This window comes from Corvus cornix, chromosome 13, assembly GCF_000738735.6.
Source record: "Corvus cornix cornix isolate S_Up_H32 chromosome 13, ASM73873v5, whole genome shotgun sequence".
Taxonomy (NCBI): Eukaryota; Metazoa; Chordata; class Aves; order Passeriformes; family Corvidae; genus Corvus; species Corvus cornix.
Genome location: NC_046343.1, coordinates 18,535,498 through 18,607,586, shown reverse-complemented (window position 1 = coordinate 18,607,586; position 72,089 = coordinate 18,535,498). Strand labels below are relative to the sequence as shown.

At 37.0% G+C, this 72,089-nt stretch overlaps 1 protein-coding gene across 3 annotated transcripts; it reads left to right on the top strand.

The window, feature by feature from the left end:
* The first annotated feature begins 17,504 nt into the window (after positions 1-17,504).
* On the top strand, positions 17,505-60,289 carry GABRA1 (gamma-aminobutyric acid type A receptor subunit alpha1). 3 transcript variants are annotated; one of them, XM_039559368.1, is made up of 10 exons: positions 17,505-17,672; positions 19,920-20,007; positions 23,662-23,774; positions 33,390-33,457; positions 37,954-38,174; positions 39,756-39,838; positions 44,406-44,549; positions 51,196-51,348; positions 53,935-54,137; positions 57,465-60,289. In XM_039559368.1, the coding sequence occupies exons 2-10, from the start codon at positions 19,934-19,936 to the stop codon at positions 57,771-57,773; spliced, it is 1,368 nt and encodes a 455-aa protein (XP_039415302.1). In that variant the 5' UTR covers positions 17,505-17,672; positions 19,920-19,933; the 3' UTR covers positions 57,774-60,289. The 3 variants fall into 3 exon arrangements, with proteins under 3 accessions (XP_039415302.1, XP_039415303.1, XP_010404552.1); XM_039559369.1 differs by lacking the exon at positions 17,505-17,672 and adding an exon at positions 17,722-17,817; XM_010406250.3 differs by lacking the exon at positions 17,505-17,672 and adding an exon at positions 18,010-18,095.
* Positions 60,290-72,089: the final 11,800 nt, after the last annotated feature.

Here is a 72,089-nt window from a genome sequence, read left to right as displayed (position 1 = left end):
TATCCCACCCTCCCTGGAGTAAACCCCCTAAGAAACCTTAAGGGATAGAGTGATAGACATCACTTTGATATCAGAATACCCCCTCAATCTTTAACATGAATATGACATAAAATGTTGGATAATTAAAATAAAATTTAATGACATTTTACTAATTTTGGGAAAGCATTACTTAAAGTAATTCAGAGGTAATGGAAACTTGGTTTCAACTAAATGCCAAGTTTTCTTAAAACTGCTCAAAAACACACCTGATCAATTTTTTCTTCAAAGAGAATATGTTAGCAAATATGTGGGTTTCACTATCCTAAAGTGTATTTTTCCAGTTTATATTGCTATGCTTTTCTGCTGTAAGGAGATGTTTATATAAAACAACATCATTCAATTTTAACTTTACAAACAGAATAGGGCTTATACATGCAAGATTTTCTTTTTATTTTGTTAATGGAACTTTAACAAAAATGGACAATCTCTGAGACATTTAAAGATTTACTCAGTCAAGAATATGCACTCACATTTTATTTCAGTTTTCATGTCTAACAGACGTAGAGCCTAAATAAAGAAGGAATCTTGATAGTCTGTTTAAAGCATGACCATAGGCTACTTTTGGTACTCAGTTTACGCAATCACATCCAGACCTACTACAAATTCTGCAGTATATTTAGCCAGCATATTCTTCACTGGAAGGTCTAACAAGACTTAAAAATGAAAGTCTTTTTTTAAGATGTCCTTTTTGAATATGAAGATCTTTTCCCAGCACCTGTGGTACCAATATCTTCTCCTCAAAATGGATTCAATTACATTACAGTGCCCTCACACATAGTCTTGGAGGACTTCATATTTTAAGCAGGTTAAAAATAAATCAGCCAAATCTTTCTGCCTTTGATATCAGTGAACCTCTTTCCTCTTGGTTTCAGTTGTGTTGGTGACCTAATTGGTCGGAAAGTTTTCAAGACTTAGAGGTATTACATTAAAAGTTTTGTCAACGGCATCTCTGAGATACGGCTGGTAAGCCCCAGCATTGCTGGAGCCATCTATTGCCAGAACACTTAGGAGATCTGGACCTTACCTTTAGGCATAGGGCTTTTTGTTTGTTTGGGTGGGTTGTTTTTGTTGTTTTTTTTAATCTGAATTTTACCATACGCCCAGAAAACCCAGTTTCCCTGTGAATATGTCTAAGCAGGTCAGCAAAAGAACAACCCTATAGAGAATATAATTTTTCACAGAAGCCTGGTATTGGAGCATTGCTTCACGTTAGATATAGAAAGAAATAATAGAAATACAATACTGACATTAAATCTGGAACTATATTTTTAACCTTACACAAAGGATCTCGGACTACCACTGCCAAATTTCAAACAAGAAACATGGCCCAGGGTGTAAGGCAATGACTTGCTTGGAAAGAAACATGCTCCCCTCAAATCCCTGATGTCACAGTGTTAAGACTCTTGGGGATGCAAAAGCTAAAGGTATACTTGCACTTCAGACTTCATTAAAGTGTGAAATAGTTCTCAGAGTGCTGCCTGACTGTGGTGTAGGCTACATCCTTCAAAATGCCCCATTCTTGGGCCCCTGGATAGAGGGAGATATGCCATTTTTAAGCCACCATCACAAAATTGCAACTGCAACCAACTGTGTCAGCTTCTCAGCCATGCGGCTGTCAGTAATATCTCCTGTATGTATGTGTAAAGTATGTCAATAGTGAACAGCTAAGGTGAGAGATATTTTCTTGCCATAATAATGTTCTTGAGATAAAAAATAATGTTATGAGAATTGTTAAATAATTGCTCTAAGAATTCTTTGAGTCCACACACACTTTTAAATTAATCATAATCTCATCAGGAACACAAGCTCCTGAAAATAGAATTCCAAGTCCAGATACCACAAGGCTCAGCTTTACATACTGTTTTTTTGGCTTTCTAGTGGCACTGAACTTGTCTTGTCAAAGAATAAGATCAGATACCAGGTCCTTAAATATTAAGAAGGGAAGAAAGCTGACATTATTCCTTGCCTATTTAAATCTCACCATATAATCTTCAAAATGTAAGTTTTCATTGAGAAGATAAAAAAATAACACCATGAAGAAGCTTGATAATCCATACCAGTTTTATGTCTTGGCATACAAATAGCAGGTATTGACAGTTAATACTCACGTTGTATGTGAAGAATCTTTTTCCTTGAACTTGGGAGAAATAGAGAACTCACACAAAATAATACAGGAAAAAAAAAGGTTTGGCTGGTGTGCAAATGTGATTGTGCAAGGGAAAGGAATAGAAATAAAGTTTCACATTTTCTATCAGTTCCTGTGCTTTGTTCTGCCTACTGACTTTATTAACTGGATGTGAATGTCAGCAGGTCTCCTGGTACTGATAGGAAGAATAAAAAGAAGAGATTCTTTAATTTTTTTTTTCTTGTTTTAAAAAGAATTACAAAGAATTTGTTTTATAAACTCAGCTATTTACTTTTTGATTTATTTTATTAGGTGTGGTCAAAAGCTGTGTTAATAAAGTGTGGATGCAGGATAATCATTTTGCTGGAAAAATTAAGTATTAACTTAATGCTAGAGCTTGTCTTGTTTAAGGCTAGGAGGTATGACTTGAAATCCTGGAGACACTGAAAAGTGGGATATTTTGAGTGCATGTGTTTTTATAGCTCTCTTGATAGTCTTACCAAAAAAAACCCAACCACAAAACCTGTGAACCTGCTCCTAAAAGACACACACATTTTTCCTGGGAAGGTTAGTTATCTATCTTCTCATGTCTGGTGCTAATCTTCTGAAGAGTCTTGAAAGGGGCTTTGAAGTGGTAGCAAGACAAATGCCAATATCCCTGGCAAGTCAATATATTAATTCCTCTGAATTCCAAATCAAGACTTTGGAAATGTGCAGAAAAGGCCAAGGCAGAAATATAACTTATAACTGCATTCATTAAGAGCAAGTTCATATTCATTTTCTGCCTAATGAGCATCCAAGATAAATCAAACTTACTGAGCTCCCCGAACTTTGATTTGGAGAGATCCTTAATAACCTAGGGCATAAGATATAAGTGCAGCTATAGTTACACCATCAAAACCAGGCCAAGAATAAGGTCTTGATCCTTTGTAATGGCTAAATATCAATTATCATATGCCATGACACAGAATTTCAGAAACCTTGATTTACTTGCTGATTTGTGAGTAGTTTCTATTCTAAGCAAACAACTGCAACTTCTGAGTTGATGAAAAATGTCACAATATAAATAAATGTCTAGAATATTAAATTGCTTCCATAATTCATCCATGGCATATAGTCACTGCATCACTAGCCCTGTATAAGAAGTCATTTAACTAAACATAATAATAGCTGAAGAATGGTGCTGGGAGATTAAGACTAGGAATTGAGCATATAATGCATGTATTAAAATTGCATAATATTAATGTCCTTTTAAAGAGCAATTTCTCTAGAGGAATTTAACAAACATTATGTCTTACAAAAATGATGGGTGCAAAGTTCAGGACCAAACCCATTAGTAGTGCTACAATATTTTTTCCAGCACAAATTTGACAGTGTTTCATAGCTTTGACTTTCAATTCGCCACATTTTGTTACAGCAAGATCCATAAGGTGTTCTCCTGGTTAGATTTATTCTCAGCTTAATTCAGAAGCATGTGTTATCCCATATTTTCAAATGACCAATAGGTGCATCAGGAGTGTTTCACATCTTGCTTCTCCTCCTGTGGTGCTACACCTCTGCTGATTCTTTTCTGTGCAAGCCTTGGCTTTCTTTTTCTTGGTATACTTTTTGTTACCAAATTTCTTTCACTTGACAAGTTTATGTCTTGTGATTGCACACTTGAAACATGGATGTCAACTCACGGACACTCTCAGGTGTCACAAGTTGTTTTTGCAATTGTTGTGACCAACTCAGGAGTATAAAGTCCTGCTCCCTTGCTGAAGCACAAATACTTCTGCACAGACCATGCTGGGACAAAGGCTTCCTGATGGTGAGGCAAGGAAAACTGAAATAAAACTATGAGTACTGGTAGGGCATAAAATACCCCTTTTGAATGGGACTGTTCTACACTACAATAGTCTGATAGAATTACCAAGGAGTAGAGAATACATGTAGATATTATATCTCAAGAGAGAGAAAGGATGAAAATTCACCCTTCAGGATCTTTTAAAGATTAAAGTTTTTGTTGGTTTAATATTTCTTCCTCCACCGCAGTAAACCTGCGTTAAGACAAGTTGAAGGGAGCTTGCCTATTGTGCATTCGTATGAATTACCTGTCCCCATCACTTCACTGGAAAAACTCTCTTATGTGGCTATAACAATGGAAAAATCCAGCATATTTTACAGAAAGTTTAAAGAGTTTCAACATAAATTTTGTTCTGGTGTTTGTTTCCTTTTTTTTTTTTGCTAAATCTTAATGCAAATTAGATAGAATTACCTGAAATGCCTGTTCAGTTCTGAATCTTTGGAAGCTGCGCTTTACAGTAGGTAGTGAAACTATTAAGCAATACCAAACTGCAGCATAAAAAAACCTTCCAAGTTATTCCTTCCGTATGAGTGACATAAGAGCATCTGACATTAACATTAATTCTTACCATGATGCCATCATTGCCATCAAAAAAGAATGCCTTATAGTAAAAAATTATTTGTTTATTACTCATTATCAGGACAGCTCTGTCTACATCTTTGCATTTTTATGTTTACTTCTTTAAGATAATTCTGTAAGGATTGGACATCTCACAAACATATTTCACATTTCTCTACAGTACCTTCAGACAACTGTCACTTGAATTTCAACTGCAATGGTTGCTATGTAGTAGGTGAACAGACACAATTCTGATAAGGACTTCCTTGTTACATTGCTGACTCTTGCCCTCTGAGAGCTTTAGCTTTCCAATTTCTTCCTCCTGTAAAAAACTAGTGAGGTCCCTTCCGTGTTACTCCATATTGTCAGTCATTCTTCATTGCAGTGGTCTTTAAAAAGCTCTTCTGTCAAAGAATTTGCTGTAAAGGTGTTAATTTGGCATACTGAAATAAATGCATACATTCACCTTAATTGTAAAAACTGTCTCTCTTTCTAACTCAATAAAAATCTATTTGGGTAAAAAATAAATTATAATCCCATTTTAGCACACATTTTTCCAAACAGATTTTTTTTTCCTTTCATTGTTGCAAGCAGTATTGTTCACTATATAACAGCAATTATATTTAGTTTACATACTTTTTCTAATTTTGTATAATATTTTGAATAAATCAAAACTTACAAAAGAAATAAAAGAGGCTGAGAGCTGTGAAACCATATAACCCGTGTTTCTTCACTAAAGACCTCTCAAACCTAGGCTTCTAATCCTGTGCTTTTGGCACTTGCTATTTTACACTGGCTTTGTACTAGTAAATTTTTTTCCCTAAGTGCACACACATACAATAAATAGTCTAGAAGGTACAGTTAAAGAAATTTTACACATAAAACGCCTCCTGCCATATTACACATGGAAATGCCCACTTGAGCTTTGTGTCAATCGAAGACAGTTTTTCACTAAATGTTTGCTTTAATTAGGTTTCAAATGTATGAAGAGGAGTTGGTGAAGCATCCCCTGTGTTGCAGATAGGTAAAACCTTATAAAAGGAAGGCTTTGTTACCCTTGTAAAAATCATGGTTCGCTTCTGTTACTTTAGCTAAGTAGAAAAGGATTCTGGGTAATGACTAAGCTGGAATAGAGGTAGAAAACATACGTAACCATAGAAAACAAGTTATGTAACATCAAGTGTTCAGATCATGGTTTATGGTGGTTGGTTGAATTATGGTTGATTGAATGATGGTTCTTGTGCTTTAATGGAATGTTACTGATAAAGTCCTAATTGCTTAAAAAGGCCTGGTTTTTGGAATAAACGAGCTCCCTTTTGCACCTGCCTGAGGACTCTGAGTTGCTTCTTAGCGTAACACCCCTGTTTGCAGCATATTGCTCTATAAAATCTTGTGGAGGTCAAGAAACATTTTAATGAAATGTTCTACTAAACAGTGCCATTAGCAGATTTTTTTTGTGAATAGGTCCCACATTGACAATACCTGGTACATTAATTTGATGAGGAGTAAACTATGTTGTATTTTCTCAGTTTGAATTGCTTAATTAAGCTCAGTCACTGTTAATATTGAAAAGGCTAGTGCTTCCTATATAAATATTAAAATAGACATGAATGGCTTTTTTTTTCTTGCAGTAATTGACTTTTTAGTGATTACACAGGCAGTAAGAGAAACCATCTCATCATTGATATAAAGTTCTGTCAATGGATTGGAGGGAATATGGCTCTCAAAACAAAATCCTACACAGAACTTTCTAAAGTGCTGAGCTGCTTCTATTTTAAAAGGCGCAGGAATATACAGTAGGCAGTCTTGGTGAATTAAGTGTCACTGCTAACAGGCTTAAGAATGGGTATTTCCATAGCATTTTTGACCAGTTCTAAAGAGATATTTATTTTCAGGTGCTGAAGTTGCTCAGGGTGTTGTTTTATTCAAAAAAATCGAAGAATTTTCTTTATATTTCTAATGAGATCAGTGAAACATAAGGAAATCCAAACTTCCCCACCATCATAACCCTCACTAGAACATGGGGGAACAGCTCACAGGGGAATGGCATTCTAAATCACACAAATAATCTTTAATAAGGTGCATAAATGTTGATAGAGAAAAAGCTAGGTCACTTTCAAAGATTGCTTTGAATTTATTCCTGATAATGCTCTATACTGTTGAAGCTGTATTTAAAGTTCTTTATTCTGCTGTTGAATATATGCCCAGATCCTCATTACCTACTGACACAATAATAATGACTGGAGATATCGATTCTGGCTCCCTCCAGTCACCCCACATACTCCACATGATGATCTCCATAATCCCACTTCTTCATTCCTGCTGTGACAGAGGGAACTGGCAGGTCTGTCTCTCAAGGGACATGGGAGTGAGGCGCAGGATGGGCTACATGACTGTAAATTCCTTGACTTGCTGGAGAGGATGAGCCAACTGCTCTGGGTATTTCACTTTGCTGGTTTAAATAATTTTCGAGGCAGTCCAAGTTTGTAAAAGGTACTTTTTGAAATTAAAAAAAAAATCATACCCCAAGAAATTAAAGGAGTCTTGCCCAAAGGGCTCAACTGTGCTTGCTCAATAAATCTGCATGATTGATCTCATTTTTCCTAATAATACACATAAAAATGTCAGCATACAGCAGGGAAGGGAAAATGGGACTGGTACTAGGACCCCACAGAAAATCCTATGTAGGACAAAAAGCAAATCTGATAATGCAAGAAACAATGACTATTTTACACAGCCAAGGCCTATTCTCGCAGACATGAGAAGAAAAAAAGTAAAAAAAAAAAATGGAAAAAGACAAAGGCAGAGCTCCATAGGATGTTGGAAGCAGGGAGACAACATTCTAAATCAGAGAAACTCATGGCTGGCGTAACCATAAACAGATATATGCAGGTCTGCTCCCGAAAATAATTTTGAGTGTTGGGGACATGGATATTGGCACGTCTAAAATCTGTAACATCAGCCTCAAACACATGGCAAAAGGTAAGGTGGATTAACGTAAAATAAAATTTATGATGAATATTTAAATGTCATAGGCTGGCTTTGCATTAAGATGTACCATAAACCAGTAGATAGAGGTATCCAGAGCAAAACAGCTGATGCTGTGGATCATCACCCAACCTTTATGCATTTTGAGAGGGTTACTTCTAGTCCAGCCCTGTAGGCTGAATATGCGTTACTACTGGACCATATCAGATACACACCTGGAGAACATCATTTGATTATGTTTAATCTGCAATGATTTGAATTTTGACATTCAGAGACTCCTCCCTAATGTGAGCCAAACTGCAGGGAATAGGAACGGCCACATTTGCTTCAAAAGGCCACAAGATACAAATAAGACATTAACATAAATCCTCATTTACATGAGGGGTTGATAAAAAAGGCTATCTTTGAAGCATATTCTGATTTCAATTATTTTTCATCATTTAGATTGTAAGAACTTCTAAAATATGTGTATTCCTGCTATGCTACTTAGAAAATAAAAACCTTTGAGCTTTAATGGAAAAATCTGAGCTACAATCTGTTACCTGCTCCCTGTATGTTTCTACAGTAATACATTAATGGAAAAGAAGTTTTAGCTTTAGACAGTAGGAATGATTATGCTTGATGAACATGTGTTCCAAAACTAGGGGAAAATGCCTGAGTTGCTTGGGTGACTGATACTTTTTTCTATGTAACTTAATTTCAAGGTAAATGAAAAGATAGAACTAGAAAAATTGCACAGAAAAACCATGTGGGAAAAAGTGTGAAGAGTGCATATTCTGTTCTTTGAAGAGAAAATTGGTAGAAAAATAAAAATTACAGGCAGAATTATTTCCTTAAGCACCTTCTGGCTGATTCTCCTAAATTACAACAAAATTTGCCATTTTGACAGAACTTATATTTTACAGCAGATATTTTGTGATAGTGAATTTTTGCCTTCAGGAGACTTCTTTAGCTTCTCTCTTCTGTTTTGTTTCTTTCTGGGAAGAGGAGTAGTCCAAGGCTGAGCCCTTTCTAGTTGCTACCTGCCAAGATCAAGCATTAGGAGGTTGGAGTAACTACAATTCTGTTGACTGAACAGTTTTATTTACAGGCATGTGCTGGTTTGCTGTCCCACTTGATAAGTTTGTTTCACTGTCTCAGGAAAAGGACCTCCAGTCTCTTTCTTTAGTATCCAAGGTAAAGCATACCTTGATATATTTTAGTTACTAAAGCAAACCACTCTGCATACTAAAGAAAATACCAGGAGTTTTGCAGTCATGGGGCCATTGGCATCCCCAGCTGATCAGAGAAATTCATGATACCACTACAGCTGAAGGTTTTGTCACAGAATTTTGGTAAAGCAAACGTCACATGCAAATTGTTGTATTGCAGCCTTAAGTAATTTCAACACTTAGATGTCTCAAATTATTGTTTGAATTACACATGTTAGTGAATAACACTGCTTTTAGTTTGCAAGGAGGAAAGTATTTCCACTCTTGACAAGAGATCCCATACACCAATATGGTTTAGGGTTTTGTCCTGAAAAAACAGAAGATATTGTCATGGCATCACACATGGCTCAGTATCAAAATATTGTTGTGTTGCATATTTGTCCTCAAACTCTCAGTCGATGAGATACAAATTTAAAAAGTGTAAAAAGCACAACCCACCAAAACTGCTACAAAATAGCAGCAATATTTTATAGGTCTGGCTTTGCATTATTACATTTATGCATCTAAGTTTTAGCTAAATGTTTATTGGTATTGTGAGGGTACATCTCATTTTTTGTCAATTAAAAATGGTGTCTGCATAAGGCTTTTAGGCATCTAATTAGTCACAGCTGGAGATGGGTGAGATGAACCCTGCCTTTAATAACCAGCAGAACTGTCATACTTTGAAAATGAATAACTTACTGCTTTAGTGGTTACCTTCCCACAAAATGAGAAAGTCACAATAACTTTTTAGTCAGTCTGTGAAATATTGCTAATAATAGCATTGTGTTGTCCAAAGCCTGTGCAGTCTCATTCTCTTTGCTGAGAGTAGACCATGGCAATCAAGAGGGTGGTTCCATAACCATGCCAACAAGTTACTCTCAAAAATACAGACCTCTTTTTCCCACAACTGAGCACAAGAGCAAAAGTGGCTTCCCTAACAGTAACACCAGTAACTCTTAGCTCAAATATTCCTCAAATTTCTACTTCCTTGCTCTTGATTGGCAGCAGTCAAAAAGACAAAAAAGCTCGATAACCCTTTTTAGGGAACCAATATGGACCTAGGAGGTACTGTTTCTATGCAGACACGTTTCCTAATTTTCATAAGAAACAGTTTAATTTCTAAACCAAAACCAAATTAATATTGGGAGTCTCAAAAGGTAAAAATGCACACCAATATCCCCACAGCAAAGACTTGGTAAATATTACAGTTTTTATGAAAGCAGCAAGTAAAGACTATGGAGGCTAAATGTGGCTCCATATGAACTTGGCTGCCATTTCACATATTACCTGAGTAAGCCTCCTTGCTTTTTATCCCAGTTTGTTTGAACAGCGTGGTGGGCAGGGACCAGATCGAACTGTAACAACCCAGGTGAACTCAGCTCAGCTGAGCCAGTTACATATATGGGGCAGCTAATCCTTACACCTACAAAGCTGTGGATACTACTCAACAGTAAAAAAAAAAAAAAAAAAAAAAAAAAAATCGCTTGGATCATCTTGGATTATTAGAGACCTTCAGAAATTGTATTTCTAGAGTTCTCCCTTAGAATAAAGGGCAGAATTAGATTGCAAAACAGTTTCAATTCCAACTAAAATTTGCATTCATTAATAATGTCCAAAAAATATTGAATTTCAATTGTTTGGGGTTTTGCCTCTATAGCCCAGTGATTATTTTGTCTGCTTCTGGATGAAAACAATCATTTCCTAGTATAATATAAGCATCCATGCAAACTATTGCAAATGCAGATTTGATGTTGCAAAGCTTGCCATACAAATATAACAATTGTGAGGTATTTTTCTACGAATTAAATAGATGGAATAGGAATTGTAGTTGAGTCAGCAGGGTTCAATGAGCAAGAAAAAAATTAAAAGTTCATCAAGCAGCTCTCTAGCTTATATTATATTAATCAATTAAAAAATTTCAGTACTGCCTGACTAACACTGGGGGCTCTGCAAGGAGATTCAAAATATATAAATCATGATATAATCTGTAACAGCCAAAAATAAGCTACACAAACTAGAAAATAAATCAGGAGAAGTCCACCTGAGAAGGCAAATGATTAGAAACAAGGAGCCCTGGGCAGCAGAACTTCCATCTACCCTGCCCTGCTCTTCTATTGCCTGTAAATGTCTGCCACTAACACCCGGAGCTTTCATTTTGCAGCACAGCTGTTCTGGAAAAATTACATAGGTTTTGCCTGTGTAATTTCAGTAGGTATAAAGCTAAACATGAATAATTTTAAAATAGGAGGAAAATGCAGAAGAGTTATCTTTTAGATAAGGACTATAAAGGAGATGAGTACAAAATCTAAGCTAAAAATCGTATCATTACATCGCTCTGTTAATGATTGCCCCCATGTATTCCCCATCTCCATTTGCTAACCCTCACTACACTTGGATTTTTTGCACTAAGCAGGTCATGCAAAAATTCAATTTGAAAATGTGAATATCACTTAAAATATTTATGTGGCTGTTTCTACAGCAGCCTTCAACCTCTAGAACAGGACAGTGCATGCAGGGGAACTCTGACAGTGCACTGCAGTTGAGCAAGCAGAGCTCTATGCAGTGACATCAGCAGTCAGGAAGCATATGGTGCTTCCAACTGGAAGATAAAATCATCTGATGAGTCTCCTTGTCACTATCTCTAGGAAGTGAGGAAGGCACTGGAGTAGGAGGAATGGGTGAATCAAACACTGTGCCTCTAACTGTGGGTGGGATCAGCACCTGATAAGGCAATGTGTTCGTTACCTTTGCTTTACAAATTTCTGTGACTTCAAAAATTTGCAGAAAAGTTCCAGCTTAACACTGCACCCACTGGAATCTACAGGAATTTGGGCTAATTGAACTTTACAGGCTGCACTCTTCTCAGTCCAGATAAAGGCACCAAGACAGGGAGGGACAGTAAATGTGTCTAAGGTCACCTGAGAAGTCAGCAGGGTATTTGGTTTCCAAAGCACACAGCAGCAAAATTCAGCCTAGAGGGACACATTTAAGTTTAAGAATATTTATAACCCATGGCCTTTAGTGGATTCTGAAATGTTTGGCTGAAAAGGAATGGATTTAAACATGTTTTAAGCATCTATCTGAATACAGATTGAGATATTCTGACTCTACATTTTTTAGTTCAACCAAACATAAGTATTTATAGAAGGACAGGTGAACTGAAGTTTTTCTTAGTGATTTTTTGTTAATTTTTAAAAATATATTTTTTTTTCTTATCTCTGTTAATATTTATTTCAGTTTACTGCCATTCCTCTCATAGTCACTAATTTTCCTTATCCACAAATGATCAGTATCAAGGGCTTCTTAATGCACTAAACATTGTATGGTTTGATAATTTTTTAAAAGGAAAAAAGTAAAAGTATAGATCTTCAAGAATTTTGAGTAATCTAGAACTTCTCCTTATGTAGATTTTTGTCCTATCCAACTTTAGGAAAAATCATCATTACAGATCAATATTGTTACTTAAGAAGATATGAAGATACAGGTGAATTCATTGGTCCATAGGAACATGAACTGTCATTAAGTACACCAAACTGCGAGTCATCATTTTAAGATCTGAGTCTTAAACTAATCTTTTCTTCCATCTGCAGATCAGGAAGGACAGTAACCCTCAAAATTATTTACTTATTTTTGAAATATAACTGACTGACACACCACAATGCCAGGAGTACCCTCTTCATTTTCTGTGGGGAGAGCTGCCTTGTAGTTTAAGGACAGCTGATCTTGTACTATGAAAGCTCCAGGAGACTGTAGATCTCTAGTCAAGACTTCACCTCAGCAGCAGCAGGGAGATTGTAGGAGATAACCACATATGTTGCTTGTAGTCCACTGCAGATAAATCCAGCTGTTGGAGGAAAAGTCTCCTGACAAAGATCTCATCAGTGATCACCACTGGATTTACAAGTCTTGTGTAATCCCCAAAAGTTCCCAGTTGTGACCTTTGTTCTTTTTGGTGGTTTTTGTAAATTCCACAATGGGTTGTTTTAGAAAATAGATGAATATGCCATTCTTCCTTTCTGACACCAAACTAGAAATCCTATTATTATTTAGGAAAGAATACTCCATTTTTGGCTTTACAGATTAAACTTTGTGGTTATGTTTGGCAATAGCATGGCAAGGCATAATAAATTGTTGCCTCTGTGGATTAGAAAATCTGATAAAATTGTCAGTAACTCGGTTTTCTGTTTGAAATACTGTACTTAAAGACTTTAAAGCTCAAGAGACAATCATCATCTCTGAATTTCTGGGCATCAGCTATTTTACATCTTTATTCCATTTTTAATAGATAATGAGTTCAAAGAAATGTCACTTCCAATTTTCAACACAGTTCTAGAAAGAACATTCAAATGTCTTTAATTGACATTGTAAGTGAGACTGACTCTGGAAATAGTGCAACTTGTTTTCATGAAGATTCTCAGTTGCATTTCCCTAAAAGTTTCTCTCTTTTTTCTCCCTCTACTAATTTTTTGAAGAGGAAAGAGATGATGAATAAAACCTTATTTTAAAATGAAAGAGGAATTAAAAGAGTGAACTGTTTTGTGTATCATTACTTGCCTTTTACAAAACCAAAACAAAAATCCACCACTAAGTGACAAGTATATATCTTATTTTCTTTACTGTGGCTGTAAATTAAAGGAGGAAAAAAAAGTTAAGCCATTGAATTTTTTTTTTATGTCTACTAAAGGGTTAACAACAGTACTTTGATATATTACTGAAACATTAAATTAGAAATCAAATTGGAGTCATATATTTTACAAAATATTTCCATTTAATCACAAGAGCAGGACTTGTAAATAAGAGAGTTCAAAGCTTTGGAGCAGATGGTCTTTCTGTTTTAATTCTTCATCTGATCTGCTGTATGCCAGTAAATCTCTGAGTTTCATTTGCTTTATTCAAATCCCTTGGCTATTAAGGACACATTGTGTCAAAGCATTCTGCTGTGGAATTTCAGTTGTGTTATATATTCCTAAACTAAAATAAAACATATGCATATTTTGCATACACAAAGAACAACATGATAAAACCCACAAGACTGGAAAAATATATTCTTTTCAGGTGACCTATTTAAATAATATAGATATGTCTATGTGTATATATATCAAAGGAATAGCCCAGACTTCAAAAAGTGCTTACTAGAAATTTAAAAGCAAAAATAGTTCTAACTACTTTGAAAATCTTTCTCTATGTCAGTTTTAATACACCACTTAAAAATATATATTTTACCAAATTAGGATTAAATTGTTTTAACTTCACTGCTACTAATCACTTGCAATAACATCAGGGTTCAAAGCACTACACAGAGGAGTTGTGCCAAGCTTGCTTTGGCTGTTTAGATTTAATAATATTGTTTTTAAAGGATATAGTTCTACATTCCCATGTGACATGAAAGACATAACCTCTTTTGGGAAACTTTATGGAGTAATAAATCTGGCTCTAAAAAAAAAGTTAGCCTGACATCTTCCTTTTCCAAGTGTGACTGTAAAACTGCAGAGATGCACATCACTTGTATACTAAGTTACCTGGAGATATATGTTCAAAGGCATCTTTCCTTTCTCATTTGAACAATTTGTTCAAGAATGAAATCATATGACCCTAAGACTCACTGGCACTATGCACATTGCTATATATAGCTTGAGATTTCCAAAGATATCCTCTTAAGTTAGGTGCCTGAAATCCACAGATGGACTTATTTGATAAATGCATTACCCTTAGTCATGTTTGGATTAGGTCAGCGGAATTCAGATGAAAAAGAGAAAAAGCAAGACACTTAGCTTTTTTCCTTCAAAAGAGCATTTTTGCTGGTAAAAACAATTCGTATTTTATTTATTTATTTCTTAAGTATTTGTTTTGATAACACAATCCATAATAAAACAGCCTATCTGTTTGATATCATCCAAATATTCTTAGCCTTTACTATGGAATGACATTATAACTACGATAACAGCTTTTGAAAGGAAAAGAGAAAATCTGGGTTATATGTGAGCACTGATGGACAGGAATCTCAGCCATGGAGGAAAAATAGTTTTGTCCTACTTTCTGAGCAGATGTGAATTAGAGAGAGAATTAACAACTTTTCAATTTTAGGTCAATATTTTCACCCAGTGAGAACTCAGGAAAACATATAATCCTTTGGCACACAGCAATTATGTCCATGGAGGCAAAGAGGCAAAGAACATCATGTGTAACCCTTGACACTTTAGTAAACTAAAAACAGTTGCCATTGTATATATACTAATTAAAATAAGTCAAGAAAACTATAGGATGCAAGGCTATGTCTCCTGGGCTCTGAAACTGCTTCAGCTTTCCACTTGCTCAGATTTAAGTGCACATAGGTACATGAATCTCTATCCATTCAATCACCCACTTTTTAGCCCATCTTTCTGTCCAGCTACCTATCACAGACACACACAAAGAGCAAATGTACTTACAACCTCTTTGTTCATGAGTAATGAAGGGGAAAATGAAATATTAAAGCTATGTTGAATATTTATTTATTTTTGCAAATACATACTATTCATCTAGAAAAAATAGTTTAAGGTCATTATAAGGATATAATTAATGCCCTATTGACAGGGGAAGGAATCTCAGCGGTTTTACAGCCACAAAATGTCCATGTCCTTTAATAAAAATTCATTGTGTTGTTTTTGTAAACTCAGGCGAGGGCCTCAGTTTACTTGTTGCTTAAGCAAAACTCTCTTGTGCTTCAGTGGAAGAACAAAAACATAGTAAATTGTGTTAGCTAAGAGCAAACGAAGGTGAAAATGTTGCATATTTAAAAACATCCCTCTAGGCACTAAGACTCTGTCTATGTAATAGTGATTTGAAAAGTCACTGCTTGTAATTTCCTTGGGAAGTGGGTAGGTTTTTCTGTTCCCTACTTCTCTGTGCACTGCTAACAGCCTTGAATCAAAATGAGATGAGCTACATTGGAAATGCCAAGAAACTAAGCAAAAAGTCCATTGCAAGCCTTTAAAATAACCTGTGGCTGTTCAGCATTGATCATAATGACTGGGTAAAGTTGGTGCGCCAGGGCACTCTGATAAGCAAAATTTCTATTCTCCTTGTGCTTAGGAAAATCATTGCAGTGTTTAGGCTGTTATGTCAGGCACTTATCCGAAATGATTGCCACCTTGGAAGTTACTGCCAGCCTTAGCTATGAATGTCATTGGTTTCTTGGGTCAAATCAAAACCTTCTTGTGCTGTTACAGAGACAAACAGATCATGCATTTCATGAGGATGCACAGAATGTGCAATATTTGATTTAAAAATCTGGATAAAGCTTGCAACAGATAGCTTAACTGTAATGCAAGATATCAATTCAGGTTATCTCTGACAAGATATATGGATTTTGATCTCCCTTGGAGCAGCATCATAGGAGGGAACAGAAACTAAATCAGTGATGGCATTGAGAAGAGGGAAAGTAGATGGTATTTGAAATCCAGTAGGTGTATATGATATAAGGAATTTCTTTTTTCCACCCCACAGATGCTGGTAGTGCTTTATAAGGAAGAGATACGTTGATGAAGGACTTCATTTTATCTTTACATTAACCAGAGCAAGGACAGCTGACCACGTTGTGCTCGTGGCAGCAATGTCTGGCATCTCTGCAGAAGGCTTGGAGCTGGTGAAAGGCGCCTCGAGCTAAAGGGACCATAACCTGTGCTGGGCAGGTGAGCGCTGCCTGCGCTCCCCCGCACACCGACGCCTCTCTGGACCTGATGCATCCAACTTTCTCGTTGTTTCTCCGCAGAAGTGCCGTCGCCCGCCGGGCTCGCCCAGCTCGTTCCCACCTGAGGGGAGGAGGTCTGGATAGGGGTTAAAGTGACGTTAACGTGGGGCAGGACTGTGCCCCTCGGTCACCACGGGTGGGGCAGGGGCAGGGCCACCGCGCCTTGTTCGGAGAGCGGCTGAAGCTCCACCCGCCGCGGGAGCGAGCCAGGGGCTCCGCGGGCTCCGCCGGTGCCGGGAAATGTCCCGGCTCCGGTGCCCGGCGGGGGGTCCTGAGGGACAGCGGGACAGTGGGCAGGGGCTGGGCAGCCCCCGAGCACAGTCCTCAGCTGAGCCCCGGGGACCGCGTCGGGCGAACGTGGTACCTGCCGACTAAAGGCGTGTGGAAGTGGGGAAGAGCCGCCGGCTCCTGGAGCCTGTCCATCTCCTACGGGTCTCGCCCAAAATGCGTGCTACCTACGTTTAATTAGTATTGCACAGCATCTCTGTCCCCGTCTGGTTACAGCCATGGTCTGCCGCCAGGTCCCTATAGGTGCATACAGTCTATAGGCACACGCTCGTAGTGCTGCATCCTCAATACCCCTGGCCAGCCTTCATTCATATTTATGCCTCGACTAAATACTCGATCAAAAGTTGAACGCTAACACAGATCGGTTGTATTTTTCATGTACGACCCTTAAAATAGACTGTTTTGTAAACTGCAAGTGTCTATAAAGATGCTCAGCGCAGCCTCCCCCGGCCGCGCAGCCTCCCCCCCCAGTAATAATAATGCTGCAGATTGTAGAAGGATTTGAGTCTGCAGCCAGAGAGAAAGGGATTAGGGCGAGAGCACTGGAAGTTAAATTGTGCTGCATATAAAAAATGGGCGGATTGGTCTCTAGATGAGAGCTTGGTACCACCTTCCTTTCTAAAATAAAATCTCTCTGGCATGAAGTCACAGCCTATTTCACATCCGGTTTACCCTGGGACGTATTACTACTGTCTTGATAAAGAGAAAGCTTTTGTTGTGTAGCGGCGGTCGGAATACTGGGAAGCGAAATTTGGGTGCTGAGCCCGGAGGAGCGGAGCAGCGGCGGCGATGGCCGAGGCGGAGTGAGCGACGGATCCGGAGCCACGCAGCCTCCGCGCCGGCGGGCGGGCACCCGGGCAGGGCAGCGCCGGGCAGCGGCGCCGCGGACCCGCGCCGAGGGCTCCGGTAAGGGCGGCTGTTAGCTCGCACCCCCGGACGCGCGCGCGGCACATACGGACCCACACGGACACACATCCGCACCCCTCCGGGCCCTCCGGCTGCGGGCACCGCGTCTCGGCGCGCGGGCGGCTCCTCTCCCCTCTTTCTGCAGGTACCGCCGGGTCGGGGTGGTTTTTTCCCCCTATCCCTCCAGCTTGAAAATCCGCAGCGATCGATGGGCATTGTCAAGTATCTTATTTATTTATTTTTTAGCGCCGACTGATTTCCGCTGGTCCCTCGCAGAAAGGTTTTGGGTTTGGGTTTTTCCCTCCCGCGGGCGCGGTGGGAGGGGTGGCTGCTCCGGGCAGGGGGATGCAAAGTTGAAATGCCGGGAAGAAAACAAGTCTCGATTTGAGCCTCAGAGAGGAGCAAATCTCTCAATCTCTCACCGTGAGTCAAAATGCATCAAAATGCCCCCTTTTGCCCCTGATTTTGTTTTTAATTATCCCTTTTTTTTTTTTTTTTTTTTTTTTTTTTTTCTTCAGTGGGCGCTGCTGAAACGCTCCCAGAACCGTGGCTCTTGCTCCCATTTTGAATGGGAAAACCGGCGCTGGCTTGTCAGGCGGAGCGGGTGGGGGAGGCCGGGGGCTGTTGGGTTTTAACGCTCATTCAAAGTCTTAGTTAACATCTGCTTTTTCCAGCTGCAAGAAACTTTCCTTCTTCGGGATTTATAGTGCCTGGATGGGTTTATCGAAGCAGGGGGTGATGTTGGGAGGAGGGGCGCGAGCATGGAGCTCAACAGATCAAAATAGTTCAGAATAATTCACTTTCCTTTCTTTATCCCGAGGAGCCTTTTGCAAAGGCAGAAGTTGGCAGGACCGAGAGAAGGTGATTTTTGAAGCCACTGATGTTGTCTTTCCCTATGTAAGGGGGCTGATTACAGAGCAAGTTAAGATGCAGTCTCGTCCCTGAATATCTTTATCCACGCTTTCCTGCCACATCCAGCTCCTTCCTATCCAGTTAGATTAGCTCAGCTCCATTCAATGCTTATCTGATGATCATTTGGCTATAAAGGCATTAATTATATCTCATTGCTTACATACCGCTTTGTAACGGTATTTTATTGATTTAAATTGTCCCTGAGAGTGCACAGTGAATTGGGGAAGCTTTATTTAAAGCTACAACAACATTTGTACATACGGTGCTTCATTTTCTCGGGCACGTAAAAAGCCCTCCAATTCACTGTTGGGGGAAAATGCAGGCTTCATATTTGTTAACCTTATTTAATGTAACGAATCCTAAAATCGGCTGTATCCCAGCACACATTGAATTGATATGTAAAGGGACCTGCAACCTCTCCTGGGCAATTAGTTCAATCTGCCACACTGATTCCACAAATATCACCTAACATTCTATTTTATGGTTTATTAGAAAGCAGAAGAAACTTTCTGAGTTGTGTTACTTTTTACTCAAAGGTAAACTGAGAGTAAGTCAGTGAAGTCTGGAGAGAGTACAGAAAATGCTTGGAGAGGAGGAAAAGGCTGCTAATGCAAAAACATTTCCTAGCAGCATTCAGAGACTGGTAGAGATTTAGGAGATGATGTGTATGTTGTCAGCACATGGTTTCATTACTAATTGTGCCCCTTAGCCCTAAAGAGTGCCTATGTAGCAGCAGATCACAGAGCTAGAATCTGCTCATTTTAGTCCTTTTCTGATGCTGTTATTTCAGGTAAGAGGAGGATTGTTGTATCTGTAGAAGAAAGTTGTTTCCGTCACACCAAAGCAAAGCAGTGGCTGTGAGGAAAGCATCACTTTCCTCAGTCACACTACCATATACTGACACCTTCCCAGAGGTTTGGAAGGGCTCAGGCTGGTTAAAGTCAAACAAAAAACCAATTACATTTGGTTATCTGGAAATGCTGTGGAGGTGCCTTGACACATTGTCAGCACAGGGGGAAACTGAGTAAGAATTGCCACAGGGTTTGGGGACAGCAGCTTTTACATGTAATTTTTTTTGTTAAAGTTCAATAGTAATGCAAAAAGAATACACCCTTACCACAAAATAAACCTCATCCTCAGTCTCTGGGTCTAAAAGTAAAAGGTAACCAGGAGAATAACCAAGGCCGTGCACCCTTATTCTGAATGCCATGAGCTCTACTGTTGTGAGGCCATTGCCTGACATCAAATTATTCGGCAGAAGTTTCCAATGTCAGATTTTTTTTCCCTAATACCTGTTTTAATCAGGGGGGATGTTAATGGTTATTTTCCTTCTAGTTCCAGAGTCCACCATGAAGGGATTCCTGGTGCTTTGTGACTGCCTCTGGGCCTGGAGCCTTCTCCTGAATGCACTGACTGAAAGAAGGTGGGGAGATATTTTTAAATTTTTTCATATTTTAGGAACCTTTAATTTAATGTAGCAGCATAAAACAAATTCTGCATGGGCTGCACTACCACTAAGTGTATTGGGGGAAGTTAATCCCTGTTCAAGTCCCAGCTAAATGTAAGGGAAGTTTAAAAGGAAACTACAATTTTTTTGCATGAAACTTTTTTGGTCAATACCGTGAAAAAATAAAGCAAAAGCTTTCTGAAACAAATTGAAACTAAACTAACTCTTAAAAACCTGTGCAATTTTTTTTCTATTCTTATGTAATGGCTATTCAGAAATACAAGTTTCTTCAGAGGGAAAAAAAGTATAATGAAGGGTTTTTTTAAATCTCATGTAAATGCTTTTAGTAACTTAATTGTGCCTGCAAGCAGAGGCATAATTTCACTTCTTTGTTGGTCGGGATTGTGTGCTTTCTTAGTAGTTGTATTGAAAATCTGAAGTAGACCTTCCTGGTGAAGGGAGATTGCTTGCATGAAGAAGAATTTGTAAGCTCAAAGCCCATGACAGTTATGTTTGAAAGACCATTCTGCACTTGTATTTGTGGAATATTTGTTGAAATAATAATCTAAAAATAACGTTAATTAAAGAACAATTTGTAATCATAAAACACCTCATCAAACAACTAGTAGCCTAACTAAAGACTATAAAGCAGTTTGAGGTATGCTTGAAGTACTGTCTCCAATTCAAAATTCAGTGAAGACATTTAAGAAGACTCTCAGATATATTTTTGTATTATAAAACACATTTAATATGCTTGAAAATGATGTTACCTAATGACCAGAAAGCAGTAGACTGTTGTTGTTGTCAATAGTGATCCCTAAAAGATCTATTTGTGCCTTGATCTCCACGGTTAGTCTTGTCTTCTTATGCATTCACAGTTCTAGAGGAACTTATTTTCTTACTGCCTTGAAGATTTTAAATTTTTGTGGAGTGGGTGATTCATGTAACAGCTGCTGTATTGAATAATGTTTCAGAAACAATACATTTATTTTTTATAATATATTAAAGGCAAGATTTGAAGTCTTCCTGAAGCACTTCATCTGACCTAGCTAGGGAATTTTTTGAAAACATGTTTATTCTATAGATGTGCAGGTTGTTAGTGATATCTATGCACAGATATTTATTGTAGCTGTAATGGGTGCATGTGCATTCTTAATGTGAGAATTAAAATGCACTGGACCAGAGTTCAAAAATCCGATGGTGTGTCAGGATTATAATGACCTGTAGATGGAGTCCCTGCACAGTTTTTTTATGAGACTGGGGTTTAATGTGAAAACACAATTGCATACAGTCATATTTTTCTCAAAATGTACACACCTTACAAGAAGCAGATGTGGGTTTAAAGCCATTTTGTCATAGCTAGTAGCCTTGCTTTCCCTCTGGAGTGTTGTGAACGCTTTATGATAAAAAACAATTGATAAATTAGATAAAGTGTGTGAGATACAGAAAGACAGTCTTCCCGTGTCACTCTTTTTATCATAAAAAAGCCCAGCAATAGGACTATTTTAATACGTGGTTTGAATGAAAAGTCACAATCACTCTGGAGTTACAGTCTACCCCACATGTGCATAAATGTTCAGAATCTTCCTGTTGTGACCATATGCCAATTAAACCCAGCCCTCATGGTGCTTTTTACCTTTGTTAAAATGGTGGGAAGAACAGGTGAGGGCACTGACAAATGTGACTCCCAGCATGGAAGTGGTGCATAGTATCCAACTGCGCTGCCTCCAGCCCATCTTCCTGATGCCTCCTCACAAACATACTCATTTATTTACCATTAACATTCTGAAGTGTTTTTGTGTCGTTTTTCCACCTTAATACTGATGACCTTCTGATATCCTTGAGATATGTATAAAGAGCAGCTTTTTTCTGACAATGAGTGTTAATATAAAATTTAATCCACTGAAGGTCCTGTGTTGAAATTCTGGGGAAGCTTTTTGAGGAAAGATCCTTTAAAAGATAAAATGCTGGCTACAGACAGCAGAAGAACTTGTTATTTGGTAACAGAGGAATCATAAAAAAAAATTAGTATGTGTGACTTGAAATTCAACTGTAGGTATGATCAATAAATATAAATCAACTTATTTTTTTATTAAGTGAAGTTGTATGATACGGTTAGAGGAAATTCATAATATTTTTTTTTAACTGTTAGGGATTTTGCCTTTTAATTGGAAATAGTGATTTATATGCATTAAAATATCACACCCTATGGAAATAAACCAAAAATTATTAAAACTTCTGTGGATGTCAGTGCTGAAACTGATTTAAATTTATAGTGTTAAATACTTAAACCTGTGCTGCAAAATAAACTTGGAAGCATTTCCAGAGTACCTATATTCAGAGTATCCTTCCTCCTTCTCTCCGTATTTGATCCAAGTGGAATGTAAGCGTAGGATACACAAAAGATGTCTGACTGATGCAGCACACAGAAAAATAATTTCATAGTTTAACAGAACCTGATCATTTCATGTAGCATCATATTCCTCCTGAGAAAGTCTTTGGTGGTTAGAGCAGGAAGGACTGGCAGGGCACCAAGAACCATGTACTCTGAATGGAGACAGGCTGACCAGTGGAAGAATCACTTCTGTCACTAGACCTGATCCTAAGAAGAAGTTTTGGTGCTGCACTGTTTCTCCAGTTCAGTAGTAATGTGTGCAACAAAATGATGTTTTGAAAAGCAGCTTTTAGCCCTGATGACTCCACTTGTTTGTAATGGAAGTCTTCCCAGCAATGAATGAAAAACCTCTACTGGGTTAGGATTTAATCTATCATGTAATCTATGATTAAAAAAATCATCTGTGGCAGAGTATTAGGTAAAGGTCTCAGATTTAAGAAAGAGGTTGATTCTTGTGTCATCTACAGCAGACAGAAACCCTTAAACCTAAGGATTTAATTCTGATTTGTATTGACGGAAGTTTAGATTTTGGTAGCTGAGTTCAAAGAGTTTTAATTTTATCCTTCTTCAAGTAAAATTTCAGGACCTTTGACTGAGTTAGAGACATACATAGGTATCTTTAAGGGAAGCTTTATAGACATGAGAGATTTTCATATCAACAGATGGTTTTGTTACGCATTTGAAAGGCAAAGATGGGGATATTCCTCCAAATATAACTGCTACCAAAAAATGAGAAATAAAAGCAAAATTATATGTCGATCTATGAAAATGCACACTCACTCGATCTACTTCTATATTTAAAAAGAAGATATCTCTATTTTTGTCAGTACTTTTCAGTGTTCTAAATTACTGTATCTTTCTTTGTATGCAAACCATTTATAGCTATTATGAATTAAACACATTACTCTTTGCTGACAAACGAGCATTTTCCTGAGAAAAACACATATTAGCACATTATAAACATTAAGGAGTAATGAGATAAACATTAAGGAACTAACATTCTACTTGCTCACCATTTATAGAGGGGCACTGATTTTTTAATGATTTTTAAAAACTTACAATTTAAGGAGAAAATGTAATCATGCAAGAACTCCATAAAGCACTAGTCTTGTTATATGGAGGAGGTTATGTGACCATAAACCAGTATAAGCGAGATTAAATGGATTTTGGAATTACCATTTTCTAAGGTTATTGGTGGATTACTGTTTTTCAGTGTTAACTGTTGTGTATTTCAGCTACGGACAAACCTCATCACAAGATGAACTTAAAGACAACACCACAGTGTTCACCAGAATATTGGATCGTCTTCTGGATGGTTACGACAACCGCTTGAGACCAGGACTGGGAGGTGTGTTGTATTATGATTTTCAGTATTACATGCTGGATAAAAAATCAGTTAAAACATTATTATTTTTTCCACAATATACTTATTTAAATTCTGTTTATATATATACATAAAGTAATGCTGACACATAGCTTTTTTTCCCAAAAGCCATGCCTTCCCTGTCTTTCACATACTTGGTTTTCTCACACTTGTACCTAAAAGAAGAAAATGGTTTGCAATTCAAGAAGACTGCTGAATGGGTAGTAAAACTTTGAATGTATAAAGAATAAAAGATAAAAAAATGCAACCTGTGACCTGACAAATGACAAGTTCATGAATGAGGCCTAAATAGCCCATATATCTATGACTATTTTCATAAAATGAATTGGGCTTTTTAAAGTGAAAGTATCAATCTAGATACAATCTAGTAGATTGTCTCAGAGAAGTTTTTAAGACTTTTTTTCTACTTAGGTATGTAACGATTTGTTTCTGTAACATTTTTTTCTTCACAGTTTGGTAAAAATGCATTTATTTTTCTGCACTTGGTGCTGAATCCTGAGAAAGGCATAAAACCACATAGCAATTATGTCTTTATAAAAACATTGTTACAAAGCCTGGTCTTCATCAGCATCTCTGTGTTCACTCTTTGAGTTGTTCTACTGTGACATGTTCCCAAAATTGGGTCTTAAATGCTTACTGTTCACAAACATGGAAATTCTAAACAGACAAGCACAAATCTACAAATCTGTTCTTTCCAGTGCATGTAAAGGTTGGCTTTACTTCTTTCAGATTTTTTTTTTCCCTTTTGGACCCTTCAGGTAAAATAAAACAGAGCAACCCCACAAAAATATAGTTCAGATTGTTTTCCTTTAATCACTCTCAGAGGAACTGCAATATAAGGGGGTATTGCATTAAGAATTCTTGTATCATCTCCTGTGGATGAATTAAGCGTAAGGTTATTCTGTGGTTTGAGGCTACCATCTTGCAGCTGTTATTGAATTGTGAGCCAGGCTCCTCAATAAATTGACTTCACTGATTTTGAGGAATGGCTAAAGATAAGATTCTGTTCAAAAAGTATTAATTAACACATAAAAAAATGTCTTGGTTTGTAAATCTTTGTGTGCAATTTCAGGTAATATACAACAAAAGAGTAATTTTTCACTTTTTTCTACCAGTATTATTGCCTGCTTTCTTGTGAACCCTTGACCTAGGGTAGATAAATGCTCCTTTTTCTTTGTTTAATGGAACTGTAGAGTTCAGTCAGCTACTCTATCACAGTAAATAAAGCACAGAAGACAATAAATAAATGAGACTCTGTAAACTTTGTAGAGTCTGGTACATGTCTACAAGAAAAATCTGAGCATATGATGATTTCCTATATGAGTTTTATAGCTATTTTGATTTGTTTAACAGATACTAGAAGAGAAAACAAAGGGAGATGCAGGGAAAGGATTTTCTCTAATTCTCTGGATTGCAATTTAGAGAACTAAGCACATCAGTATAAACTCTTATGTCTGTGTCTTTATCTATATGTTTCTGAATGCAGACTTCAAAAGTGTACTCATGAAAGAATCATCTGGTCGAGTTAAAATTTACTCCTGACAGAAAGGAAATTAATCTCTTCACAAAGTTACATAGCAATTTGTATGGCTTTTGAAAGCAACAGTGAGTGATGGGAAATATGGGTTGGAGAGAAGGAAGAATTGAGTAATTTCTTTAAGGGTTAGAGAAGTTTGAATAATCTTTGCATCCTTCCTTTTTTGAACTGTGTTGCCTGTTCCTGCCTGTAACCAAGAACCTCAAATATCACAATTTTCCTCCTTCACAGTATACTATATTTTCACAGTGTCAGTTCAGCAAATTTCTCTCTTATGTTTGTTAGCTTTGAACACGAGAAATAAGAGTACCCTGGCTTTAAAAAATAATTCCACATCTGATTAAATTGTGGGCAGTAAATTAATGTTTTAAATCAGGTATAGTAAGAAACAGATTTACTCTTTTAACTATTGTATAAGGCATTATTCAAAAGATATAAATTATAGATCTCAAAAACTAGAGACAAATACCTAGGCTGATGTTTTCAGTCCTGGTAGCAACTTATAATAAAGGATGTGCTCAGGAATTCGGAAATTCACATCTTCAATACCTTCTTCCTCAGGTATCTAAATCTAAATATGAGTGAAGCACCTCAGGATGACTCAATTGTGACAGTTGATTTAGATCCTTGGTATAATGGGGAAATGTATTCTGGAATGTTCCATGCATAAAAATATCCCGTGAGAAATCGAAATCAATATATCAAATGTAGCATGGGTTTTGGAGTTGGAAGTTCAATAGCTTTCCATGATATCACGACTTGTTACTGGAAATTTTAAAATGTATGGAAAAGCAGTGGTTTCATTTTTCTTCCCAACATAAGTGATGGTTTCTTGTTAAATATTTTGATCAGAACACAGTCTTTATCCATTCTGAAGCAAAAGTTAAGAAATCTACCAATGCTACAGCATTTTTAGATATATAGAATTAGCTCTAAAACTCATTACTTCCATATTAGCTGCAATGTAGCTATTTGAGAATTTAAGAGACCAGACAGCCTCCTTATATATTACGTTGATAAATGTTATGCTGTTAAGAACAGTGTAAATCTGTGTATCACTGAGTGCACTATAGCACTTTTCCAATCATCCAAAATGTCTGTTTTGTTCTTTCTATGCCTTCTGAGATACAGCAGATGAGGTAAAACAATGTATGGTGCAGTTACTTTGTCTTATGGAAAAGGGCACATTGCAGAAAACTCTGGTTATCCCAGTACGACCTCTCCTCCTGTAGTGCACTTTTTACAAATCTCTACACCTACAGAAACAAAATTGTGTGCACGAACAGGAACAGAAACAGAAAAGAGACCAATTTATTTCTCACCTATGGGATAAAAGGGAGATGATAGAATTTCTTCAGTAAGATTTTTTGGTTTTCCTTCCTTGCCATTATGTGTATGCATGAAGAATTCACTGATGAAAAGGTATCTTTTGTTACTGAAGAATTGTAATGAATTGTGAAAGGGGTTTGATCTTGATCTTGACTCTACTTATTTAGAGGACTAAATTAATCCTTTTTTGAAATAAACACCATGATATTTCTCAATTTCAAATTTGCAAGCATCCTGTTAGTGTGGTGAACAGTTTCACTGTTTGGTAGAACTATTCTGGTGCAGCTCATGAGGTACCATGAAGCCAAGAACAACCTTCTGGAGAGATCTCATTACAAAGATTCGTTGTAGGAGCTATAGTGTGTATTCATGAGAAAGCCAGGGTAAAAGGTGGAGCATTAAGATAATGAAAAATTTAGAGGTGCTGAATTTTGAATCCCTCTTTGAGCATGCATAGAATAAGTGATAGATTAAAATTAACTCCACCCTTGCCTTTTTTAATATCTTCTTTTGAGGTATTACTTCAAAAGGGAAACTAAAATTCATATATGCTCCATAAAGAGTATGGGAATGGAAATTATCATTCATCAGATAACCCAATAAGGCCATATCTGAAATGAAATGAGAAACTCTGAACTTTTTACCATTAAACAAGGGGGAAAGAAGGAATTATTTCTCATTAACCAGAATATAAAACAATGGAGTTGGTGACCCACAAGGAAAAATTATAGTGATTGAATATGCTTGTTATTCAAAAAAAGACATCATTGATAAAACTAATCTTATTCTTTTTTAAAAGAGCATGCAACACCATATTATGCATTAGCACATTTGCATTTCTTATCAATAATTATTGATATAAATTATGTTATTTACTTGTTTTTCCTCCTTCGTATGTGGGCTTAGTCACTTAGACACTGCTAGGAAATAGCATCTGTTGTACCCATCCATAAACATGAACAAGTAGTTACATTTAGTTATTTATGCATGGAAAATAGAATTTCCAAAATAAATGTAAAAATGTTGTGAATCATACTAGAGGACACCTATTGACTCTATGAGAGGATAATCATTTACAAAAAGCAAGGAGGAGCATTTGCAGAGAGTAACGTATTGAAGCTGAAAAGAGGAAATCATGCCAGACATTAGGGGAAAAAAACCAAGGGAAGTCATTGAGGTAATGGCATAATTTTCTGTGGGAACTACCTGGACTGTAGAACTAGAAGTGATCAAAATGGCTTAAATAATAAAGATGCTGATCTCTATTCAAATACACAGTCCTGAAAAAAATGAAGGATCCAATGTGCTGGGAAGGAGTGAAATAAGAAAAAAAATTCACTTCAGTGTGTAGTGATGTCTCCTAGTGAAGCGCTGTGTCTAGATTAGGAGTTAAAAGAATTGAAGAGCAATGAAAAAGGGTGGGAAAAATAGGTTCCTCAGGTAAATGTATATACCATTCCCTGTTCAGGGTTGTCTTCATGTGGGGCATAAAGATGATCCCTCGGTTGCCACCACAGCAGATTTGAAGTGCCACAGTGGAGACAGGGAAGACTTACTTAGGGCAGGTTGTATTTGGTGATGAGATTCATTAACATGAGATCAGGGGCAGCTACAGATTTTCTAAGACTTTCACGTTTTCATAGCACATCTCCTCTCCCTAAAACTAAAGGATACCACATGCTCTGGGGCCTTTTAAAATAGAATAATGGTAAATGTGGCTTATCCCTTTGAGAGGGATTTTGTAGTAGAAAGGTTAATACAGAACAAACAACAATGGTTTGATTGATTTGACAGACCAGAATCTTCCTGAATTAAATTTGGTTTTATTGTTGGGTTGAATGCCCAGTAGATCACCCCAAGTAGATTATCAACTTGAGTATTGAACAGAATTATACTTATTTTATGCTATTAGTAAAAGGTATTTATTGATGTTTCCTGTGTGATGTTTATCAAAATTGAGTGGGACTGCCCTTAAGTGGAACATCAGTCAATCTCAGGCAATTCTTTACTTCTGCAGAGCGGAAGGGATGGGAAAATGAACCTCGCATGTTAATTAAATTTTAAGATTCAGTTGCATGAGAACATTACACATAAACATGATAAAATTTCCTCTTGGTTATTGAGGTCCAAATGGAAATTGTATTTTATTTTAACATATCTGAACTAATATAAAGTTTAGGGAAAATAAGGGTTTTGTTTGTATGCATAACCAAAATTAAACTTAAGTGTTCCTCCTCTAAATGAAAAGACCTCACCCTCTACACATGATTCTGTAAGTAAAGGACCAGATGCTACACTTTGTAAAACTGAAGGGGCTGATTATGGTCTTTTTTTTCCACTCTGTAGGCACCACACTAATGTAAAGACAACTGTAAAAAGTGTTAGAAAATCCTAGGAAAATTGATTTAATTAAGGAGTAGGGAAGTAGGTAGGATATGAGCAGGTAGGTAGGATACAGTTTTGAGCTGTTAATTGGCATGTGCAAGTCCCAGTAAATCCAGCGCAGGCTGCAGTGGGCGGTCACAGGACGGCTCCCTCTTCTCCCTTTTGGTCTCTACTCTTACTAAAGCAGCAGCACAAAATTCCTGTGAGTGTATTTGTTGTGGTTCTTCAATCAAAACAGTTCACAGGACACAGATGGGCTGATTAGTCTAAGATATCAAAATTCCTTTTGTTCAAAGCCAGAAGAAAGTCTCCTCCATATTAATAATTGTAGCACAGACGTACACAAGACATGCAGGAAGAACAATTGCATTACCAAAAAATGGAATTAACTTAAACCACTAAAACATGGAATTCAAATAAGCCTGGTGCTCAAATACCAACAGGTCATAAAGGAAAACAGTTAATGTATGGTCTCTCCTGATAAATAGGCTTATTTCCTGCTGTTTAAATAAATCTGTATTTCTTATTTTGTGCTCAATTTATAATCCAGTCACAATTCTAGCAATAATGAGATCCCTGGGAGTTTAAATCAAAATATTTATTGTTACTAATTTTGAGTTTACGAGAGTCTAGCATCATTAGCAAAACACGGTATTTGTGAACAGTGAAATTACAGTAGTTGATGTTGACTGATGCTTTCGTAGCTGTATGTGGATCAATTGCCTAAAGCTGTATTCCAGAGTGTCTGGGTGTGGTATTCATCTGCTTTTTTGCTGCTCAGTAACTACTCGAACCCTGTGGTTGCCTTATAGTAAAACCAGTAAGTCATTAATAATTTCCTTAGGGTTTCTTACTTAAATAGTTACATGTTCTACAGATATCTCTACATTACTTACTACTGGTTCATGAGATAGACAGCATGATCAAGAGACATACTTAATACATCTTTAGAACTGCTGGATTTCTCTTCAGCAATCCAGCCAGCTCCTGACCTGTGCCTGTTTTGGTCAATGACTAAGACTTTTCTCTAGTTCTCAGTGAAGCTTTTGAATATAACTCAGGATTTGTGGTTCCTGAAAAATGCGTTCTGAGCATTTGAAGCACAATTTAAGCCTTCCCATGATAATCAAGATGCAAATTGAACATGGGTAACCTTGATTCTAAATATATATCCTAACTGTATGAGTAAACACATGTCCTGTGCAGGAATGACTCACAACTTCTGAAGCACTTAACAAAGCACAGTTGAATCATCTAATTAGTAAAACAGTAAACAAAAATTTCAAAACTTCCATATGATTTTGGAGTGGCTAATCTTTTTCTGTGTTGATACACACTTTTTCATTGGTCTTGAAAGTGAGGTACACACCAAAGGAAAAAAAAAATTGGTGGTTTGTATATTAGTTTATCTGCATTTGAAGTGATTAGGTGCACTGCAAAAGTGTAATCAGTGTGAAGATAACACAATCTCTTCTGAGTTCACAATCTGAATTTTCTAATTTTCATGTGATTTACATGCCACTTAAATTATTTTCAACATCATATAGAAATAAAAAGCATTGCTTATTTTTTCACTACCTTGGAAATCTTCCTCCTTGGTGCAAAAGTCTTAAGTCTCTATTTTGTGTCCTCAAGTGATTTCCTTAAGCTTCAGCCTCTCTTCTATGACTACCTGTCTCCCAAAGCCAGAATTGAGGATAGCACAACATGGATTGCTGCTGACTCAAAGAGCATATTCTGTGTTTGTGCAAGGCAAACCAGCTGAATCATATTAAATAGAGCCTTGCTCAGAGCTGGGACTCTTAAGGAGCATCCTTTTGCGTCTGAAGAGCTTCTAGAATCTTCTCTCTCCCAAAGTGCCTCAGAGGAAAGAAGACAGAGGGGTGGGGAAGAAGCATGAAAGATATAAAAGCTATTTGAGATTCACTTTTCAGTATTTAAAAGGCCAATAGATTTCAGGATGGTATCAGTTTCTCAGTCTTAAGAAAAGGCAGCTGGATTTGGTAGCTGGAGTCCATTCAGCAAAGTTTTACTGGACCCTGTGAAATCTCCATGTCCTTTTTCTGCCCACTATTTCATACATGACCATAGCCTCTTGAGTTTTGTGACAGTGATGGGTTGAAAGACAGAATCCTTTCCTCTCAAGCCAAGTAATTTCTGAACAACCATATGCCTTTTTCAGTTCCAGAAAGTCAAATTCTCACCATGAACTTTTTTAAGTCCAGAGACCACTAGATGTCAAGAAAATACTGAAATTTCTTTAAGTCAATTGCAAAGTTTGTAAGCAACAATGAGGTCCCATATTAATTCAACTGGACACCTAAGGAGGAAATTTCACCTATCCAGTGCTTTTCTCAATACTCACTGTACTTTGTACATGTCTCAGTCACAGATATAAAGAACAAAAATAATATTAAGCAGTTCATCCACAACCCAGTATTTTACTTTCCTTGATTGTGAATAATAAATTGGAAATTTCATCATTTTTATGAGTCCTGGAGATTAATATTGATACCGCATAATTTTTGCATTAATTTATTAACAGATTATGGGTCATCCACTGCATTTCTAGATTGACAGTAGAATCAGATCTAATATTACTTCTTGATTTTTGCTGTCTCTCCTATATTTTACTGTATCTATACTAGATATTTATATGAACTCTTTTCTGTTTTTATATATTTAGAAGTTGCACACTTTTTTTGAATGAAAGTGAAAGACCTGTATGAGCATTGTGGAACACTGATTCTTATTAGAACTTTTGCACAGATACAGAAATGTATATTGTAACTGGCTGCTTAATGCTGATTCCTTATTTTATTTCCCTTCAGTCTAAATTTTCTTGTCAGATGAATTAAATCATATTTAAGCAGGCCAAAGTCTTTCGAATTCAGAGGGTTGTATTAAATTAGGGGGGGTTTCATTAATTATTTTACAATATTTAAATAACATTATACAAATAGCTACATATATATTTATTAGTCTTAGAAAAAATTTGTCTGCTGCATGCCTGCTTACTATACATGTACTATTGTATTTTCTTTAGGATTACTTTTAATATTCCAGATTGCTCAATTTATTTATTTTTTGAAAGTTATTTCAGAAACGCACACATTTGAAACTTCTACCAAAATCCCCATGCTGACTCGTGAATCACAATAGTAAATGTATTCAGTAAATGCATTCAGACTTATGTCACTGTAACTTTGGAAAGCTGATGGGGTTAGCTCCACTCAACACTGCTTGGATTCCTGCCTCCAGGTGGTGTTACTCCCTGCAGCTATATTTAATTCAACAGGGTTATTTTGATATATGCCATCCTGGGTGAATATTTTGCTGTGTGTGCCCTATAAAATACCAGTATGCTCAGAAGTGACTGATCCTGTGTGTGTGTAGAGGGAGAGGAGAGGAAGGGGGGAGGTGAAGCCTGGGTCTTTCTCAAAGGCTCTTTTGCCAGTGCATCTACAGAAGTCAGATGTTTGATCTCTTTCTCGAGGTCAACACCAGTTTAGGTGTCTCAACACCTGTGACCACTAAAGTCACTAGTTTCTTCTGAAATGTCCAAAGGCATTGTGCCATGGAGCAAATGTACATCCTGGAAACCACAGAGGAGTCCAGCTGCATGATACAGCATATACATATAATCTGTGTTATGTACATGTTACAGATTTCTGAAGTATTATTTATACGAATCTGTCATTGAGGCTTATAGGACTGGAGAGCTCACTTTCAAAAAACATTTACACAGATTATTTCAGTAGGGAAGTTTAGCTGATGTTTATTTGGAAAAGTTTAAACTCCTTTTTGTTTATTGACATAAAGGGTAATACAGCCATTTCTAACTCATACCAATAAAGTATATTCATGTTTGTATACACCATAATGTATTCTCTCTCTTTCTTTCTTCTGTGTTCTTGTGTCCCAATACAAAATACATAACTCGCAAGCCCAGGGTTAATTATTAGAGACCTTATTTTAGTTTTCCCAGAAACTGAGTACCCAATGAGATTATAGAGCACTGGTTATAGTGTCAGACAAGATGATTTATCAAATAGTGAAAAGATTTCCACAACAGCATAACTGCAGCTGCTGTACTGTTACATCTCAAAAAGTTCTGTGGAAAACCTCTAATAAAAAAACTGTTGCTGACAATACTGACTGTGAAATTACATCTAGAAGCATTAAATTACCAGGCCCATATTGCAGACCAATTTCAGAATGGCTAATCAAAGCCAGTAATTTTTCTATTTATTGTGAGAATTGGTAGTGGCTAGATCTAATGAAGACTGTTGATAGTCACTCACTGTCATAATTTCCTGCTTCATCAGAGCGTGTAACTGAAGTGAAAACTGACATCTTCGTCACCAGTTTTGGGCCTGTTTCAGACCATGATATGGTAAGTGATGGCCTATATTTCTACAGCACTCATTTTCTCTTTTTTTAATTTGGAGGATGAAAGATCTATGCAATAACTTATTTACCCCTTTTAAGGCTGGGCTTTCTTTAAGCCCTTGATCCAAAAATGCCATCAGCTTTTATGTGCTACCATTCCTGCTGTTGTCCCTGCATTTAAGTGCCCTGAAATTAGAAGCCTCAGTGACTTTAATAACATGTTTTAACAGACTTTATATTTGCTACATAATATATTATGAAATGCATTAGGGTTTGGATCAGTATTCTTCTGATTGCTTAGGTCCTTGCTGGCACATCACTGATCCAATTTGCCAAGAAAGATGATCATCTTAAAACACAATTAACACGCCTACGGTATGACATCTGTACAGTCTAACCTGTATTTTTATATTAAAAGCTACTGATCAATGGAAAGTGAATTTCCTAGATCTTGGCTGCTAAAGAGAGAAGAGAAGATTAATGAGAGAATTAGTGTCACTTCTTTACGGAATGAATATTAAAATCAAATTGCTAGATAACTGCAGGGAATGGAGAAGTTCAGAAAACTGAATGAAGATGCTGTGAGCCCTGGTCTTAAGAGATATTAAGAGTTGTGTAGAAATACGGATGAGGTACTTAAAATTTTGCATATAAATGAGGTTTGCACAAGGACGTTGCTACTGAGAGGGAAAGCCTGGTCTGCAGCCACCAGTATCTGGTGGATGCTGTATTAGTATGAATGCTAGAAACATCCTTATTAATTTAAATGAAGAAATGAAAGCAGTTCAAACTTGTAGTTGGCTACATTTAGCTAAATACACTTACCAAAAGAAAGATAAAAAAAAAAAAAAAAAAAGAAGAAAAAATAATTAGAGGAAAGGAAACAAGTACCATTTCTTACTACAAAATTGTCGGCTGCTTAATTTGAACTAAAAATGTAGACGGGCCTTAAACACCAGGTTATTACAAGTTTCTGACTACTCAAAACAATATTAAGGAATGGAAAACCAGAAAAAGTAACTTTTACAAGACAAGTTTATTTTTCTAAGTGAACTTTATGAAAAGACACCAGTTTTTGATTGCTCGGAAAACAGCATTCATAAAACTACAGTCAAATTTATAATTGCAACCAGTGTCATGATACCCATAACACACTGGCTCCTCTTTTTCAGTCAGTTAAACAGGAGAAAGAACCCATCATCCTCTTAGTAAAGTGTGTGACAAAGAAACACAGAGGCAAGTGTTCATATGTTTTGAAAACTAAAGAATTCACAGAAAAGTATTTAGTCTAAAACTCCTACTCACCTCCCATAAAAAGTAACATGTGCAGCCTACTCATGTTAAATCTTTTGCTTGAGGAACTAGGTGTGAAATCAGAGACAGAAAGATAAATTAAAGAGTTTACCAGAATGCAGAGTTTATATTAATTTCACTGCACACTTAGTGCAAAGTCCTCTGCATATGACAGGTTGGTTGCAGACATCCTCAGCTGAGGGCTCCCCAGATTCCCCCTGTGTTGCAGCCCAAACTGTGGGGTGTGGGAGGCTGCACAAGCAGCGGTTTTGGCAGGCAAAGGGAGGATGTGCTGTGTCTGAGCCCGGGCTGGGGCTGAGGCTGGCCAGGGGCTCTTCCAGCTCACACTGAGTGTAAGGAAAGCACAGCCACGCTGAGATGCCGGCACACTTCAGCCATCTGTTTGCAGGGAGCCAGTGAGGCACTTCCATGGATAAATCAGGGAGTGCGTGGTATTCCTACCCACTCTCAATACACTCTTCTAAGAGCAGCATAGACATAACCTGTTATTCTATAAAGAGACTGTCCTGGCTTGTTCTTATACTTGTGAATAAAGTTAAACAGGAGAAAAGCATTTTCTAAAATGAAACCTTTTTATGGAAGAACTTTGCAGGTTTTCAGGCATGTTCACATGGTGGATTGAACTGATCAACAGCTATTTGGCTGTTCTCATAAAAATTGGCATTTTTGTGAATTTTTTTGAAGTATATTATTTGGAATAAGAAGCATTTTAAAATTAACTTTTTCATAAAGACAGATTTTTTTTTCTAGTAACCCTTCATTCCCAGTTTTTCTGTACTGTAAGCTTTTCAGGAATGATTATCTGTCTTGCTATCTTCCTGTACAGCACCTCATGTAGACCACAGAGTGGTCTGTGAATAAAAAATCTCCAGGGAGAGGTATTAGAAGAATAAATTAGAGAACATTTAAGTCAAAGTGTTAAAAATATTCAATACCATATAATTTATTCAAATTGCAGATAGGAATCTTCTTTTTTTAACCTGCATACTATGGAATGAAGAGTTTCTGCTGCGGAGAATTAATTCCAACTTCCATCTCACTCATATGTTTGAACAGAGGCCACTGCTATTGTACACAGTCTGGAGAAAATCCTTCTGCTCCCTTGTTCTGTATGCCCCCCTGCTGTAGAAGAAAGCCCTAATCAGAGTATCTGATGGCTTGTCCCTAAAGATCAGCTGTCTGTCAGGATCCATTTGAGGAGAATTAATGTACATGCTAAAGCGGGTAGTGAAAGCTGAAAAGCTGAGATATCTCAGCCAAAATTAATTCATTCTATATAGTGCGATGGCCTGGGACAGGGAAAGATTCAGTCTGTGCCAGGCATGACCTGTCAGCTACTTTTTAGTTGATTTTTATCTTAAGCTGTCAGGACTGTTATCAAATCTTTCTGACTCCTTGTCCTTTTCCAGCAAATGAACCTTGTGTTTGTATAAAGTGAAAAGCCATACTCTCTTTTCTCAACCTATTCCACCTCCCACTCACTTCCTTTGCAGTTGAAAGAGAAAAAGGGAATGGCTAACATGCACGCTGAAATGATGTCACCTTCTGGGCATGTCTTTTACCTTTCCCATGTGTGTAGGAGGAAATGTTCTTTGGTGCTAGTAAAACATGGAGGAAATCCAAAATTTTAATGATTGATACTGTCTTTTACACCTCCTTCTCTCCTACTCTGCTGCACACCTGGGACAGGATTTTGTCACAATTCAACATAAGGCCATGACCCAGCAAAATTCTGAAGCAAGTAATTGGTTACAAGCGCAAACTGCTTTCGCTGAAGCTGAATAAATTCAGGCTTCAGCAGTTCACTGAGCAAGTGATTAAAAAAATGGAAATACAACTAAGTATGCACCCAAATGATTCACAGGTATGGGATATAAATAAAATAAAATTAAATTTAAAAATCCACCAAATGAACCCAAAATGATAACACCCCACGTAACTACATTTCCATGTCAACAAAAAATTTATTCAGGCATTTCATACCCTAAAAGCAGGAAAAATACACATCAGTAAGAATCACCATTCTTTCTTGCTAATGGTTGCACAAGGAATAAACAGCTCAAAAGTGCTTATGTAGTATAGAGTGTTGCTGGTTGTTAAAAAGAAAAAAACACAAATCTAAAGGAATTTGCTGTGGAGGCATTTTGTATACTCCTTCCTGAATGTTCTTCTTTACTCACATGTGTATCAGGACAGATCTTTTCCTTATAGCTCTGTGTGCCTTCACACACGGAAGTTCTCTCTATTTCAGGATTTGTCATCTCCATTGGTGGGACATCTCAGCAAAGGTTCCATTTCTCAGCCAAAAGAGTCTCATTCAGGGTAATTTAGAAACACATTTAGATAACTGCTTTTGATGTTTATCACAATATCAAAGATGGAAGGGGCAGGATAATCCCATACTGAACTCCCATGTCAGGGCGGAATTTTTCCTTAGGAAAATGCTATATTGCACTGCATTCAGTTTTTCACATTTTCACCACACATACCTCTATATTTTGTGTAAAATATTCCAACATATCTTTCTCACTTTCTTTCATATTTCTTTCATATTGTAGTGAGTGTTGGTTGTTTTGGTTGTCCCCATGTCCACTGCTTCTCTCTGCACTGGCCCAGTCCATGTGGAATCAGATTGTAACTTTCGGCCCAAAGCTGTCCTCAGCTTGTGCTCTTTGTAGTCCAATGATTTAGCCCAATGCACCATTCCACATCTCATCAATCAGACCACATAATTTTAGTGAACTGTGAACTTTCTGCAGGTTGATTATGTGTTTATGCTAACGAGACTTTTAGAACAAAAGGTCCGGTCTCACAAGGCTTATTTTACTCTGACACACATTTCCTGTGCCACGCATACTGGCCACCCAGCTGCAGCTTTAAATTACAGTTTAAGTGGGAAAAGGGTGAATTATTTTGTTTCCATTTTATCATATCTAACTCATGTGCAAATTTTGAAATACTGTTCTTCCTGATGTTTATTCTGTTGAACACAGTAATGATACTGTAACTGTTTAATAACCAGCTTTAGGTACATTGTAAGTAATACAGAAAATAAACATTCTGCTTATGACAAATTTCATTAATAGTCATCTTGCTTCTAGGGAATGGTAAGAACACACTTTTCAAGTTCTCATATTGCAACACATGACATCCTAAGTGTTTCCCTTTTTTTCTGAATTGATGTAGGAATACACTATAGATGTATTTTTCCGCCAAAGCTGGAAAGATGAGAGATTAAAATTCAAAGGACCTATGACAGTTCTCCGGTTAAATAATTTAATGGCCAGCAAAATTTGGACACCTGATACCTTTTTTCACAATGGAAAGAAGTCAGTGGCTCATAACATGACGATGCCAAATAAACTATTACGAATTACAGAGGATGGGACGTTGCTATACACAATGAGGTGAGCCCTAAAAATTACATTGTTCATTTAGTTTTACAATTTAACTTGTGAAAGCATATTTTCCAGACAGGAAACTGGTTCCTTTTTGAGCATAATTTGATTCCTGCTTAATAATTATTTTCACAATAGACCTTGAGATGATGGGCAAACTGAGCTGTTTGCAGTGTTTATTTTTCCTCTCCTGCTGTGCTACCTCTATAGTCCTTGGATGTGTCTTAATGCTTGCATTTAAAAGAGTTCTTATGGTATTAGTAATCCATCAGTTTGCAGAGGATCTTAATTTGGCATTGCTTTCAAGGATTCCATAAGCAAGTATAATAAAACCTGAAAGTTTAATATAATCTGTACTCCTAAATTGTGTGCAAGGGTCTTTAATCTTTGGATCCCATAGAAAGCAGATTCTAACAACTAACAGATGCACACAGAATTCATTGACCATTCTTAATATTTCTTGTGCTTGGGATTATAAAGCATGACAGCATAAAAATAGACATTTCTTGTTCCATTGATTAAAGCATTTGGAAAGTTAGGAGAAAAAATTATTTTTGTGCTGACAGCATTAATTGGAAATATATTATTCTCTTCATGGATAACTGAACTTTACCTGTCCAGTTGAGTTAATAAATCCTTTTGAAATAATGATGATATACAGTCATGTAAACATCCTGGATTAAAAACCTACAAATTAAAGAATGAAAAGAACGGTATGTTGTCTCTATAGAGCTGCACATCCCCCCTTTATGTCTCCCATGGAATCAAAACAAGGTATAAAGGGATTCTGTTGACTTCAAGTCAAAATGGATAACTTAGTACACAGGTAAACACTGAGTTTTCTTTAAAAAATTTAAAAGATGTTTTTAAAATCAGAGCAAGGGTTTGGAGAAAACAAAGTCTCCAGGCATTTGGGAGGTTCAATTTATTGTGCAACATCTTTCACGACTGCCTAGACTGAAGCAAAATCTGCTTGGCTGGTAGCTACACAAGCCTAGGTCAATCAATTTTTCTTGTCTTTCTAAATGCTCAGCTGTTAGGGATTTAATCCACAGGAGCACTACCGTGGCAGCATATTGTTCAAACGTGTCTCTTCTTTTGATCATAGACATTTTTATTTCCTCACTGTAAAGACAAGTGCCTTAGTGCAATCTTCTGCCTACTATTCAAGTACTACTGTTCACTCCTTGCTGATGTGTGGTATGTGACTGTTTCCAGTTCATTTAATCTCTTTTGTTGAGAAACATGTTCGCACTCAAGCTGATAGCAATGAAATGATTTCAGCAAATGTCTGAGCATCCAGAGTGGGCCAATTTAATGATGGCAGCAAGGAAGCAATTGCAGTTGCTAATAGATTTTAATACTCACACCAAGTTAGAAGCCTGAGACTGCCTCTGATGTACCGTGAGGAAGGGCAGAGGGGCAGAGCAGTCGTACCCCTAGCCAGATAATTCTGGTCCCTTTGTAACTGCTTATGAATCACATAACAGGTACTGTGCTATACTTATGCTATATATCTTAATAGAAATCTATTTGCTATTTCTATGAAACTAGAATAAATGTATCCTTTTGCTCATTAATCCATTATAGATTGACTGTGAGAGCAGAATGTCCAATGCATTTAGAAGACTTTCCTATGGATGCACATGCTTGCCCCTTGAAATTTGGAAGCTGTAAGTTTATTTTAAATTGAGGTTTCTCCCTTTTTAGGCCACTTTAAAAGAGTGTTTTGCAACTGAGAAAACCTCAAGGTTTTAATCTTGTGTATTTTTCACGGTTTTGTCAGGATTGTATTTTTATTCTTTTATATATATATATATATAATATAAAGTATATTTATATGTATTTTATATATATATATTTAATATATATATATTTAATATAATGGAACTCTTTTATTTGTCTTAAATATCCTACAATGTGATGCCTGGACATTCACAAAAGATGAAAATGACAGTGCTTTAAATAGCTAGAAGAGTAGTTTGTCACATAGAAAATGCTGTTAATCTTACAGTTGCTTTGTTTTGTTGAAACCTAGAGTTGACCGAAAGTTAAAGAAAAGTAGTACACGCCATGGATAACTGAATTGGTTTAGGTGAAAACAGTTCTGCTACCATAGTCTCAGTATGTTTAGATCAACATTTTTCCTAGGATTAGAAGATACTCATATTACACCATGAAACATTTTTGGAAGTGAAAAATCTCAGAAATCTCTAAATAGAGTCCTACACTTGCAGCAGCATACATAGCCCTAGATGAGAGAACATACTGAACAAAGTCATATAATTGAAATCAGTGCAATAACTGACAAAGCTTTTCGTAAGTTGAGAATTTTCCCCAAAATTTCAATTTGAATAGCAACCAACCTGACACTTGGTTAAACATAATATTTTTAGAAATTAAATGTAAAAAAAAAAAAAAAAAGGGAAGGGGGGAGGGAGACTAATTTACTATAGTTCATTTAACAGACAGGGAAGTTAAATATATGGAAGATGGAAGTGTACAAATTGTTTCCTCAATGGCTACTTTTTTTCTAACAGAAATTGGTCGTTTCACTGATAATGGATACTTAGTGGCTTGATCAATTTTAGAAGTCAACAAACAAAAAACACAATTCATTCTTCACATGGTACCCAACAGGGTGATAATTTACTTTGGGCTGAACAGCTCTATGTTTGCCATGAGACAGCACTGGTGTTTTGTTTTTAAAGAGCTGCTAATCTCCTAGATAAGGCTTAGAGAACAAAAAGCTCATACAACCTTGGAGTATAACTGACAAGAATAGTTTACTCCTTGAATGTTTTCTTAGAGCACTTCTAATAAATCTTCCCAAATCTCCCGTGAAACAGAGAGGAGTGGGAGGGAGCTTTACTCCAGCTTATAACAGGACAGATACTGCAGTGGGTTCTTGATTAATAAGAGATCTGTGCACCCGAGATCCCAGTGAGATCTGGGCTGCAGGATCAAATTTCTTCTGATGTCCTCATTAAAGTGTCCCTGTGGGCTCCATGCTGGAACTTCGAGGTAGGGAGATGGCTAATCTTGCAAAAAACCTGCTAATGACAATTTAAACCAGGAACAGTTTCCGAACAAATTTGACTTACTAGACTAAATTATATAGATTTGACAAGACACGTATCACCACATCTGTGCATCACTGAACCATAGCCCAAATACCAGACCTTCCCTAGTATGAACAATATTTCCCATTCTTTTCCTACACTGAGTTCTTTCTGGCTCACTTTGTCCCAGATTAGTGTACTCTTCGTTCACAAAGTGCACGGCTTTCCAGATTACTGAGGATTTTGCCTCAGTTAAATGACTAAGATTTGCAGAAATTATTAAATAAAAGGGATAGATAATGTGGATCTGCATAAAGTCCAGAACCGCACCAGAAGGCAAGAACAAGACAGCAGAAAAACATGCAAGTGTATCTGCATCTTTTGTATCTAAATTGATTTTTTTCCTCAAAAAAATATTTTCATAATGCACATAATTTTCTTAATTGACCAAAAAAAATCACTGATATTTTTTATCGAAAGGCCATTTCTTACACCACTCAAAGGCAATAACTGACATTCTAAGCTCAGAGTACAGCTGTGGACTGTCATGTTTTACAGGTTTTTTAAATTTTTTTTTTGTTTGAACACTAATGTTCCATGCAGCTGTCCTAAATTGGGCCTAGAAAAACAAGTAACTCCAAATGCTTGGAAGGATCATTAGACAAAATCAGGGAGTTTTCAGGGTAACTTTGCATTCACCCACTAATTCAGACGAGCTCCTAATCTGGTATCCTCATGGGGAGGAGTTCCTTCTGTAACACGGTTTTACTGCAAACACTGCATGAAGAATTCACTGTCTAAAACAGCCCTTAAAGCTGGATCTATCCCTTCCTTCTCATCAGATCATATGCCATAATTATCAAGTTACAGAATATTTCTCTCAATATTTATTGATATAAATAGAAATATCTCCCACAGGACAAATGGCTGGACCCAAGCACGTTATGAAAGTGGGACTCACTGTTATACATAGAAAAAGAACAGATCTTATAATTAATTGCCACTTTTTAAGTGAGAATCATATTTAAATACATTTGGGACATTTTTGTCAAACTAAAGCAATTAACTATAATAATCTTAATGGACTGGAAAATTTACTGAAAAATGCATTTAATTGTCACAAAATCCATGCTTAAAGTGCAGACTACAATCTAACACTTAGCTCCCCAAGGTAGTGTTTGCCTAGCTCCATTTGTTTTAGTTTAAATTGGATAAGAGGTTTTTTATATCCTCCACTGTTACTCATCACTTGTTGGAGCTGGATTCCTAAAAGCCTCACAACGAAGAAGTTGTACATCTCCTGTGGACTCTGCCCATACTGTAGGGACCAATAAATGTTTGACCCAGCTCCAAGGCTAAAGTGATTTGCCGAACAGCAGCTTAAGCTAGAGGTTACTCCCGTGTAAATTCAATGTGACAAATGCTAAAGAAATTCTGGAAAAACAAAATGCCATATGTTGGCAAAACAAAATCAGAAAGGCAGATGCTCTCCTCAACTCTTACCACAAACATCTGATTGTCAGTTAAAAACTGCGTCCATTCTGGAAACCAGCAGTGACAGGACCAGACGGCTGTGTTGCTGCTTATGCAACGTGAATTGGAAGCCAAGGGGGGCAGCTGAATCGAGCACCAAATCTGGCAGCTCATTTCTAGTACTGCCCAGTGCACTGCCTTCCTTTTAACCCAATCCAGTTGTTCTCAGTAGCTCAGAAAAGCACTCCTCTGTCTTCCAAGATATTCTCCTACTCCAGAACAAATGCTTGAAAATTAATATTATTTCTGTCTTTATGTGACTAGATTAGCAAGTCAATTTCTCTGTTTACTGTGTCCATTATTTTTAAAGTCAGAATTATTAAGATGCAGATTTGCTTTTGCCATTGATTCCAAAAACATATTCCAAGGTAAGTTACAGTGCTTAGCAAATATGAAGCTTGAGGATCAAAGCCCCCTTCAGCTTCAATAATGCAGAATCAAATGCCATGCAATTAATTTACTAGCACATTCTATCCAACCACCTCGTCAATTACTAGCTGTTATCTCTTACACTGGTAAGACAAAATTGCTGACTCACAAATGAGGTCAAGTGAATCAGATTCCTCCCTTTCCCTTCCTGCTTGTCAGTCTGAAAAAAGGGAAATTCTCATGTTGTAGGTAGAATCCTGCTGTCATTTTGGATGCCCTAAGATGTTGCATATGACTTCAGCTGCCTTTGTTGGGTGCAAGCTTGATGTAGGCTCTGGCCACACATTCATTCCCATTCATGCCTTTGGATACTCTTTAGGTGTAAAGAATTACATGAAACGCCTCTGTGTAGTCAATTAACTCCCACCCAAATACTCTGAGTGAGAGCTGCCAGATTCCAGACTGCACAAACTGACAGGAGAATTTTACTACGGAATTAGGATTAAAAATATTTATGTGTACCTCGATTCCTGAAATAACATAAATAACAGCACAAAGCCCTCAGTGGCATATGTAGATGGTACTGAACTATCTCTGTAACACACCAGACTGCTTGGGTTTGGAGAGCCCATGGTGCTTTTCTTTTGCCTTGTTCCAAACTCAAGTCTTGAGTGTGAGAACTACTCAGAAATAACGAAAGCAAAAAAAAAAAAAAATAGAGTAATCGTGCTTTAAAGGCACTCTCTCCTAGGCAGCCTCAGACATGTCTGCTAGGCCTGTTTTACAGCACGGGCAGTGTGATGGGGGCATGACCAAATGGGGAGCTATAGCCAGGCTGAGGATGAGAAGATCACTGAAGCCACTCTGAGAAGGACTTACAGAGGTCCAGATAACATCACGCTATGAAAAATTGAAAAGTCTGGGGCTCATCTTACCTGAAAATTGCTAAAAGTTAGAAAAAGGGTTGGGGTTCTTACACGCTTGCGAAATTCCACTTCTCACTCTCACTCCTTTACATAGGCAGGAAATATATAAGAGAAAAATATTTTCATGCCATTGAGGACCAAACTTAATCCAGCCCTACAGCAGGTATTTAGCAATTTTATAGAAGTCAATTGTATTTCCCACAGATTAATTCCAGTAAGATAGTTGTGGGTTTCCACAGATAATTAAAGAGAATTAAATATTCAAACTACTGGTCAAAACATTGTTCTGATAAAGCCATAAGGCAACAGAAAGTGCAAAGCTTAAATGCAATGTATTTCTTTTAAATTAGATGCTTATACCAGAGCAGAGGTTGTGTATGAATGGACACGGGAACCAGCAAGGTCAGTGGTTGTGGCTGAAGATGGCTCTCGACTAAACCAGTACGATCTGCTTGGACAAACTGTGGACTCTGGAATTGTGCAGTCCAGTACAGGTCTGTGAAAATTTTTTTGGAAGGGTGATATTTAACTGTCATTACATAATTCAGGCAGGATTAAAAAATACAAAGACATAAGACTGAGGGGTAAATTATAATATAGGTGCTTCAGATTAGGCAAACATGACTCTGAAAAGATAATACATTCTGGGATTATTTTCCTACTTCAACTGGTAGTAAAAATATTTTAACAATTAAAAAGCTTCCTACAGTGTCATATCTAGACAGAAAAACCAATAATTTACATTATAAAGAAGCACTTCTCATGTTCTTATATTATCTGCTTACTATACTGACTTATAAAAATAGCATAACAATATGAATCTTCAAAGATCATATTTCTGGAGGCAGTGAAGTTGCTAAAAGCAAGTACAGTTTCTCAGGGAGGTATTTAGAGAATGAAAAAAACTGTCATCAAATTCAAAACCATCTGAACTACCCAAACAGTATTTAGTTTAATGCTGGCACCAGATTTAACTCCAAAAATTTAATGATATACAGAAATACAGCTGACATTTTTAGTATGATATACCTGTAACCTTGAAGCTGGCTAGAGACCCTTATTTTTTAACTGTGCAGTGTTTGTTTCAAGATGTAAATTTTTTTTTAGTTTATTTTCTAATAATTTGGAAGATCTAAATGCAGTAAGAAACTGAGCACTGGACATGAACAAGAGCTCTGTTGACCAGATTGACTGGTCAATGGACCAAAAGCAACACTACTTTAGGAGAAGTGGTTGTATTGCTTTGTGACTTAGAGAGAAGTTCACTTACAGCTGCATAAACCAAATTCCCTAATGTGTTGTTGTTAAAGTCAATGAACATTTAAGGGAAAGTGAGTCAGTTTAAGGTGAGCTGTAATTTATGTCTGAATTTTTTATTTAGCTTGCTAAAATACATTCATAAGCTCTATTAAGCCTAGAAAAGTTCTCATAGACAAGTTTCTAGGTTACTGCTTGGAAGCTTCTGTTCAGTTGATATAATTGTAAAAGTAAGTGGGATGGCAATAATAGGAACTTTGCATAAGAACAGCATCAACACAACTGCTCTCATTGCTGAGCACAGAGGTGTGCAACAGGCAGGTAAAAAGAAAAGGGGAGAACTCTTGACCTTCCCACAGATGGAAATGTTGCCATTGGCTTTTCTGCAGCCAGTAATTCACCACAACTGCCCTTTGCTGAAAAGTCAATAGGATTTGAGGGGAACAGAGGGAGCTCAGCTCCTGGTTCTCTCAGAGTGACCTCGCCAGCCTGTGGGGCTGCCTTTGCTCCCTGCTTGCTGCATGTGCTCTAAGGGCAGTAGGATAATCAGAAAAGACTCATGAGTTTGAGAACATAACTAAACCAAATAGAAGTGCCAGACATGGTTCAGGGTAATTAGAGAGCAATGTGAGGAGCATGCTATAAATTGTTAAGAAGGGCAGATAAGACATTTTCAAACAGAACTGAAACATAAGTGTAAGATTTCTTTATGCATTTCCATTAAAAACCAATTTTTTTTTGCCCATGCTATTTCAAGGGTTTGAATTCTGCCTCCTTTTTCTACCTGAAGAAACTCTTTACCATTCCTATCTATAAAGTTAAATACAGTATAGTGAATATATAAAATATGCTGAGATGAAGATATTGTTGTCTAGATGCTGATAAACCATACAAAGAACTAAATGCAATAGTTACCAAAACTAAAACCAATCTCATTAGAGAATCTTTTTAGTATTTACAAATTTACAATCCTCTTTAATTAGTAGCTGATAAGAATATACAGTTGTGGAAGAAACATATTTATTGCTAGCAAATTCAAAGTCTTCAAGGAAAATTTTTCATTACTTGCTTTGGAAAGAAAAATACTTTGCTTTCCCCATACTAAAGGTGAGGATCAGAAGTGGTTAATAATTCCTTTTCTCCCTCTTGAAGTAGGTGGGCAGGTAGTCTCAACAGAATCTTCCAGCACATCTTTGTCCTCTGATCATCTCTGGTTTAAGATGCGACATATCTAATGAAAATTATGAAATTCCTCCCCGCTTTCAGAGTCATGGATAGTGACTCACAAAAAGACAAAAGGAATTGAAGTCAATCTTCACTTAAGAGTTCTCAACACACCTTTATTACGCCAGAAAATAAAGCTCTTTTGCAGCTAATTCAGTGCATCACCAGAGCAATATACAACATCTTGGGCAACTCTAAGATGATACTCAGAGTTGTGTGGAATTCTAGATACTTGTTTGCCCAAGGATTTGGGTGGAGCCAGGTTATTCTAAACATTCTCAAAACTATTAAATGATTTCATGGATCTTGTTGTGGTTTGACACTGGCCCAACGCCAGGCACCTACAAGAGTCGCTCGCTGGGCAGAGGAGAGGAAAAAAATTAACATAGGGTTCATGAATTGAGATAAGGACCGGGAGAAAACACTTCAAGGGCAAAACAGACTCAACTTAATTTGCAAAGTGAATTCATTACCAACAGAATCAGAGGAGGATAATGAGAAGTAAAATAAACACTTAAAACACCTTTTTTTTTTTCCCCAACCCCTCCCTCCTTCCCACTGACACTGCATGGTGGTTTTTGGTCAGTTCATTTATCTGAGATTTTTTTTCCACTGCTCTGGGAGAGGAGTCCTTCCCCTGTGAGACCGCGGGGTCCCTTCCCATGGGAGACAGTTCTCCATGAACCTCTCCAACGTGGGTCCACTCTCACAAGCAGCAGTCCTACTGCACCTGCTGCAACATGAGTCCCTCCCACGGGCACACAGTCCCCCAAAACTGCTGTGCTGTGGGTCACTCCTCCACAGGGTGCAGTCCTCCAAGGACAGGCTGCTCCAGCCTGGAAGCAGGGCCCTCTCTCTCCACTGGGTCTTCCACTGGATCACAGCCTCCTCCAGGCACCCACCCACTCCGGCACGGGCACCTCCCCCACGGGCTGTGGGTGGATCTCTGCATCCCCCGTGGATCCCCATGGGCTGCAGGGGCACAGCTGCTTCACCATGGTCATCGCTACGGCCTGCAGAGGCATCTTGGCTCTGGAGCCTGGAGCCCCTCCTGCCCCTCCTTCTTCACTGACCTTGGTGTGTCCCTGTTGTTTCTCTCACATGTTCTCACCTCCTCTTCTCTGACTAGAAGAAAAACTGGGTGTACTTTGTTTTGATTTTCTTCTTAAATGTGTTATCACAGAGGTTTTACTGTCATCTCTAATTCACCCAGCTTTGGCCAGCAGCGCGTTCATCTTCAGAGCCATCAGGGATTGGCTCTGCTGGACGTAGTTGAATCTTCCAGCAGCTTCTCACAGAAGCCACCTCTGTGGCTGCCCTGCTACCAAAACCAGGCCCTGCAAAACCAACACAATCTATAGAGTGCTTTTTTCTTCTTTAATTTCTTCCTTGGCTAGTAGGCCACCTGCAATTCTTATTTATGGATATAGAGCAAGATAACTACAAACACTGTTTTTTTAATGACAAGAGAAGCTTCAAACAAGAAAACTTTTTTTATTGTATAGTTTATTCATCTACTCTAGCAATGGAATATACAGGTACTACAGGCTTAAAAATAGTATTAAGTGAAATGATAATTATTGCTGCTGCTGTTTTGTTTAAGCAGAGTCATCCATTTTTTACTTGCATGTAAAATTTGTGTCACTCTCCAGTTATAGATTCATATTGACTCAGAAAGAGTTTAAAATGATCCTTTTTGTGAGCACTTAACAAACACTTAAAGGGCTTGTGCAAGTTTCTATTTATATAGAATTACTTTGCCACCTTGAAAACATTGCTTTGCACTGAGAATCATCAGGATTCAAACTCAAAACAGTCTATTTTTTTCTTATCTTTTGTAAATCTACAGAGATAATGTTGTTCTTAAGAGTTTTTTTTACTGAGTTACATGGCATAAATATGAAATGATAAATACGTTGTTTTAAATTAATGGCAAGGAAAGCCTATGTCTCTACTTACAGTAATAGGAAAAGTATTGTTATAGCTCTAACTCAGTCCCCACCTCAAACCTTACTTTTGATGTGATGCACATTAACTTTAGGTGCTGATAAATCTGGCTTTTTACAAATAGTTTACAAACCACTGAGAAATAGCTTTAATGTAACTTTACTGAATTATCAACTACTTTCTTCTAAGGGCACAGGTTAGTTTATAGCACCTGCACATTTGACTCAATTATTGCAGTATACTGTAGAATTAAGGGCTGATTAAAAACTGCAGCTACAGAAGCACTGAACACAGATACAGACTCTTCCAGACCTCTGGAAATGTTCCAACATGGACAGTCATTCAAAAATTAAGTTAATATAGATGCAGAACTTGTTTGACAACTTCTAAATGCTTCCTATCATGCATTACATATGAACTAATTTAAACTTCTTGGAATAAATAAAATGAAAACCAGATTTATCTGCACAACACAGTTATTTGTAGACTTCAGGAATTAAGATTAAGCTAAGAAGAAATACCTTTCTAACTTCCTTGGATAAGAAAAGATAAGCGATAAGACAATATCATATGCATTAGCTACAACTTGTGAAATCAGCACTAGCAATCAGACACTGTGAATATAGGCAATATTTTGCTCAAGAGCTATTTGAAATTTTAGATTGTAGGGAATTTTATGGCTGTATTGCAATGCTTTCAAGATAGAATTACAGAGGAATTGGGAAGTTACAAGAGTCAGATCAGCAGCTGTCACAAACGTGGCAACGCTATTCAATTAAAGAAAGCCGTAAAATATGGGAAGCTAAAGATTCAGTAAGTAACTGGAGTGCTTTCATGTCCTAGAGTAATTTCAATCAATCTTATCAAACATCTACTACCTTTTAATAAGAGACTGTCCAATAAGTGCAGTCCATTGGTACTGTGGAAACTTGAGAGCATGGTTTTGCCTTGTAACTGAAGTGCAGAGCATTATTCCAGGCCTCTGCTTTGCCTAATTCACTCTTCCCAGCGTTACCTTTAGATAATTTCCAGCTGAGACCTGCTGCAGTGCTTAACAGACCAGAGTAATCCCTGTCTTTTTAATTGCCTTTATGCTTTGGATCTTGTTCTCATTTTTCCAGAGGTTAAAAATACTTTGATAATTTAAGCAGCTAAATAAAGCTTCAGAGTACAGTGGTGTGTTCACTCTGTATTCTTAGCTTGCCATCTACAATCACTAAATTAATTCTGACATACCGTTGTGCACATTCTATATCTGATTGCATTAGAAGAGCTTCCCACATCATATTTTAAGTAGATAAAATTAAATTATTGGCTCTCCTAGCCAAGACTGGCACCCTTCGTAAAATCATAATCTCTCGTACAGAGGAGAAGGAGGTTGTTTCAGTGAAAATTAAAAAAAGATGAGCAAAGTTCAAGTAATAATTCCCACTATACTATAGCCACTCCTATTTTTGAAATAAAAAGATTTCCTTGTATATCCTTTGCTTTTCCTCTCAATTTAAAATTTATTCTCTTTTCCCTCTTTGCTACTGTCTTTTATATTGAAACATACCAGGAGTATTGTCACATCTTATAAATAAGCTTTCCTTGGGGTTAGATGTTGAGCAAGATTGTTCAAATTAATGTTCTTCTGGACTCTGCATAACAGAAATGGGCATTTGACATGCTTAATGCATAAGTAATCAATGTCTAGACATAGTTTTTCAAACAAGTTTAAGCTTTTCTTGTACAAGAGCAGTTTTCTCCTTCCAGCTGCCTGCATTTTAAAATAGAACTACAGTAATTTCACATCATCTCTGATATAGACAGAAGTGTCCATTCAGTTATGTGTCTTCTTGTTTCATTCCTAAGGTGTTTATTGCATAAGAAGAACCAGTCTACTAAAAAAAAAAAAAAAAAAAAAAGTTTTTTTCAATCTTTGGAGAATATACTGTTTTTCAAAATCCATTTTAAATTATATAAATAATGATCTGAAAATGAGCATTATTTGCTCTGCTGGCAAGAAAAGTTTATGGAACGACATTGGTATAGTAGAATATTAAATATATTTATATTTAATTATTAAAAGTATAAATAAAATGTATTTATATATATAACAATTCCTTTTCATAGCATTTGTAGTACCCAGCTCATATGATTTTTTAGATCCAAAAGCATTAGTGCTAATGAAAATATTGTGTGTTATTCTTGCAGTAATAATTTACTTCAGGAGAGAATAATAATTTACTAAGGTACTAAATTAGCTGAACAGGGACACTTCAGAGTACATAAAGCACTGACAGTGGTAATGCAGATAACATCACATCAGCAATTACATCTTAAGCTTGGCCCAACAAAAACACTTCCGGGAGCCTGTCTTGATTTAGTTTTTAGATGATGTTTACATGGGTATGCTGTGGTGGCTGTCCATCTTCTTCCACAAGAGCTTTGAACAGCCATCAGTTAATGCAGGCTTTCATTCACTATTCAGCAGAGATGAAAATATGTACATTTACTTAGCATTTCCCAGAAATGTCTAATTTTGTATTATTAGGGAAAAATTTAAAAAACGCACCCGGTTTATTAAGTGTTTTCTTTAAAGCTGACCCACTTTGATTTGAGGACTTCTATTTACAATAGGAGTTAATATAATAAAAAAAAATACTTCCTATAAAGACCTCTGATTTGTATATTTATAAAAGCTTTAATGTTCTTTTTTCTTGGTTTTAGGGGAATATGTTGTTATGACTACACATTTTCATTTGAAGAGGAAGATTGGTTACTTTGTCATCCAGACTTATCTGCCATGCATCATGACAGTGATACTGTCACAGGTGTCCTTCTGGCTTAACAGAGAATCTGTTCCAGCAAGAACTGTATTTGGTAAGCAAGACCTATAAGCCTCCTGGCAATAATGAGGCAATTTGGTTTCAGAAATGTTATGGTAAAAGCAGTATTGGAGAACGGTGTAAGCCTAGACATGGTACAGTACACAAGAGCTGACAAATTTCATTGTGAAGACATAGGTCCAAAGCTTTTAAACTGATCTGAAACTGATAAACTCTTTGTAAAAAGAGACCTGAAAATACCTCAAGCCATCTATTACCATTTGTATTTTCCAAAGTAATCAGAATATGAATAAAACATCTCTGACAATGGCAATAATGTTAATCATGAGATTATCAAAAAGGCTTTAATCAAAGGGTATCCATCATTTGACATCTTTAGGCCCTCTGGAAATTCTTACTTTAAATTTTTTTTCCTTAATCACTTTTACAGGCTACTGTTGAGATCAGCAACAATTTATTGTGCATCAGTGAATACATGCACTCAAGGAATGCAGTGAGAAGGCAATCGAAAGGACTCTCAAGTTTATACAGCTGATCCCTAGAGTTTAACCACTGCTTGCAAATGCTTATCTTAAAATTAGAAACAAACAACTTTCATATTCTTTGAAGATATTAATCCAAGTCAAGTACATACTTAAAAAAAAAAACCCACCAAATTTTCATTAAGGAAAACTACAGCCTGATATTTCTGCTATGTGACCTAGTCTTTGATGATATCCAGATGGGACTGCTGAACACCTTTGGCAGGAGGTAGAAGCACCCCCAGACAAACTGGCTTTGACACTCGTTTCACTGCCTCAGAGCACTGCAAGGGCGGGATGCTTTAGGCCCTCTGGCTTTGCCAAAGAGAATGAACCCATTTATTCTGGAAATGGCAAAGCCAGAGAGCCAGTGCTGAGAAATGCAGCCTCTGAAACTCTTGTTGAACAAGAGCTATTTTTATGGATCTTTTCTTGCATCCTTCACAGCTCTGCTTTAGTTTTCCAGTTTATTCTAGAAATCAATCACAACTTGCATAACCTTAGACCTCATGAACCAAGCAATGGCTTTCCATTGATATACAGATGTGTATTTACAGAACAGTGGTTTAGACTATGGTATAATTAAATTTGATTTACATAATATTGTTTAGATTAGCTACTAAAATTAATTCAGAATTTTTAACATCAGCTTTGCTGAGAACTACTCTACTAGGGACTTTTATGGCCCTTTATAGTCAAAGCTATTGAAATTGTAACTATTTTACCTCTTTTTGCACATACCATTTAAAAAGAAATGTCTGATCATCAGTTTGAAATGCTGTACTTCACTGTCACTAAATGGAGAACAGAATTTTCTAGTCTCAATGAATAATATATAATACTGCACAATTTTCAAACTGCTATCTTCACAGGCTCAAGAACCCACAAATTTCTCAGTTTTTCTTTTAGAAGGCAGTTATTTAGCAAATACTCTTGTGTTTACTCCATCATTATGTATCAAGATAGCTTTTTCATTTCAAAAAGAACAGTTTCAGAACATCTTACATGAATGCATATACACACAGAAGCACAACTTTCATCTTTTACCCCACTTAGTACCACAGATAATAAAAATTATAATTTTTTTTTTTTTTTTTGCTACTATGTAAGAGAACCATAAGCTCATTAGTAATAAGTCAAAAAAACCCATTTGGTTGTGTCTCAGGAAAGAGAAATTGCTTCTTCATTAGGCACTAATAATTCAAGCTCTTCACACTACAATGTAAATATGTTGTTCATTGATTGGCCTATTTTAGACCACTGCTCATTTCCACTAACACTCAGTGCAGTGAAGATGAACTCACCAGACACATTCAAGACCTGACAGTGCAGTTGTCAAGGTAACTTGTGGACATGTGATTTGATGTAAATGCCTTGTGTGCACCTGGAGATTAATTTTTCTAAGCAGCTGCAAGCAGAGTGAATTCAGTACAGTCCTGCTTGCTCTCTGGGGCCAGGTAAGAGGAAAGGTTCAGCAGTGAGAAGCTCTGATATCAGAAATGCAAATTACATTGTCTTTGTTCTTACATAAAGTCTTTGCTATTTTCAGGGAGTCAGTGAACAAAGGGACAGAAATCTGTAAAAACAACAATTTAAAAAAATGAAATAACACATAAATCTTGGTGCCCTTGAGTATACCTTTGAAGTATAATATCCCAAATAAGCTGAAACAAGTTTTTTAGTTTTCTAAGTATCCCAGAAATGCTGCAAGAAAAAACTAAAGATCTTAAATTGTTACATCTGTAGTACAATTTGCAGGGCATGAATAAAGAACAGCGACAATGATCCTTCAAATAGCAGGAAGTGTTTCACAAATCCTTCAAATACAAGTAGTTCACAAATCATATTTCTATTCCAGCTTCAAAAATAATATTCTACTATAACAACATCGAATAATAAAAGCAGGAAAAATGTTTTGAAAATCCTGCAACTTCCACAGAACGTGAAATCTGATATCCTCAATTAGAAACTGAACTCAGGTGGTGAAGTTTGTAAGAACCAGGGGTGTAAGAAAAGGCTTTCCCACCTATAGCAGCAGCTGGGAAATGAAGCACAAAAACCAGCCCCTGCCCTGAAGACACAAACTCTTTGCTTTGCAGGAGTGACAACTGTGCTGACAATGACTACGCTGAGCATCAGTGCGAGGAACTCGCTGCCCAAGGTGGCCTATGCCACGGCTATGGATTGGTTCATAGCTGTATGCTACGCCTTCGTCTTCTCAGCACTTATCGAGTTTGCCACAGTCAATTATTTCACCAAGAGAGGGTACGCGTGGGATGGCAAAAGCGTCGTTCCAGAAAAGGTAACACCCTCATACCCATCCCAAAACATCATACTCGGCCATGCCTGGTCACTCTGTGGGAGAGGGTTTAGCACACTAAAAATTCTTATTATGTAGAGCAGTTATTACTCCAAAAGAGTTTCCTTCTGTGTCCACACATAGCATTTCTACACCATGATTACTTAGACATTGAGTACCTAAATACTACTTCTGACATACTGGATGATACTTAATGCTATTAATAATGAAATATTCTACTGAGATTTTGATTTCTGCAACTGAGCAGAAAAAAAGATGAATGTGTATAATTTTTAGGGAAGGCAATTAATTTTTTGTGTTTGAACAAGAGAAAGTGTGGATGTCTTAGTATATATGTAGGAAAAAAATCTTGTGGCTGCAGTATTTGACAGTTCCCAAGGTATAGTGCTCCCCAACATGAAGTTCAGAAGGGCTGCTCTATCATCATGACCAAAAAAATCATCACAGGAGTTCTTTCTTCCTTTCTTAACTGTAGGAAATATGTGTTTGTTTAGAAGGAGACATTGAGACCTGTGCTGGGAGTGTGCAATCCTGATCCGTACCTCCCTGAATGCACTAGAGAAAACTTGCACTGATTCCTTTTTCTGGGATGAGACCTGGTCTGTAAATCACAAGTGCACCAAGAAATTGTTGAGGACATTTAGAGGATGAAGAAGTTTCCCATTTCCTATGAGTTACCATGTCAGCTTCTTCTGTGAGCAAGCTCATTTGGCTGGGTTATTTTAACTTGCCAAACTGGTTATCATGAGCATTCACAGACTAGAGATTCAACAGAACAGATATGTGGAGGAGCAGATGTAACTCACTGGTATGCAAAGATATGTTTTTAATTCAGGATTATAGGCCTATATACTATTTATGTATTTTAGTTGCATAAGTCAGGGAAAAAAAACCCAAATTAAATTAGGGCATTTATGCAATGACAACTAATACAAAAGTATTGTAGAACAAACAAGTGAAGTAACAAAACAAACTTACAGTAATGAGTTGCACAACTGCTGCTGAATGTTGAGCTTTCAGTTATTGATGATGCTTTCACTGAAAATAATTTTTTTGATTATTTTTTTCCTGTTTTCATTGCATTTGTTATAAAAATGAGCTGTACTGATAGAACTGTATCCTTAAATACTAAATACTGCCTTGCTAATTTATCCTCCCTTGTAATGTAGTTACTATAATGAGCTGTTTCGTTTGTTACAAAGAAAATTACATTCTAAAAAACACCCACACCAATAAACTCTGCTTAAAACACTGGAAGATTTATGGCTTTGTGTTCCTCAGCAGGTAAGGGGCTTTACGTGTCATTTGCTTGTACCTGGTGATGTAAGTTTTCTGCAGTGAGGAAAAGCAAGCAAGGCAAGCTCACAATGATCAGAGCATCATAGCTTAAACGAATTTAGAGCTCTAATTAGCTGTCATACTGCTTTTTCATGAAGTTGAGTTTGACATGAAATATTAAGGCCCAGGCTGGTGCCAATGTTTTCTGTGCATCAGATTACTAGTGACATTTAAATCCATAGAAAGGGTTTCCTCTGAGACGTCAGTGAAGCTGCTCTTTGTCTGCTGGATTTATTGCTGCTCTCCAGAGTATCTGAATAAGAAACAAACAGGACTGGCTTTCACACTCAGCAACCATGTTAGCAGCTTCCCCACCTGGGAGGGGAGGGGGGGCAGGGAAAAAAAATTCTGACATGCATTTTTTTTTTTAATGTTTTTTCAACCTCTTTGTTCCTCCTTTTCAGTAGAAATATTCTAAAAAGATTTGAAGCTTTTTCTGGCCCAAAGCTAAGAATTTTATTGCCATGAATTAAAGAACATCTACATCAGAGTCATTAGGTGAATCCCTTGCCTTACTAAGTAGCATAATTTTAACATTTGAGCATACATTTCCTTCCAGCATGGGGCTCCAAGCCGTTCCTCCACAAGCATCTTCCCACTTGCCCTCATGCTTTTGCAGCTACGTTTTCTCTTCCCAGGTGTCCCACAGGAGCTGTCCACTCCGTGAAATGTTCACGTCTTGAACGAGAATTTTTTATCAAAACTCCACTATTAGGGGGTCAAAGTAGCCATTAGCCTATAGTTGATCTGTCATTAAAAGTACTGTGACCACATAAAAAATATTGCCTCCCTGGGACAGCTGCTTCTTGAAAGCAGAGAATTGTGTTTGCTGTCTTGTGAAATGACATAATAGATCAAATTCCACTGATATTTTCTCTTCAACCATATCTTTCCCTCCATCCCAAGAGGACTAAAGGGATAACATTTGCCTTTCGTTTTGTGGCAAATACTGCCTGAAGATTTTTCTAAACTGTTAGAATTGGTTTTTGCTATATGTTTTGTTGTTGGGTTTTTTTTCTCATGATTGGACAAATACTTACACCTTCTTAATGACCCACTACCTCTCTCTTCTGTGTTTATCCTTGGGCAGTGGCTGAAGAAGGGGTTTGGTCTGCCAGAAACTGGGACAGTTGAATTCTAACTGGTATGCCCAGATGTCAAAATTTAAATTTTTTCCTACAACTAGATCACAAATATAGAATACTAGAAAATATAAGGACCTAGGGATAAAATAAGTTTAAATAAGATCAATAAGTCCTCCTCCCTCAAAAGATATTCAATATATTCCTGCTTTAACAATATAAGTAGGTGGATGAAAAAGTCATACAGATATTAAAGTCTTTGTATATAGAATGCCATCTCAGCCATGATGATCTGACTGTAACACTCAAACAAGAACATTAAGTTCCTAATCCATAATGCACTTGCCCTTGGTGTAAACCATTAGTGAGTAGAATACTGGCAGCTTTGCATCTTATTGCATAAACCACTCCTTTAGTGCATGGTTACATGATAATTTAGTGTGTATTTTTCTGTATGAATTATGTTAAAAGTCTTCATATCATAATATTTGTCGTAATGTTGGAAAGCTACATTAAGAATTTGGCATCTTACAAGTTTTCATCCTGATCAAGGAAAACAGTTGAATAAGGGAATATTGAAATACGAGTGGTTTTTCACTGCAGATTATCTTTAAAGGTGATTTTGCCAGTGAGCCTAGCTATCAGGTCTCATTATATTTTATCTATCATCTAATATGGTTTACCTAATACAAGTAATACAAATGGATGATTTTGTCTTTGTTGTCACCTAAATATTTTGCATGAGTTAAATATCCAGAACTAACTTCTCTCTTACAGCTTATTACACTTTGTGGTATGAATTCAATTAATTGCAAAATGTTACAGTGCTTTTTCATAATTTCATCTGTTCAGAAGATATTAAGAATAAAATATTTTCTTCTTTCTTCAGCCAAAGAAAGTGAAGGATCCTCTCATCAAGAAAAACAACACATACACAGCTGCAGCTACGAGCTACACCCCTAATATTGCAAGGGACCCTGGGCTGGCAACCATTGCTAAAAGTGCAACGATTGAGCCCAAAGAAGTTAAGCCAGAAACAAAACCTGCAGAACCCAAGAAAACTTTTAACAGTGTCAGTAAAATTGATCGGCTATCAAGAATAGCCTTCCCATTGCTTTTTGGAATCTTTAACTTAGTCTATTGGGCTACCTATCTAAACCGGGAGCCCCAGCTAAAAGTTCAAACTCCACATCAATAACCTCATTTATTCGTATATTTCTGTTTTGTCTTTTGCTCTGGGAATTGCTTTCCTTTTTCACATATGGTAATTCCCATTTACTTCATTGCCTCTGTCTTAAAGAAAATAAAGGTTTCTTTAGTTAGCTAAAGGTAAAATATATCTGTATATTTAAAAAACCTGTATGTGAGGGAGAGAACATTATAAACTATATACTTTGGAAAAGTGATTTTAGAAATGGAAAAGAGTTATAAAGTAATGGGAGGGCAGAAAAAAAAAGAAACTATTTGTAGCAAGCTTAGTACTGAATGTCCCCAAAAGATATTGTATATGTACATGAAAAAGATATTTTTATTCAGAGGATTGTAGGGAGGGGGGAAATACTCTTTATGACATTCCTGATGCACACTCTAGACAGTATCATTTATTCAGCCACTGTTTATAATCTTTTCAAGGATGTAAAATTTTCCATTTGCTGATTCCCATAAGATATGTTATTTTCATAATCCCTTTTCTCTTCTATGTTCCAAACTACCTGACTTATAATATTAAATAGTCTTTAATGAGAAAGGTAATCTACTCACTCTAGGTACAGTTTGTCACTGTATAGCACATAAGATCTAATGGTAACAAATGCTTTAATCTGCTCTCTTACTGCAGGCTTGTTCCAAGCATTAAGTTGTCACTAGACTAGATTAAAAACCTGTTGCACAACCAAGTGCAGATCCCAAATTTCTACTATCACCTGTGTAATCCAAACAATTCCTGGATGCTTTAAAGATAGCTTTTACTCATCACTATGTTTTAGGGGGTTAAAACAAAAAAAAACACACAACAAAATTTTTGCAAGCTCTAGATATGTTGAATGTATTCTTTTATAAAATGATACATTAAAAGAAGCTTTGGACTGAGATTTATGAATAGCAGAAAGATAAAATATAGTATTTAAATAATATCTGTAAATAAGCAGCATGAGATTGTACATTTTTTTACTTTTTTAAAGTTGTGTTCTTAAAACATTGTGTAGGATTCACCTCTTAGCTCTTAATATGTTGTTAAATGTTCTATAAAACATATTTAGAGCCTGGATTAAAGGAGAAGAAATAAATAAGTGGTACTGGAAAGCTTACAAAAACAAATAAGCAGAAAGTGCTTGGAATTTATTCCATTTGTAAAGTGGTTAAGTGTACAGCAGCTTGCAATTTGACAATGTCATCCATTGTATACTATTAGATTAACGACTGGTCTGCTCAGGTCATGCATAAACACTGAAGTATGGGATTATATTTGGTAGGTAAAAATGGTGAAATATTTGTTAAGACAGAAATTCATCTGTATATTACTGCTATATTTCCTGAAACATAACTGTTACAATAAGTGATGTAATATATGTAGCATTAAATACAAAGAAGTCATACATAAAAGAATGTACAGGAAAATAGATTTTATTGAGTAAACTTACTACATTTCATTTTTACTGTAGCAATATATTTGTAGGAACAATATGTAAGGGCTTTAAATACAAGATGTCCATTTTGCAGGTATTGTGCTCCCTTTAAAAAAATTATAGTCAGTATCATTACTGCTGATTCTTAGAAGTAAACTTTCAGATAAAGTTTTTTCAAAGACATTGGAAGAATGGTGGATATTTGCAAGCATCAATTAAAAAAATGTAATATATGGTATTGAATGGATTTTGAAACAATGCTACATGGGCATCCAGAAAAACAGCTACTGAGAGTCAAGTTTAATAGGCAGAGATTTCTAAATTCTTAATAAATCAAAAAGTTGATATTCTCTATCTACAAAAGAAAATATTTAATGTTTTATTTAGAGATTTTTTTTTTTAATAATGCTTCATTGTCTAAAATTTAGTCCCGTCTAAACTTGGTAAGTTATCTGATTGGAACTTATTTAAAAGGGGATGTTTCATCTCTGGTATCATGTGTAGATATATGTATAGAAAAAAATAAACTATGGCTCTTTAACTTCTGTGTACTTGTTTATCTTGTTATTTTTGGCATTAAACTAGTGTGTTCATTTAGGACATTTTATCTTTCTAGCTACCTTTTCATAGCTACCTTTTGGTCTGCATTTTGCACATTAGATGTGAATATTACTTAACTAGTCTGCTTTTTGCTATGCAACGATTGCATTATATCACCTCTTAGTTAGTCTATGCCAATAGTATTATACTGTATAAACTTGACTGCACAGTTTATCAAAGACAAGGTATTCTCTATGTAGCTTTTTTACAATGCTTTGCTAAACCATGTAATAATAGTAAGTCTTCCTTGAAAATAATGATACACTCTTATAGAGGACAGTTTCTGTTTACTCCTGAGATAATTTTAAAAAGATGACATTGAATGTTTATTGCACCTCAGTGCAGTGATGTGGCAATAAAACCTAAATCTAATAGAGGTTGTTTATGGCAGAAGCATGTATTGCTTTACAGAGTTTAGCAAAAGCTCTTTATTTTATGTCAGACTGTAATTCTATTATAATAATAAAGCTAAAAATGTTCAATAATGAAAGTGAATGTTTTACTTTGGTTTTCTTTAGTTACTGCATTTTATGACACATTGCTTGATTAGGTGCTATTCATTCAAAAACTTAGCTTCCTTGAATTTGGTAATGAGTGCATTTTTAATAGATGTGATTTTCTGTACAGTGTTTTCCAGGGACAAATATAGCAGGAACATTTCCCAAATCTAATTTGACATTCAGAAAAAAGAGTTCACTCCATACCATGTGTATCCAGTAAGGCAATTAATTGCATCAGATGAACAATTGTTAAGGTTTTGTACACAACATTGACTTTAATATAAGGTAGGAACAAAATAAAATGCATTGTCTCCCAGATAAAATGGCAGATTAACCAGAGATTGAGAGTAAAAATATGACTATTTAAGCTAGAGATTTAACTGGTTAAATAAACACACAAATCTAAGAGACTGTTAGAGAAGAACCTCAGGCTGTATAAAATAATATTTCACTTATTAAAATAGTTGTAGGGATAGTTTTCAAACAAGCATATGTATAGCTTGAAAATTTTACTTTTCAACTCCTCTTTCTCCCTCAAATAGAAAAAAAGAGAGAGGAAAAGTCCTTCCAGTGCATTCAGCCCTCAAATTTTCTTGGAAAATATCCTTGAAAGCAAGGCTTGTCCTCTTACGTAGGGAGAGACAAGCAATTGCAGACATACAGCTTTAGAGGATACAAAAGGCTGATATAAGTGTATATTTGTACATAACAATGTTCGTAGTGTTCTTAAATGTGATTCCTAAAGAAGGATTCTTCAAAATGGAAGGAAAGTCTGGAAGGACTCAGATTCTATTAATTTATTATGCTTTCCTCTATTTTGAATGAGGATAACGCAGTCTGAATCCTTGTTCCTTGCCTCCCACAACTGACTCCATAGAGATGAATGCCTCTGAAAACCCACATGGGCTTTTCTGGAAGAGGATGGTAAAGAAAGTGTTTGAACACCCACCTCCTATGTTCACAAGCCAGATGCAGAGCATACATGGGGATTTTCACAGCTTTGTCATTGCTCAGACATTTTTAGGCAGAATTTTACTCAAGTAAAAATGAGTCAAAATGTCTAAAGGCAACAAGATTTGACTCAGAGGAAAAAAACCATATAGCACTATTCAGTTTCAGTGTGGAAGAACAGCCTCATATGATGACAGATTCACAGCTACCAGTCAGTCCAGCATGACACTCCAACACAGGAGTTCTGTGTTTGTTCTGATATTACATCAACAGAAGCTCCTTCAGTTTTCCTTGAAACATCCCTAGAAGCTACTGCAGGATTTTCTTAGTGATCAAGAACCTTTTTTACAACACAAATGACTTTTCTAATGAAATTCTTTCTCTTGGACTCTTAAGACCTAAAAAACCTGATTTTCTTTCCATCTCCTTTTATTTTTTTACCATATCCATATGGTAAATAATAACAGCTTATGAAACACCCTAATGTCAGGGAAATGGGGCCCACATGCCTTAAGGAGCAAGTAATAAGATAACTTCTTTCAGCCTGTACTTTGTATTTGAATGACTGTCCAAATAAATTAGTGTGACTGGGCAAAGTCAAACTTATTCTTAGGGGCTGTAAAAATATCAGTCATACTTTAAAATATAAAAATGCTAGATCTCCTCAGACTTTCTAGAGCAGATCCACTGAAGAAAAAAATCCTTGTGATATGCATAAACATGACATAGCTTAAAAAAAAAAAGTGTTTACAGTCCTAGCACATGAATTTTGTAAGTGAAGTGTATTATCAGCTTGTCAAGCTGTTGCTGTCATGTTCCATCTGATTGCAAACTATGTCAAATACAAGAAGAGAGGTAAAAGCCTTGAAACTACAAGCTTCTATAGGCTCATTCTCTCTGGCCATAGGCCCACCCAAACTGGCAGGATGGCTTCACAGATGCTAATAAGTTTATTTGATTAAACTGCTTTAAGGCTTTTGAAGATGCTCTGAGCGGATTTTGCACTTCCAGCACAGCTGTTACAGGTGTCTCACCCAAAGGCTAGGGATGCTTCCCCTCAAAAACCTGCAGATCAACCAACAAAGGGCACAGCTTTTCTGAATGTGCTCTCAAGGGAGCAAAGATGTGTTTGCTGAACTCTTTCTTCAGCCGAGGGCATTTGAATGTAAACACATACAATGAATTTCTTTCCTAGTGTCCTTATATATGCAGTATTTGATCAGCCTCAAATGGTACAAGCCTAAGGATCTGAACCAGCCCCAAGATGCTAAATTTGTTTAGCAGTGATTTGCTGTTGTCTGCCCAGCACACACCACCTTTGCTACACTCTTTGTTTGATTTTACATGTATCATCCTTCAGCACCAGATCACTGCAATGCCTCATAGGAAAAAAATAATTCAGCTGCCATAGGATTAATGAAAGTTTCTTAAAGACCTCACATACTTGGAGAACCTATTCCATTGCTGCTATTCCCATAGCAGCAGAACCGCACTTGGAAGAAGTGGTTTGTAATCTCCTAGGATGGCTCTCCATTGTAGTGACATATATTAATGTAACAAATTTACTGCAAGGATATGAAAAATCCCAGAAAAAAATTAAAAGAAAATCTTTTATGGTTATCCAAAACCAAATATAAAACATAGTAAAGCTACAGTAGAGAGATCTTTTTCTTAAATTAAAGTATCTTTTTATTAAATACTTTATAAAAGCAGTAAAATGGATTTTAGCCAAGAAACTTTCAAATGAATACACCTTTTGAATCAAAGAAAAAGACAATGGAGGTCATAGTAAAAACCTCTGCTGATTATTAGGACCTGCTGTAGGCACATAAACTTAGGAAAGAAAACTAACATTTTTCAATTACACAGAATCAAATATAATTCATTTCTTTTTCTTGATGAAATTGTTAATTTTAATAATTCAGGAGGCATTTCAGACAAGGTTTTGCTTTGCTTTTTTTTTGTACAAAACCCCACAAAACTCAACATCTGTTTTCCTCCTTCTCCTGCCTGAGGAGCTATGGCAGGCATGAAGAGGTCTGGGACATCATTCTCCAAGATAGTGATGTATTTGTCAGGAAATAGGAATCTTACAATAAATATTTTCTTTAATATGGTCTTGTAAAGTATTTTTGTAGCTACACATATTGCTCAGCTAAGCCTCATGGACATGACAAAATAATACACAGATTAATGTAAAAACATTGTGGGCTTGATAGGGTTTGGTTTCCATTGATGCACACATCCCTACCTTGCCTCACCAGCCCTGATTTGTAGGAACTCAGCTAATTTAGATCAAGTAAAATGGGGCTTTGGTCCATTAGCGCCTTTACCAGCTTGTTCCTGACCAACCTCTCTCATCTTCTCTGTGGAAGATAAAGAAAACTTTAATGAAGTTGCTGGAGCAGTGTATCCCCTTACAACAGTGTGAACTATGAGAGTACTTAATGTACTGATACAATGTTTAATGGCTGCAAAGCCAGAATGCTCTCACCCGCAAGCACTTCTTTTACATCCCTGTCAGCTCACCCCTCAAAAGATAACCAGATTTCAGAAACGGTAAATAATTTCCAGTTCCAGAGGATGCCAGCCATGACTTCACTAGCAGCTTCTAAAAATGTATTGGAACTCTGTTCTGGTCACTGAGTTCCTGAATTTCAATGTCTATGTTCATCTCTGATCCTAACCTAGGCTTTATTTTCCAACAAAGGTTGCAGGGCCAAAAGTTCTGCATCCGTTTAACAGTTTTTGAACAGACAGATCCCAAACAATATAGAGAATAATAATTTTAAGACTACTGAGACAGAAGAGAAAGGTCATTATGGCCAATTGTACTAGTTTGAAAACAAACCAGTGGGAGGCACCAAGTCAGAATAACACTTTAATAGGGAAATCAAAAAAATAAAGGGAGAAAACACTGGGGTAAACTGACAGTCAGGATACAACCTGACACCCTGTTAGTCAGGGTGGTGGTAGCAGTCTGATAAAATGGTGGTTGCAGTCCTCCTGAAGTGATGGATGTGGTTCTGTTGAAGTGGTGGTTCTGTAGAAAGGGTCTGCTCTTCCTTGGAAAGTCCAATGGTTGCTATGTAGCTCCTGTCCCCTGGGAATCCAGTGGAAAGGTCCCTGTGGTGTTTGAAATCTCAGATTATATCCAGGAAGGAATGCTTGGTTCCTCCTTCTGGGTGGAGCATCTCACAATGGATGATGAGTCACGAGGCAAGGCACTGATGGGCCATTAATCAGAAAGATAGTCCGGAAGGAGGAGGCAAGGAAACACTGCCCCACCTGATTTCAACAGTTCATGAGGATGGTAATAGAATACACTGCAACTCAGGAACCAATACAAAGAACTGGTAAAGCAGAAAGTCCACTTTCAGATGCTTATTGTTGCTTTAGTTGATGACTAACCATCCATCATTCAATCCCCTGAGAGCACTGGTCTGGTCCTAGCAAATGAGTTAATAAAACAACAAAAACGCTTTCAAGTGGATATGAGCAGAATTAAACAGGTACCTGATGATTTTGAAGACCTCATTATTTCTTTCCATGTACAGAATGACTCTTAAAAGCATACTGGTGATGCTAAAAAGCAATTATAACAAGAAAAACATCATTAGATTGTGCATCAAGTTCTGCAAACAAAATTTTCTGAGTCTGAATTTTACCAGAGCATGCGGCTAAAAATCTTCCGATGGCAGCTATGTGAACAATACCATAAATACTTAGGTGGGAAGCCATGGAAACATGGGTTTCAAGGCTTTGAAAGAGACAAAGAATTCTAGGTTATATTCACATTGCTGCAAAACATTTTATTAATTATATAACAGAGCTTGAAATTTATATTGAGGGTTTTCATAGATCTGCATGGAACCATTGATCAGACAAAGACACAAGTTTTTATGTTCCTATATCAGGCCTTAGTAGTGGCAGTAGGAATAACAATTAAGTAACTCAATTCTGTGAGGTATTTTTACCACATTATTCTAAACTGACAGAATTTATCTTTCAACACAACTTTTCTTTTTTCTTAAATATCATCTTGGTTAATTGAAAAGTAAAAGATAAAAAGTGCAAGAATATTAATTTTGTTACAGCCTTAGGTTCAAAAGGAATAAATAAGCTTCGAGAGATATAACCACGTACCTCAAGAAAAGCAGTTTTATCTGGCTGCTGCAAGAAATAAATGGAAAGAAGTTTATAAATAAACATGATTCATTTATTTATAAATGTCTAGAGATAAGAAATAACAATTCTCTTGTGTAACAAAAGCTGACGTATTTATGACTAAACATAATGTACTTAACAACAAGAGTTGTAAGACAACAGGCTGTTTTACTACTGCCTCTTAATGGGAATTACATGAATAATGAGTCTCAGGAGGCACTTACCAGTGATAAAGGTAAATATTGGCTCTAAAAAATGTCAGACAAGCTACTGTATCTCTGTATTGCAAGCAAGCTATGCAGATTATTAGCTATTTTGTTGTATTATATATAGCATTTAATAGCTGGGAAGTATATTTAAAAGATAAAATGACTGATAATATCTTAAAGCACAGTCAGTGCAAAAGCAAATAATCACTGATTTCTTTTCACACCATAACTGTAGCTGGATGGTATGCAAGAATAAAAGAAAACAAGTTTACATCAAGGTCAGTGCAGTGAAGGATCGTGAACAGAAACTAACACAGAACAAACAGAATTGCAATGAATCACATAACAATCTTAGATGGAAAATATAACTTGTTTCTACTACTTTTAGTTTCTATGTAGGAACAGGAAAGAACTTGCCTGAGATCTCAGCTCTGGCACTTGACCCATTACACCGAGTGTACTTTGCATAGTTAGAATGGACATCCAATTCTCATCAGTGCACACAGAGAAAAATAACACAAAGGAACTTTGCCTATACAACACCAGAGGGAATAATTAAGGTAAGAAAGGTGTAAAGTCAGAGCTGAAGCAGCTTAACACAGGCTGAGGCTGGCTGGCAAGCAGCAGATGTGCACCTGTATGAAGGGAGGAGGAAATGATGCCACAGCTACTGATCCATGACTCCTGGGTTTCACCAGCAGCCAGTGCCTGCATGCCCAAACCACCTGGAAAATGTTCCCCTGCCCACTGCCCTGTCTGGCTGCCCTGACCCAAACAGTCTCCCAGCAGGAGTGACCTGACACAGAGTAGAATTGTGCCTGCCACAGCTTTCTGGGGAAAATCCTCAGCCTTGGTGTGGGGCTATCTCTGTGGTCCCCTCAGGAGGAACATTGTGGCACCACTTAACAATGAGGTTGAAAAGGACACAAAGTTGTCCTTGAACAGTCTTTGCTCCAAAGGCAGACAAATGGTTCTCACAAGAAACACTATTCCCTATCTCTGAATAATTTTTATTTAAATGTATTAACTGGATTATTTCCACAGTTAAACCAAGTGTTTCAGAAAGGCCAAGAAACCATTAACATTGGATGTATGCCAACAGTTTTCTGTCCAAGAAACTCAGACTTCTGCAGGCAAAAAAACAGGCAGACCAGACCACAACCTGTTGGCTGCAATAACTGGTAACTCAGGATGTCTGAGATTCAGGAAATTGCTCAGTTGAACATAACTTTCAGTCCACTTCCACACAGTCAAGAGAAAAAATTCACCATGGTCACACTACCATATTTTAGGTGATATAACCCAAAGGCTTACATATGGTTTAACTGTCCAAAGACTCAAATTACCAAGTCTTTTTCTGGATGAACACAGATATCTAAGTTGCTTTGTCAATAATGTGAAATAGCAATAATAATGCCAAGTTGCTTGCTAATGCCCATGTTTCCCTCTTTAAATAAATGACTTTTAAGAGGAAGAATTGTTTGCGCTTCACCGGATTTGAAAAAATTATGCAAGTATCTACTCACTTTGTTCTCCCTGGCTTCTTCAATGACCTTTATATTCTGCTGAGAAAAAATGTCAGGTATCAGCTAGGTATTACTGCTATTGTCTCTAATAGCAGCTAGGCTCTGTGGTGTGCAATTGGGACTTCTCAGCAGTGAATGCTGTACAAAGAGCTAAGAGGCAGGTAATTAGAAAAAGGGTGGAAAAGCTGGAAATCTCACTACAGTAATGGTAATGTTCATGTACATTAGAATTCTCAGTACTGGAATGTGCTATCAATACCCAAAAGTCTAGCCCATACTAGGCAATAGCACACAAGCATATTGTGGCTAAGTCAGCTTTAAAAGAACTCTAAATTAAACAAAAATACATTTTGTGGAAGCCTTTTTCACCCCAGCATGTCTCTAGTGAAAAATCCAAGACATTATGATTTTTGAGATAGATGGTTCTCACACAGTTTATGGAATTCTTAGCAGGTGCCTAAAATGTCTCTACAGCCTTTGGGTTTTGTGGTTGCAGGGTAGGCACCTTCCCTTACTTGCAGTGAATTTCTTCATAAAAAAGAAAGTTTCCTAAGTTTGAATGGTCTCTGTGTGGTGACTGATTCCCAGCTGTAATATATTTCAAAAGAACTGTCTCAACTCACTCTACCCATCAGTTCTACTCCACAGTTGTCACTTCCGATGTTCCAGAAATCATCAGTCTGACTTACATTTCTTTTGCCACTCATGTCACTGCTGGCCAGTGCAGAGCAACAGAGGTCAAGGGGCAGAGCTGTAAAAATACACCAAGATGAGGAAAATCAATTCTGGAGCCCAAAAGGCAAAACTACCGATGCAGAAGATTACTAAATACAACCAGTTGCCTTATGGCTCTTGAATGTTCCAAGGAGGATGCTGTGAGACTGCTGTTCAGTAAATACAAAACACAGTCAAACACAGTCTTCGGGCAAGTCAGAAAAAACAGATTTTTTTTCATTGCTCCTAATTACTGTTTGCTTGGGGGGGGGGGGAATGGTAGAGTGTTTATCTCTATAAAATACATTAAAAATATTTCCATGGCTAACATAACAGAAAGAGTGCAAAACCTGCTGAACCTTAGAGAAATTTGCATCAGCTCTGGGACTCTGCCAAGGGCACAAAGTCGTTGAGGAAAAATAACTATGTCTTAAATATGTGTATTTAGAGCTTAAATTGTGGGATGATGATGAGGAACTCTCAACCCTAATGAAACAGTTCTAAAGCTCTAATCAAATTATTAAAATGCCGTTAACATTTTTTTTTAATTTATACACATATATATGAATTTTCTCCCCAAGTTCAAGTGAGTGTTCTATCTGCCATAGCTTCAGTGTTAATTTGCACTTAAACTTTTCTGTCTAGACACCTGCAACACAACAGGATTCATGCACTGTTGCGATCTGGTTTAAACCGAGAAAAGCAAAGAAAGCTAAGTCTCTGAGCATAAACCGGAAAGAACTTAGAAGATTCAAAATATTCCCAGAAACGAAATTAAAACCAAATGAGGTTAGATGTTGATGCCAAAAAATTGATGTATTTAATAGTAAAAGAGGCGAAGGGAAGGAGGGAAGGAGGGAAGGAGTGTGCATGGGGGGTGGGGGAACAGGGAGAGGTGACAGGGATTAGGTAGAAGCGTATCACCCATCCGAGGGTCCCAACGACGTCTCATTGCTCCCTTCCATCTGGTCTGCTGGTGGTGAGGGTCCCCCATTGCCACACCGCCACACGCCAAAGAGTACAGAATCCCGTGGATGAATACACGCTTTGGGCCAGGTGGGAACACCCACGTGCCTCCTCTTGCAGGGGCTAGCTTGACACTGTCCCTTGCAACACTGAGGGTCTGTTGCATCATCTCTGGTGCTTTGTGCAGGGTCTGGGGACCCCTTTGAGGGGGCCCCTGTGATGGGTCATGTCACCCCTTTCTGCTGCGGATAAGCTTCGCACCCCCCGGTGAGGACCCCTCAGACAAGCTCCTCTGCACAGTGGAGGATGGGCAGTCACTGCATCTCTGACCAGAGGCCTTTCCAAGATACCCAAAGCCTGTCCTCCCTCCACCGGTTACTGGAGGGCCTGTGTGAGCCTGGCAGCTGATAGCCCTGGGGCTGTGGTCTCCGCCTTGGAGGTGTTAAGCTTGTGTGAATGTCCCCAGCCCTGAGTTGTTACTTTATCTTACCTTCATCAGCGATCCGTGTAAGGCCTCACTCAGGGCCCCATTCAGGGTGCAGTAGTCTTTTCTACAGCTTTTGTAATACAGTTTTAAAAGTCCTTCAAGAAAATGTTTAAGTCATAAAATATAATATTTCAGTTTCTGACATGCACAGAATACGACATTGCATAATTTCCTGAGACGGATGAACAGAACCACGGAACCACAGTTTCTCCTAAACTCTGTGGAAACCAATGGAAAATTTGGGTTTGACACTCACTTCAAGCTTTCCTTTTTACTTAAAGCCATATGTACAACATAACCACAGTTTTAAATGAGCCAGAGCAAGCACCTCATGATCGATGTCCATCTCAGTAACCCCCAAAAATGTGTTCCAATTTCGCACGGAGATAAATGGTGAGCTACTCAAACGCGTGAATTACATTGATTCACGTAATCTGGAAGTCTGATTCTAAGTGGATATTTCAGCATGTACACAGAGGCAGAACTCTTCACTCATTTGCCACTTTCTTCTCCTCTTTTCTCCACAAATTCTTATTGTATGGGCATAATTTGCTTTACAGTCCTGGAGTTTTTTACAAAGCTGTTTTTCAAGCTGTGCATACCTAGACAGAGTTGTCATGAACTAGGAAAGCTAAGGTGGCCAAATACGATGACTGAGCACGTGATGGCCAGATATCTAAACCACAGCTAGCAACTGAAATGTCGGTGCCTAAATCAGTCTGGGCTCTTGACTCACGTAGGCTGAAATGTATTGAATTTCACTCTCAACAGATCTTGTTAAAATAACAAATCATGGAAATTCTGTTCTCAGTGATATTAATGGAACATTTGAGCTAGAATTCCCTTGCAGATTCCCTCACCTCAATTTTGCTAAACCTTCAATTGCATGCTTTTGTTTCACTCTTGCTTTTGCCAAGACTTGTTAGGACAAGATATAGGGAAAAGACTTAGGAAAAAAAGTGAGATGACAGATTGTTTTATGCCACAAGGGACTATGGGATTAAGAAACACAAGAGCTTGTGGAATGATTTTGTGGCTGCAGGCAACCTATGTCAGAATTAGAAAGCAGTAGTCCTGGGACAGCAGTGCCCCAGAGCTCTGACTTGTAACAACTGTATACGGCCTAAATACCAAAAAAACCACCCCATTTAGTCATGTCCAATCTAGTCAAAGGAGACAGTAAGACATAGAAAGGAATAACTGAGTAGTTGTTGCATTCCAGTCCATTCTGAGACTTTCATCCTGAACTAACACAGCCTTTGTATGTGATTAAAAAATTATCTTCTGGAGCAAAAGTGTATTGTTACTGTCAGTAAGATGCTGAATTACCAAACTGGATCTGTGGCATGAATATAAATGCCCTTTTGGTTTTTGGATTTTTTTAATATAATTTTCCTCCCTATGATAAATTGTATTTGGACTTAAAAACTGGAGAAATGAGTTTGACCCTAGTGAGTGTTAAACAAATACTGGAATTTACTTGGATTAGGTGATACTAAATGAGCAGGTACTCAGCAGGTACAGAATCAACCTCTGAGTAGTCTACTCTTTATGAATCAGTAGCGTACCATTTGAGAAACCTGAATCAGGAAGACCAATGTGCAATTGCTCTAGTCTAAACTGAATACAATCTAACCATATGATGTGCAAGACATGAGTATATTTTTATACATCAGTATAAAAAATAGCCTGGTAAATACTGAAACATAAAATTTTACTTTCTGTGCTCCTTAAGGTTTTTTTCTTTAAAAGGTATATTTATACTTTATTTTGAGAAATATATTTTTGCCCTAAAAAATATTTTGATGAGATGATGTTGGTATTTTATTTCTAAGTTAATAGAGGATATAAGATGCTATGCAAAAAATGTGGGTCTATATATGATGACTAAAATGCAAGGTTGATAATGTAGCAATACTATTTTTGGGCTATCAAATGATTCACAAGAAATAGATAGCAGACAAATAAAATCCTGCTCAACTTCAATGAGTTAATAAAGTTAATAAATGTTAGGTGTATTCTGCTATATAAAACATTCTCATATCTGCAGTCTGTCTTGTATTTTATACTGAATAGTATAAAAATTTTATTCTGTAGAAAAGACAAAAAGAAAGAGGAAGAAAAAAGCAGCACAAATAATGGATTTCAGAAATTCAGCTGGAAAGTATTAAGAAGTAAAAAAGCCCTATGTGCAATACAAGGAAGATTCAAACAAGCTGCAGCAGAAAAAAATAAGAGGGAATAAGCTTCCATCCACCAGTAAAGAGATTTGAGAATATTCTTAAACATCCCAGTACTTTAGTTGTATTTGTATTTCTACATTTTTGATTCATGTTAAGAAAGCAAGACCTAAGTAGTGATTTGAATCAGGACCCTCTCCAGCTACATCACAAAATTTTGCTAGGGTAGTAATTGAGCCAATATAAATATAATTAAAACTTTAATGAAGTAACATGTTCAACTGTATAGAAATAGAGGATTCCAGGGAGATCCAGTGGCCCAGTTGACAGCTTGGGTGGCAGTTTTTAGGCAAAACTCTATCATAATCTTATGAGGTGATTAAAGACAAAGCCTCAATTAATAAGGATTGTTATAATGTGATTTGAAGTGGATTATAGTATCATTTTACTTCCTGGGCTTAGCTGATAGAAATAGCAGATGAGTGCAGGATTCTTTTACCTAGCAAAAAAAACCTACAAGCCCAAAGTGGGAAAACGAAACACAAAAGCAAGTAGTAAAAGTGCTGACATGAGGTCTAGGCTTATGCTGC

Excerpts from the sequence above, each read along its gene's own strand:
- GABRA1 (XM_039559368.1), top strand. The coding sequence starts at position 19,934 with ATGAAGGGATTCCTGGTGCTTTGTGACTGCCTCTGGGCCTGGAGCCTT. Across the intron at positions 33,458-37,953 it reads CTGTTTCAGACCATGATATG|GAATACACTATAGATGTATT; the intron begins GTAAGTGATGGC and ends GAATTGATGTAG. Across the intron at positions 54,138-57,464 it reads AAAGCGTCGTTCCAGAAAAG|CCAAAGAAAGTGAAGGATCC; the intron begins GTAACACCCTCA and ends TTCTTTCTTCAG.